Here is a 72,089-nt window from a genome sequence, read left to right as displayed (position 1 = left end):
AAGGAACTCCTGAAAAAGTTTTCGAATGAGTTTCTGAAGAAATTCCCAAAAGATTCCATAAATGAACTTCCAGAGCAATCCCTAAAGTAATTTCTAAGGATAATAATTTTTCAAGGGAATTCTTGGAGGAAGTTCTGAAAAAAATCATTAGGGAAATTCAAAATTAATTCTGATTTTTTTTTATTTGCAGCGGAATATTTTGAGGATTTTCCAAACTAATTTTTGGATTTGTATCCGAAATACTTTCCAATGAGTTTATGTGCTGTAATGCGGCAATGTCCTAGTGGAGGATGTTATGTAAACTTTTGCTGTACAGATACAAGCTATAGCTATTAGGATGTTTGACTGTAGCTAGCAATTATTCAAAAAACCTTAAAAATCATAAAAAGCATGATATGCCTCGCCCGTATTTTTTTTCTGGGCCCAAAATTCTTCACGCCGATTCACGCCGCCGCCGCCGCCGCCGAACATTGCTTACGGCGTGATGCCGCCGGTGTAAAAATGGTCTTACGCCGCCGCCGTTCTCAAATACTTCGACGCACAAGTCTAGGCGCTACCAACACCGTCTCACACTGCAGCGGCAACCTCTCTCAGCCCTTCACAAGCTACCGATTCGTTGGCACACGCGTAAATGAAGCAAAGTTGTCAGAAAATTTAATATAATGCTCTCCATACTCTCAGATACTAAACCATGCACAGATTATTTCACGATAGAGATTAGTATTAGTGCATATGGAACATAGAGCGTTCGAATCAAGTCTAATGTGAAACTTGCCACATTGTACGGTAAATTGGGTCACGCGGAATATGTGATTTCACGAAATTGGTATATTTGATTGCTTATGTTTTTTTTTATCTATTGCGTTTATTTGACAGGCTCAGGCGTGTATAACACTTAACGGAGCCGAGACTTTATGATATTTACAATCGATATCATCTTATTATCAACAGTTAGTAAGGGGAAAGGGTATAGAATATACCAAGATACTCGTGGCGACTCAATGTTAGATTGCGTAATTTCAGGACGGACTAGGTTGGGATTTAGGTTTGAGGGTATTTGACGATATTAACGGTATGGCGTAGCGTCGGGCTCGAGTTGTGGTTCGTCAGGGAGTATCTTCCGGATGGCCATACCTTCGTATTACAAAGAACAATAAGACAAAAACAAAACAAAAACGAGAAAAAAAAGGGGGAATTAGACTTTAATGCAGACGAGCAAAGAAAGGCATAGATGGCCTGCATATAAACCACATCGCGATCCCCCAAAACACCTCTTAGTTCCCTGTAGGGTTGTTTACCTCGGTCCACAAGCTCTCTGGAAGCGTCGTTTTTCGAGCAATTCCAAACTATGTGATCGATGTCATCGTAACCGGCTCCACACCTACATAGGTTGCTATCGACCAGGTTTATTCTATAGAGGTGTGCGTTTTTTATTTATTTATCATCAGACTAATGCCGGAGTGGCCTGTGCTGCACACAAAAGACTTCTCCATTCAGCTCGGTCCATGGCTGCACTACGCCAACCACGCAGTCTGCGGAGGGTCCGCAAGTCGTCCTCCACCTGATCGATCCACCTTGCCCGCTGTGCACCTCGCCTTCTTGTTCCCATCGGATCGTTGTCGAGAACCATTTTCACCGGATTACTGTCCGACATTCTGGCTACGTGCCCGGCCCACCGCAGTCTTCTGATTTTCGCGGTGTGAACGATGGATGGTTCTCCCAACAGCTAATGCAACTCGTGGTTCATTCGCCTCCTCCACGTACCGTCCGCCATCTGCACCTCACCATAGATGGTACGCAACACTTTCCTTTCGAAGACTCCCAGTGCGCGTTGGTCCTCCACGAGCATCGTCCAGGTCTCGTGACCGTAGAGAACTACCGGTCTTATAAGCGTTTTGTAGATAGTCAGTTTGGTACGGCGGCGAACTCTATTCGATCGGAGCGTCTTGCGGAGTCCAAAGTACGTACGATTTCCAGCCACTATGCGTCTCTGAATTTCTCTGCTGGTATCGTTCGTTATCGGCGGTCACCAGTGAGCCCAAGTACACGAATTCTTCAACCACCTCGATTTCGTCACCACCGATAGAAACTCGTGGTGGGTGGCTCACATTGATCTCTCTTGAGCCTCTTCCTATCATGTACTTCGTCTTCGACGTGTTGATCACTTGTCTAATCCGTTTAGCTTCGCTTTTCAGTCTGATGTAGGCTTCCTCCATCCTCTCAAAGTTACGTGCCATGATATCAATGTGGTCGGCGAAACCAAATAACTGGACGGACTTCGTGAAAATCGTACCACTCGTGTCAATCCCTGCCCTTCGTATTACTCCCTCCAAAGCGATGTTCAATAGCAGACACGAAAGACCATCACCTTGCCGTAACCCTCTACGGGTTTCGAAGGGACTCGAGAATGCCCCTGAAACTCGAACTACGCACATCACCCGATCCATCGTCGCCTTGATCAACCGTATCAGTTTATCCGGAAATCCGTTTTCGTGCATTAGCTGCCATAGCTGGTCCCGATCGATTGTATCATATGCGGCTTTGAAGTCGATAAATAGATGATCCAAACCTTGGTAATCACCCAGTGCAGCGCTCTAGCCAGTGCTTCACCACCGTGTTTAAACAGCTCTCCTGGTAGTTGGTCAACTCCAGGGGCTTTGTTGTTTTTCAGCCGGCCGATCTCCTCCTGGATTTCCTGGAGATTCGGAGTCGGGAGTCGCATGTCTTGCGCGCGTGCTCCTAGGTTCATTACCATACCGCCACCGTTGTCTGCCATATCGCCCTTCAGGTGCTCTTCGTAGTGCTGCCGCCACCTTTGGATCACCTCACGCTCGTTCGTAAGAAGGTTCCCGTTTATGTCCTTACACATATCGGGCTGTGCACGTGGCCCTTACGTGAACGGTTCAACTTCTCATAGAACTTTCGTGCGTTATTAGCGCGGTACAGTTCCTCCGTTTCTTCATGGTCTCTATCTTCCTGCTGGCGATTTTTCTTCCGGAAAATCGAGTTTTGTCTGTTCCGCGCCCGTTTGTATCGTGCCTCGTTCGCCCTCGTGCGGTGTTGCAGCAATCTCGCCCATGCTGCATTCTTCTCCTCAACTAACTGCTCACATTCGCCGTCATACCAGTCGTTTCTCTGATCCGGAGCCACCGTGCCTAGTGCAGCGGTTGCGGTGCTTCCAATGGCGGATCGAATATCTCTCCAGCCATCTTCAAGAGATGCTGCGCCTAGCTGCTCTTCCGTTGGGAGTGCCACTGCCAGCTGCTGCGCGTAGTCTTGGGCTTGTCTACCGTCTTGTAGCCGCCCAATGTTAAGCCGCGGCGGACGACTCCGACGCGTGTTGATCACCGTCGAGAGTTTTGAGCGCAGACATACTGCGACGAGGTAGTGGTCGGATTCAATATTCGCACTGCGGTAAGTGCGTACGTTCGTGATGTCGGAGAAGAATTTACCGTCGATTAGAACGTGGTCGATTTGGTTTTCCGTTACTTGATTAGGTGATTTCCATGTGGCCTTGTGGACATTCTTGCGGGGGAAGAAAGTGCTTCGGACTACCATTCCACGGGAGGCTGCAAAGTTTATGCATCGTTGGCCGTTGTCGTTCGATACGGTATGCAGACTATCCGGTCCGATGACCGGTCTATACATTTCCTCCCTTCCTACCTGAGCGTTCATGTCACCGATGACGATTTTGACGTCCCGCAGTGGGCATCCATCGTATGTCTGCTCCAGCTGCGCATAGAACGCTTCTTTCTCGTTGTCGGATCTCCCTTCGTGTGGGCAGTGCACGTTGATGATGCTATAGTTGAAGAAACGGCCTTTTATCCTCAGCTTGCACATCCTTGCGTTGATTGGCTGCCACCCAATCACGCGTTGGCGCATCTTTCCCAGCACTATGAAGCCGGTTCCCAGCTCGTTGGTGGTGCCACAGCTTTGGTAGAAGGTAGCCGCTCGATGCCCGCTTTTCCACACTTTCTGTCCTGTCCAGCAGATTTCCTGCAGCGCTACGACATCGAAGTTGCGGGGATGTAATTCATCGTAGATTATCCTGTCGCAACCTGCGAAGCCTAGCGACTTGCAGTTCCATGTTCCAAGCTTCCAATCGTGATCCTTTATTCGTCGCCTAGGTCGTTGCCGATTGTATCGAGTCGTATTATCTTCTATGTCGTTCGTAATAGTTGTTTTTAAAGGCGGCTTATTGGGCCTGCGCAAACCTCCTGTCTCGTCGGAGGGCCGTCGTGTCAGGGCTGTTTAGCGTCCCACCTAACACCAGGTCTTGGGCTTGTGCGCTTTGAGCGGCACACGGTCGCTTTGGCGGAGCCTACTTGCGGATACATGCAGCTTTTTATAGAGGTTTAACAGGGCCGACTGTCAAACCCCACCACATCCTAGGCAGGCGCCACAACTCGCAGATGGCCTGGGGAGGGATCGTCAAGCCCTTGGACATAGTCCCTGCTGCCCCCGAGGTGTGCGTTTAGTGAATAGTGATTGGACACAAGTCTCGACATCGTGAGAATGAAGCCTCGGCTTAAGTCCTCACCTCTGAACCACGCTCGCGCAGAAACTTTAGGAACTATGGAAAATAGCCACCGTCCAAGTTCATTGTGTGACCAAATCATTTGCCAATTTTGAAGAGTACTCTGACGGACTAATAGGGATTGCTTATGTTTGTGCTAACCGCAATAGCAGAATCAATTCATATTCTAGAATCACTTATACAAACTAAAATTATTAGCCGCTTACTCTGAATACTACAGTGCGGTCGAGAAGTAAACCAATTGATATGCGTTTGATCGTGTTCCTGCTCGGTGTGCACTCTGTGCAGGTAGTTATTTAGTTCTGCTTTGTGCGGTCGAACCATATATGACTCTATAGTTAGTTAAACTTGCTGTGTAAAAATCATCTACTAATATTCCTTCCCTCTTCCTAACTGTTTACAAAGACGTAGTAGGCGCCGTTATTGGTCATTTGAATATTTTAGTCACTGAAACTAGCATACTTATAATGCTTGAACAATCCCAATGAATCATTTAATTGATTATTTGTGCAATTTCATTTATTCTGGTCAATTACGGAGTAGCAACCATGTATATTGTATATGTGTTGGTAGTCAGTTAAAGCTAAGCTAAAACTGAACGTGTTACAAAAAATATGAATAGATTTCTGAATTCAGTGAAGAAAAATCTTTTAAGTACACTGAAAAGTGTACTAGTGAAGGGCCGCATGAAAAAAAATAGTTAAAGGAAGTAAAACACTGTTGACTATTATAATACGCAATCGTAATCTTTCTACGTGTTAGAAAGGAAATCCATAGTTGTCTTTGCGCAGCTTGCATCAGGAATTCTATTCCGGCTGGAGATTAGTGCAGATAGATTAGCACAACGTTGACGACAATGCATAGTTCCAATCCCACACAAAGTCCCAACCATGAAATCCTATAAGCATTATCTCGGTACACACCGGTCCCAAAAGAGGCAAACCGTACGGAAACAATTGCGACATATTTTACAGTATTTATACGACGAAGATGAGCGTCTTCTGCACCGTGTTGTTCCCATTCGAGTACAGCGCACCGCATTCCCGGGGCGGAAATGTCGACACGTCAGGCAGGAGACGAAATTTCAATATAAATATTCATGATTTTGTCGGGGCGTGCGCAAGCAGAAAACACCCTGTTTTACACGATATGTACCAGCCCAAGTACGGCGGACACGGCAGCCGGGAGTGTGGGCGGCCGGGACTTTCGTCTTGTTCACTTTGACTGAGTTGAACGAGTTGTGTGCGGCAGGAATTTTCAAGTGGATCTTCGACCGAAAACGGGATGTTCGTGCTTACCTAGAGCCGGGAATGGTTCGTTCCGGGAAATGGGTTTTTCCCTGGGCCAGGGATGGCACACGGTACGGAGTAGTCCTGTGTTTATCTTTCATTGAGGTGACGTGCATGCGTTACATCATGGGAGTCTTGAGCTGCCGGCACAGCCACAGTACACCTACGACAAAGAAAAAGATCGACAATCTGAATAATAAATTTCAATTAGACCCCGGCGCAGTATGTGGTTATAAATTTCAAATTAAGTTCCGTTTCTGCTGAGCTAGGAACAATATTCCCATCCACAGCCGATGAACGAGCATAACATAACGAGCGTCGGGCCATTGTTTTTTGGAACGTGAAATTGTCGATGAAATTTGTTCTGCGGAGTCGGGATGATTTTTATAGCTCTATTAAAATTCTGCTCACATCCTCCAGGGGTACCGGAAGCCAAAAAATCGAAAATTAATTTGAATCCAATTGGGAACTTCGGAAAAGCAGTCAGCGGCCACCACGTTTGTCTGAAGCCAGTAGCAACCCGGGGCCCGTCGGGAGTCGTAGTTTACAAAAGTTTCGCACTCTGGCTTGTACAGATACAGCTGCCATCACCACCACCACCGACCGGCTTCACCACAAAAAGTTGAGATGTTTTCGCCAGCCCCGTGGCAAGAGATGCTACTCAGCGTAGCGAACATCTTCATGAATATGTCCAGCATACATTTTGAAAAGTACTTCTCCCGAATCGTTCCTTTATAAGCAACTGGATTTTATCCAAAATATTGTTGGCTACACTTTTTCAATTTGTTCAAAAATAATACCAGCTATTATGGGCATGAAAATATAATCCTAAAACATCTTTCAGCACACCATTTATTTCTTTTCAATTTCACTAATGAATGTTGTTCGATTTGCATCCCCGGACCATTTCAACTGTGATGCTAAACACAGTATAAACAATAATAATATCTTTTGTTTGATTAGGAGCGGGAGAACAAGTTACGAAAAATGATTTCGTATAGCGCTTGATTTCACCTGTAGATTCCCTCCATTTCGTAAGTTTATTATATTTTATCATCAAATAACATAATTCCCATGGTCAAAGATGTAAATCTTGCCAATTATTTTGAAAACAATTTTTAGATTTAACCAAAACAAATAGTAAACAAAACACATGATGTTTATTTTCGTACAATAACAACGGACGGTAATGAGCTACCGTCCGTGGACATGGTGGCTATTGTCAAACCCCTTGTGATAGTATAGGACGCCAGGGGGGTGGTTTTCCCGCAATTCCTCTGTCGGGTCGAACATTTTTGTTCGTTGTTTCCCCTTCTGCGGTGGCGAGGTGATAAACTGGTGTTGATAATGATACACCACCGCTGGCTGCCCGATTCCCCCCAGACCGAGCCGCTGCGTCCACGTCTTTCCGGTTTATTGGGGAACTAACTGAGCGCGCAAAACCGAAACCAGAGGAAAGTTTCAAATTAAAACACGTCGAAAAAAGTTTCGGTTCCTGGTGGTCTGGGTTCATTCGGTTTATTTTTCTGCATCCTCCATACAAGGGGAGCAGGACGAGATCTCGTTTCGCACGGAAAACTAAAGAAGATAAAATATGGCGGTGCTGCGCGGTTGTTGGTGGCGAAAGTGTGATAACTGTTTGGAATGCAACTCGCACAGCTCGCATGTTTCTTTGTGTACGGTTTTTGCTTGTTGCAGTTTATGCTGCCGGTTTTTGTTGAGTTTAACTTTCTCAATTCACCTTAATCTCTCAACACCTGGGTAGCGGTATGGTTTTTCAAAATTCGTGGACAGAACTATTCTAAAATTTGGTGTAAAAACCTTCCGTAGTTTAATGCGTTGTACACTGGAGTCGGTTTTTACGGGAGATACGTAAAAAAACGACTTCGTTCAAAATTGATTTTTTTTGTGGTTTTCTCCTGACCTTCTTGAAAAAAGCCGCGTAAATCCCGAAAATTGCGTGAAAAAAAACCGAAAAAACGACTTTTAATAAAAAATCGGTTTTTCGTTATTTTCACGCTTGGCCATCCAATAAATTCCTGGAGTAAGGCCTTTTGATCTACACGCATAACCAAAGGTATGTCCACCTGTTTCAAATTTGATGCATGCTACGCATCGACGTCGGCGCACTTATCCTTATCAGTTTTCACCAACATAGCCTCTACTCTGTCCTTAACTTTCTTTGTGGGTCGAGATGCGCTCGGGATTTTTGATACTTTGTGCCGATGGCACCAGTCGGCTGGAATTTTTATGTGAAAACATTTCATCGTTGGCGACAACTTCTCAAATTTTGTACTCAACCGATAATGAACACAGAAAATTTATTCAAACAATAAACTTTACTAATATCAGCTAATGGTCAACAGTCCCGTTATATCTTATATTTGGCGTTATGGTTTCATGGTAGTAAGGAAAAAGAGTTCAAAATGTAACGGTAAATGTTTCAAATCAAAATATGATTTTCAAACGAATTTTTATCAATTGATTGTTTAAAAGTAAGATCGCGGGTGGGTTTAATTATCCTTGATTTTTTGTAAAATTTGATTTTCCCATCCCTGCCAAGAAAGGAAAATGCCTTGGTTGTGGCACCTTTGTCGGTTTTCTCTTCTTGTTATATAGTTCTTGTTATATGACTCGAGCAGCATGTCGGTGCACCAGCAGGTTCTGTTTCAGTTCCTCACTGATGTTCTGCCTTCCGCTTGCGAACTCGATAATTCTATCGAGTTGCTCGATGACCACCCGCATCCCAGGTTGTGGCCTAAATATGGTACCCAAATCGCAAAGTGTAATCGTCTAGATTACAGACCCTATAGGTTCCATAGACGAGCTGAGGCGAAGACGAGTGTAGCCAAACGAACTCTCAATTAATGTAGCCAAACAATTGCAATCCAAGCAAAGAAATGTGTGAGGTCAAATTCGCGTGGTACACTTCTCCCTTCTCACTTCTCACATCTCACATTTATTACTTATTACCAGATTAAGGCCGGACTGACCTGTGCAATACATAAAAGTCTTCTCCATTCTGCTCGGTCCATGGCTGCTCTTCACCAACCACGCAGTCTGCGGAGGGTCCGCAAATCGTCCTCCACCTGATCGACCCACCTTGCCCGCTGCGCATTTCGCCTTCTTGTTCCCGTTGGATCGTTGTCGAGAACCATTTTCACCGGACATTCTGGCTACGTGCCCGGCCCACCGCAGTCTTCCGATTTTCGCGGTGTGAACGATGGATGGTTCTCCCAACAGCTGATGCAACTCGTGGTTCATTCGCCTCCTTCACGTACCGTCCGCCATCTGCACCCAACCATAGATGGTACGCAACACTTTCCTTTCGAAAACTCCCAGTGCGCGTTGGTCCTCCACGAGCATCGTCCAGGTCTCGTGTCCGTAGAGAACTACCGGTCTGATAAGGTTTGTAGATAGTCAGTTTGGAACGGCGGCGAACTCTATTCGATCGAAGCGTTTTACGGAGTTCAAAGTACGTACGATTTCCTGTCATGATGCGTCTCCGAATTTCTCTGCTGGTATCGTTATCGCCGGTCACAAATTCGTCAACCACCTCGATTTCGTCACCACCGATAGAAACTCGTGGTGGGTGGCTCACATTGACCTCTCTTGATCCTCTTCCTATCATGTACTTCATCTTCGACGTGTTGATGACTAGTCCAATCCGTTTAGCTTAGCAGCCTGATGTAGGCTTCCTCCATCCTATCAAAGTTACGTGCCATAATATCTATGTCGTCGGCGAAACCAAATAACTGGACGGACTTCGTGAAAATCGTACCCCTCGTAGCAATGCCTGCCCTTCGTAATACTCCCTCCAAAGCGATGTTGAATAGCAGACACGAAAGACCATCACCTTGCCGAAACCCTCTGCGCGTTTCGAAGAGACTCGAGAATGCCCCTGAAACTCGAACTACGCACATCACCCGATCCATCGTCGCCTTGATCAGCCGTATCAGTTTATCTGGAAATACGTTTTCGTGCATTAGTCAGTGGTGGAAATCAGTGAACCTGCTTTTTTACTTTGCTCTGCCCGTACTCGCGAACAAAGCAAGCACCAGAAAAATGCGGCAGTAGGTTCGCGCGAATGTGGCATTTTTTGTAGGCCCAATTACACTCTTTTCTTACTCGTGAAGCGAGTATTTCCACCACTGGCATTAGCTGCAATAGCTGGTCCCGATCGATTGTATCATATGCGGCTTTGAAGTCGATGAATAGATGATGTGTGGGCACGTTGTATTCGCGGCATTTCTGCAATACCTGACGTACGGCGAACACCTGGTCTGTGGTAGAGCGTTCACCTATAAAACCCGCCTGGTACTCACATCTTACATCTTTATATCATTTTTCAATTCACTCCTCTCACTTCTCACTATTCACTTCTCGACTCTTCTCACTTCTCAACTCTTTGTTTCTCACTTCTCACATCTCACATTACACACCTCACTTCTCCCTTTTAACTTCCCTCTTTTTACTTCTCACTTCTCACATCTCAGATGTTGCTTTTTATTTCTCACTCCTCACTTTTCACATCTTGTATTGAATTTCTCACTTCTCGGCTCTCACTTATCACTTCTCGTTTCTCACTTCTCGCTTCTCACATCTTACATCTCACTTCTCGCTTCTCACGTCTTACATCTCACTTCTCGTATCAAATTTCTCACTCATCACTTCTAAATCTTACTTCTCACTTCTAGCTTCTCATTTCTCGGCTCTCACTTAAAACTTCTTGTTGTACACTCCTCACTGTTCACATCTCACATCTTCATCTCATTCCTCACTTCTCACTATTGACGTATCGCCTCTCACTTCTTTCTTTTCGTTTCTCACTTCTCACTTCTTACTTCTAACTTTTTACTTCTAACTGCTCGCTTCTCATTTCTCACTTCACACTCCCCACTTATTCCTTCTAACTTCACCCTTCTCTGCTCCACTTCTTACATCTTACTGCTTTTTATTTCTCGCTCCTCACTTCACATAACTAACTTCTCTCCATGCACTTCTTGCTTCTTATTTCTCGCTTCTCATTTCTCACATCTTACACCTCATTTCTCGTATTGAATTTCTCACTTCTCATTTGTCGCTTCCCTTTTATCGGCTCTCACTTAACACTTCTTGTTTCTCGCTTCTCACATCTTACATCTCACTTCTCATATCAAATTTTTCGCTTCTCACTTCTACATCGCACTTCTCACTTTTAGCTTAATTTATCGGCTCTCACTTATCACTTCTCGTTTCACACTTCTAACTTTTCACATCTCACATCTTTATCTCATTTCTCACTTCTCACTATTCACTTCTCGTCTCTCACTTCTTATTTCCCGCTTCTCACTTCTCGCTTCCCACTTCTCACTTCTTATTTCTCATTTCTATCTTCTCACTTTTTCCTTTTTATTTCTCATTTCTATCTTCTCACTTTTGCCTTTTTATTTCTCACTTCTCATTTCTCTATTCTGACACATATAACTTCCCACTTTTCACTTTTCAAAAATCACTTTCCACTGCTCATCTTTTATTATTTTTGTTATTCCTTTATTTATTTGATAGGCACTCTGTGTTACTTAACCGCTACTGTGCCGAGATCTACTGTGGTATTCTGCTGCCAGAATCCACACTGAATCTATTTTTAGATTTTACATTATTCATTGTTGTTGTCGTTGCTGGTCCGTCTCACCGTGAGTCCATTGTGTTCATTTGTCCGTGTCGTGAATCCAATGATCGTTGCGCATTGTTCGGTTGCCATTTAATCCGGGTACGTTGGAGGAATGCCTCCGAGAAGAACAATTTGTCAGTCGTCATCAGGCAGTCGTAACGGTAAGGGCGCTCCCCAATACGCCACCGTGTAGGCTACGAATCCGGCGACTGACGAGGGTTTGGTGGAGGGGCTGGGAATCGAACCCATGACCATTCGCTTGTAAGGCGAACGTGTAGCCAACTACGCTAGGGAACCCCCAATGCTCATCTTTTACTTCTCACTACTCGCATATAATTTCTCACTTCGCACTTCCCAACTCATCTCCATCGCCCATCTTACTTTTCATCCTTCATTGTTCACTTCTCTCTTATCGCATCTCGTTTCTCGATTCACACCTCTCGTTTCTTACTTGGCAGTTCATACTTCTCATTATTCACTTCTCACTTCTCACTTCTCACATACACTACTTACATCACTACTTATTTTAACTTCGTACCTCTTGCTTCTCTTATCGTATCTAATTTCTTATTTGTTATTTCTCACTTCATTTTAATTTATTGAACGGCTACTCAGTCTTGCACTTATTACAACGAGTTTTTTATTCACCCGACGTTTCGACACGGGGATTGTGTCTTTTTCAAGGGGAAAATATTTAAAAAAAGACACAATCCCCGTGTCGAAACGTCGGGTAAATGAAAAACTCGTTGTAATAAGTGCAAGACTGAGTAGCCGTTCAATAAATTAAATTAAAACGTACAGTCGATCCATTATCAGTAAATTTCTCACTTCTTAATTTCATTTCTCACTTATCGCTTCTCACTTCTCACTTCCCGCTTCTCACTTATTACTTTGCGCTTCTCACTTTACCCTTTTCACATCTCACATCTCTATTTCATTACTCACTTCTGGTTATTCACTTCTCACCCCTAACTTGTCTATTCTCATTTCTCCCTTTTTACTCCACTCCTCATTTCTTCCTTCTCATATCTCACATATTACTTCTAATTTCCCACTTATCACTTCTCACATCTCACATATTATTTCTCACTTCTCACATATTACTGCTTAATTCTCATTTGTCACCACTCACATTTCACTACTCACTTCTCGCTTCTCACTTCTCACTTCTCACTTTTTACTTCTCACTTCCTCACTTCTTGCTTCTCACTTCACACTTCTTACTACTCCCTTCTCACTTTTCCCTTCTTGCTTCTCACTTCTCACATCCCGGGTAGCACACTCGTCACATATCAGTCACTGTGACTCGTATGCGACCAAATTCAGTCACATTGGAGTTGCTGCAACTAGAGGTGTGCGCCGCCGCCGCCGACATTTTTGCGTCGGCGGGCCGCCGTTTAAAATTTGTCACGCCGCTGATCTATAGTTTTCTACGCCGATTCAAATTTGAAGAAATTCGCAAAATTTTCAATGGAAATTCCGAAGATTCAGTGGAATTTCCATATAATTTACTGATAGATTTCTACAACATTACGTTGAAACTCCAGAGGCTAACAATTTCCTGTTAAAATTTCGAAAGGCTCTCCGTAAAAACTAAGCAAAGCTTCGTGTGACAACTGCGAGGAATTTTTCCAAAAGAAATCTCATTGAAATTGAATTTTTGAACGGAAAAGAGTCGTTCGGCAAAAAGCCATTTGGCCGAAGACTGAGAGTTGTTTGGCCGAATATGTCGTTTAACCGAAAAGACTATTTGGTAGAAGCCTACTCGCGCAAATCTTGAGAGCAAATCGATAACTTGTTTTAAATCATCGATTATGTTCACTTAATTTGATATCTTGTAACGGTTAAAATAACAAAACGGATAGCAGAAAAATCTTACTGTGAAACCAAATTAAAAACTATTCCTGCTGTCGATGAAAACAAATCGAAAACTAATTTTGATATTGGTTTTCGACAACAAAATAAGTACACAGTTTGATCTAGGTCATATCATTCAATTTAGTAATAGATATACAGCAATATGAGATGAAAATATGTTCTCATTATGTTTTCCGACTTTGCTAGGGTATGTAGCCTAAAGTTATTTGGCCATGAATGTCATTTGGTCGAGCAGTTCCTTTGGCTGAAAAAATCGGTTGGCCAAATAGCTCAATAGCCGAATATGCCCTTTGGCCGAAATAGTCGTTTGGTCGAAAGGACATTCGGTCGAAAATGTCGTTCGGCTGAATGGGACATTTTGGATATTTTGAAGCCATTGACAGGAGAATTTTTTGAATTTCACCCCGAAATTTGATGAACTTCTCCAGAAAATTGTTCAAGTTTTTACTGAAAGTACGAGACGAGCCAGTCTTGGGCTGAAAGTCTCAATAATAAAGACAAAAAAAAATTACTGGATATTCATTTGGATTTTTTTTTCAAAATTTCCACTGGAACTATTTTAACGTTTCGAGAACGCTTTGGAATTACCAATAGTAGCTCTTTGGATTTATCGAGGAAAATTGTTTGGAATTTACATGAGAATCCCTTCAGAGTTTTTACGGAAGTTGTTCCAAATTTCTACAAGAAAATATTCAATATATCCTTGGAAAGTTCCTATCGAGTTTCTGTTGAGTATTCTTTGAAAAGGATGCTTTAACGTTGACTTCCTCAATCTAGATTATTCAAAACGGCTAGTTTGGCATAGTCAACTTTAAATCAACGGAAAAAGGCTCGGTGACTTCAGAAAATTCTTTCTATTTTCAAGAACTTCTTGGGAAATTCCATTGACCGAAAGCGACAGACGATCGAACTGATAATTTGGTAAAAGCCGTTTGCCCTAACAGGTTGAAACGATCGCTGGCTGAAAATGCCGTTTAGCCGAAATGGATGTTTGACAGAATGGGCCATTTAGCCAAATGTCAATGACTGAACGGGTAATATGGTCAAAAATGGCCACTCGTTTGGCTAAACGGCCTTTTTGTCAATTGACCATTAAACAAAATTTCGTAGCGCCTCTCTACTTTCAAGTCGATACTGGCCTTTAGACCAAAAGACATCTAACCAAGTACCACTTAGCAACACTAAACTTTTAACGGAAACTGTTATCAGGTCAAAACTGATTTGACCGAAAATGTAGTTTGGTCGAAAGCGACGTACAGCCAAAAGGAACATTTGGCCGGACTTGTAGAAAGTTGTTTGCCCTAACAGGTAATTTGGCTGAAAATGCCGTTCAGCCAAAAAAGTCGTTTGACCGAATAGATCATTTGACCAAAAATGTCTTTTAGTAAGAATATTCATTTGGCAGAAAGAGCCATTTGGACCAAAACTACCAAAGGGCATTTTCGGTCAAATGATTTTCTCGGCCAAATTAGCAGTTCGACTGAATGTTCATTTCATCTGTATGTCGCTTTCGGTCAAACTACATTCTTGGTCAAACCATTTTCGACATGATAACAGTTTCGCTCAGTTCGGCTTAATGGGATTTGGTTAGATGACTTTTGGCTTAAAAGCCAGTATCGACTTAAAAAGTAGAATGGTTACGAAAATGTCATTAGGCAAAACGGATGGATATTTTTGACTGAATTACCCGTTCAATGATTGACATTTGGCCGTATGACCTGTTGGCTCAAGCGATATTTTCGGACAAATGGCCCATTATGTCAAACGATCAATTCGAACAAACGGCATTTTCGGGCTGATGACCTAGTCGGCCAAACGTTAGGGCAATCGACTTTTTCGGCCTAATTACCTGTTCAGCCGTATGTCGCTTCCGGTCAATGAAATTTCCTAAGATTTTTTTTATGGACATTACACTAGTCGTTCGATAACTGCAACATGTTTTCGTTTCACTTATGTCGAATTCGTTTTTAAACCTGGGTCAGTGCCAACCCGAACCCTGAATAAAAAAACATTTTCAGTTCCATCTGTCATTGGATATGTTGGTGTGCGTAGCATCGTGTTTGTTTTGATTCGAAACATATGATCCAGGACATTCAGTGCACTGGCAGTGCGTTGGCCTTGACTAATCAGATCATGATAAATAAATATGTTTAAGTGCGTGAACTGATTTTTGCGGATAGTGGAATTTACTTTTGGGTGGATATAAATAGGGGAACTGCTCCTGGAATTTATCTCATGGCTCAGATATTCATCCCATCTAAAAACAAAGCAATGAATATTTATTATTATTATTAACTTTATTAAAGAGGTTTTCGGCAAAGAAAAAAAGAAATTTGGATTATTTATTTTTGTAATTTTTTTTTAGCAATGAGCACGCATGTTGAAAAAAAAGAGGCGGCGAAATTGGTGCTGTATTTCTTTGTTTCCCGATGAGATGAATATATGTTCAGTGAGATGGAGATCGGAACAGTTCACCTATTTAATTATATTCAATAATCCCGTGCACATTTTTATACCAAGAATTCCGTATAGAAATCATGTAAAAGAGATTTTCTATTCTACAAAAATTCATCTATTCCTGCAAATGTTTTTTTTTGGAGAACAATCAGAAGCATGTAATAAAAATTATCCAGGATTCGCTATTTTTTTTCCTCGCTACCTCTCCTGATAAGGTAGCCTCACACCTCGGGAAAATTTTCCGCCAGATTTTGGGCCCCGTGCATTTTCAATTTTCAAGAATCTCCCGGAGGAATTGCTCAGGGTACTTCCGGGGAAACTTATGTACGAAACTTGCGGAGCAATTCCTGAAGGAAACTTCGAGTGAGTTCCTGTGTTCCAGAAAGATTTCCTGAAGGAATTATTGTTAGGAATTTCTAAATTAATTCCTGGAGCAACTTTCAGAGAAAATTCTGGAACAGTATTCAAAGATATTCCTAGAAGAATTTCGAAAGTAATTCATCTCGAAAGGATCCCTTGGAAAAAAAATGGAGGAATGCCTGAAAGATAACGCCAAAAATTCAAGAAAGAATTTCTGAAGTAATTTTTGGCAGAACTCCCGAAGACAATTCTGAAACGCACGAAAGAGTTTTTGGAAGAATTTCAAAAGAAATTCTGCATAAGAAATAATTCTATTCGGTATTCCTCAAATATATTTTTCTGACAATTCTGAGCGGATTTTGTGAACGGGTTTCAAGGGGAATTCCCAAACTACATAATTGCATCCACCGACCTAATTTAGGACACAATCAGTAAGGAATCTGATTGAAGGAATCTGAATGAACTTATGAATACATAACTTCCCTAACAATTATTTATAAAACTGAATCTAGACAACAGTACCGGTTTAATTTCATTTGAAACTACAATAATAAATATCACAAAATTATCGGTAAAAAAAAGATTTTCAACGCGCATTTTATTTGAATACACGGACAGTTTCGTTTTTTTCCCTTCTGCTTGTTTATTTCGACCAGTCCCACGCACCCACATGGTTTTGACAGTTGAAGTACAGTTGTATTGGCGAACCTGGTGCGAAACTATGAAACAACACAGTGCGAACCCGACAGCTTTGGGGTTGGAACTAGTGCGAAACTAGTTCCAACCTGAGCGAATAAAAAAACACTTTGACAGCACTTAGGTTGGAACTTTTTAAAAACGAATTCGACATTAGCGAATGCCATTCGATAACTGTGACACATTCTAGACGTCAAACGATTGTCAGACGACGTCAAATGAAATGCACCGGATTGTGCAGCGCAATGCAGCTATCATCGACTTTTAAATCGTTTTGAAGCTCAGCTGTCCGAGACTATCGAATTGCAGTTAAAAGCATTGCATTTAAATGACTTTCAGTTATCGAACGTCTACTGTACAAAGAATTTCCCGTAGAAATCCAATAATTCCGAACAATTTTCCATTGAAATCCAAAGATCCTTCGCACAAAATTCTAAAGAAATTTCCGTTCAAATTCCGTGAATAATTCAGAGAATTTTCCTTGAAAACTTCTTGGAGTGCCTAGTGCAGCGGTTCTCAACCTGGGGTACATGTACCCCTGGGGGTACCTTCGCTGGTCCTAGGGGGTACCTCGGAAAAAGATGCGTAATGGCGGACGTATAACAATTTCAATACAAACTTGTTGATAAAGTTTCAATATTTTTTTATTTTAAAACTTTGCATTGAACATAACATGAATGGCGATCGATCAAAGACTTTTGAATCCTGCTTACCCCAACCAGTACACTAAATGAAGGGCTGTGAGACAAAATAAACAAAGGGACAAAACGTAGAATAGACAATCTTTAATGTAATCCACTTGTTCGAGACAAAATGTTGAATAATATGTTAAGAATATGTTTTAGATCTGTAATATAGAATCTAAAGGTTTGAAAGACTTCATTCGAGACACATGAAAGCATTTTTCTGAAAGGCTAAATAGCTTCGTAGCAAGAGACTTGGAACGATCCTTCCAAGCAGCTCGTAAGCCTCGTTTTGAAAGGCTCGAAAGCCTTTTTTAAAAGAGGCTCGGAAGCCTACTTTCAAGAGGCTCGAAAGCCTTTTATCAAGAGGCTCGGAAGCCTTTTTTCAAGAGGCTCGGAAGCCTCCTTTCAAGAGGCTCGGAAGCCTCTTTTCAAAAAGCTTAGAAGCCTCTTTTCAAGAGGGTCGGAAGCCTCCTTTCAAGAGGCTCAGAAGCCTCCTTTCAAGAGGCCCGGAAGCCTCCTTTCAAGAGGCTCAGAAGCCTCCTTTCAAGAGGCTCGGAAAGCCTCCTTTCAAGAGAGCTCAGAAGCCTCCTTTCAAGAAGCTCAGAAGCCTCCTTTCAAGAGGCTCAAAGCCTCCTTTCAAGAGGCTCGGAAGCCTCCTTTCAAGAGGCTCGGAAGCCTCCTTTCAAGAGGCTCGGAAGCCTCCTTTCAAGAGGCTCGGAAGCCTCCTTTCAAGAGGCGCGGAAGCCTCCTTTCAAGAGGCCCGGAGGCCCCCTTTCAAGAGGCTCGGAAGCCTCCTTTCAAGAGGCTCGGAGGCCTCCTTTCAAGAGGCCCGTCAGCCTCCTTTCAAGAGGCTCGGAAGCCTCCTTTCAAGAGGCTCGGAAGCCTCCTTTCAAGAGGCTCGGAAGCCTCCTTTCAAGAGGCTCGGAAGCCTCCTTTCAAGAGGCTCAGAGCCTCCTTTCAAGAGGCTCAGAAGCCTCCTTTCAAGAGGCTCGGAAGCCTCCTTTCAAGAGGCTCAGGCCTCCTTTCAAGAGGCTCAGAGCCTCCTTTCAAGAGGCCTGGAAGCCTCCTTTCAAGAGGCCCAGCCTCCTTTCAAGAGGCTCTGGAAGCCTCCTTCAAGAGGCTCGGAAGCCTCCTTTCAAGAGGCTCAGAAGCCTCCTTTCAAGAGGCTCGGAAGCCTCCTTTCAAGAGGCCTGGAAGCCTCCTTTCAAGAGGCTCAAGCCTCCTTTCAAGAGCTCAGCCTCCTTTCAAGAGGCTCAGGAAGCCTCCTTTCAAGAGGCTCAGAGCCTCCTTTCAAGAGGCTCAAGCCTCCTTTCAAGAGGCTCGGAAGCCTCCTTTCAAGAGGCCTGGAAGCCTCCTTTCAAGAGGCTCAGAAGCCTCCTTTCAAGAGGCTCAAGCCTCCTGTCAAGAGGCTCGGAAGCCTCCTGTCAAGCGGCCTGGAAGCCTCCTGTCAAGAGGCTCGGAAGCCTCCTGTCAAGAGGCTCGGAAGCCTCCTGTCAAGAGGCTCGGAAGCCTCCTGTCAAGAGGCTCAGAAGCCTCCTGTCAAGAGATTCGGAAGCCTCCTGTCAAGAGGCTCAGGAAGCCTCCTGTCAAGAGGCTCAGAGCCTCCTGTCAAGAGGCCCGGAAGCCTCCTGTCAAGAGGCTGGAAGCCTCCTGTCAAGAGGCTCAAGCCTCCTGTCAAGAGGCTCAGAAGCCTCCTGTCAAGAGGCTCAGAGCCTCCTGTCAAGAGGCTCAGGAAGCCTCCTGTCAAGAGGCTCGGAAGCCTCCTGTCAAGAGGCTCAGAAGCCTCCTGTCAAGAGGCTCGGAAGCCTCCTGTCAAGAGGCCTGGAAGCCTCCTGTCAAGAGGCCTGGAAGCCTCCTGTCAAGAGGCTGGAAGCCTCCTGTCAAGAGGCTCAGAAGCCTCCTGTCAAGAGGCTCAAGCCTCCTGTCAAGAGGCTGGAAGCCTCCTGTCAAGAGGCCTCAGAAGCCTCCTGTCAAGAGGCTCGGAAGCCTCCTGTCAAGAGGCTCGGAAGCCTCCTGTCAAAGGCTCGGAAGCCTCCTGTCAAGAGGCTCGGAAGCCTCCTGTCAAGAGGCTCGGAAGCCTCCTGTCAAGAGGCCCGGAGGCCACCCGTCAAGAGGCCCGGAACCCGCCTGGCAAGAGGCTGGGGACCCCCGCGTCAAGAGGCTCGGAACCCTCCTGTCAAGAGGCTCCGAAGCCTCCTGTCAAGAGGCTCGGAAGCCTCCTGTCAAGAGGCTCGGAAGCCTCCTGTCAAGCGGCCCGGAAGCCTCCTGTCAAGAGGCTCGGAAGCCTCCTGTCAAGAGGCTCGGAAGCCTCCTTTCAAGAGGCTCAGAGCCTCCTGTCAAGAGGCCTGGAAGCCTCCTGTCAAGAGGCTCGGAAGCCTCCTGTCAAGAGGCTCAGAAGCCTCCTGTCAAGAGGCTCAGAAGCCTCCTGTCAAGAGCTGGAAGCCTCCTGTCAAGAGGCTGGAAGCCTCCTGTCAAGAGGCTCAGGAAGCCTCCTGTCAAGAGGCTCAGAAGCCTCCTGTCAAGAGGCTGGAAGCCTCCTGTCAAGAGGCTCAGCCTCCTGTCAAGAGGCTCAAGCCTCCTGTCAAGAGGCCTGGAAGCCTCCTGTCAAGAGGCCTGGAAGCCTCCTGTCAAGAGGCCTGGAAGCCTCCTGTCAAGAGGCTCGGAAGCCTCCTGTCAAGAGGCTCAGGAAGCCTCCTGTCAAGAGGCTCGGAAGCCTCCTGTCAAGAGGCTCAGGAAGCCTCCTGTCAAGAGGCTCAGAGCCTCCTGTCAAGAGGCTCAGGAAGCCTCCTGTCAAGAGGCTCGGAAGCCTCCTGTCAAGAGGCTGGAAGCCTCCTGTCAAGAGGCTGGAAGCCTCCTGTCAAGAGGCTCGGAAGCCTCCTGTCAAGAGGCCCGGAAGCCTCCTGTCAAGAGGCTCGGAAGCCTCCTGTCAAGAGGCTCAAAGCCTCCTGTCAAGAGGCCCGGAAGCCTCCTGTCAAGAGGCTCAGAAGCCTCCTGTCAAGAGGCCTGGAAGCCTCCTGTCAAGAGGCTCAGGAAGCCTCCTGTCAAGAGGCCTGAAGCCTCCTGTCAAGAGGCTCAGAAGCCTCCTGTCAAGAGGCTCAGAAGCCTCCTGTCAAGAGGCTCAAGCCTCCTGTCAAGAGGCCTGGAAGCCTCCTGTCAAGAGGCTCAGAAGCCTCCTGTCAAGAGGCTGGAAGCCTCCTGTCAAGAGGCTGGAAGCCTCCTGTCAAGAGGCCTGGAAGCCTCCTGTCAAGAGGCTCGGAAGCCTCCTGTCAAGAGGCTCAGAAGCCTCCTGTCAAGAGGCCTCAGGAAGCCTCCTTTCAAGAGGCTCGGAAGCCTCCTTTCAAGGGGCCCGGAAGCCTCCTTTCAAGAGGCTCAGAAGCCTCCTTTCACGAGGCTCGGAAGCATCCTTTCAAGAGGACAGGAAGCCACCTTTCAAGAGGCTCAGGAAGCCTCCTTTCAAGAGGCCTGGAAGCCTCCTTTCAAGAGGCTCGGAAGCCTCCTTTCAAGAGGCTCAAGCCTCCTTTCAAAGAGGCTCAGAAGCCTCCTTTCAAGAGGCTCGGAAGCCTCCTTTCAAGAGGCTCAGAAGCCTCCTTTCAAGAGGCCTGGAAGCCTCCTTTCAAGAGGCCTGGAAGCCTCCTTTCAAGAGGCCTCAGCCTCCTTTCAAGAGGCCTGGAAGCCTCCTTTCAAGAGGCTCAGAGCCTCCTTTCAAGAGGCTCAGGAAGCCTCCTTTCAAGAGGCTCAGAAGCCTCCTTTCAAGAGGCCTGGAAGCCTCCTTTCAAGAGGCTCAAGCCTCCTTTCAAGAGGCTCAGAGCCTCCTTTCAAGAGGCTCAGGAAGCCTCCTTTCAAGAGGCCTGGAAGCCTCCTTTCAAGAGGCTCAGAAGCCTCCTTTCAAGAGGCTCAGGCCTCCTTTCAAGAGGCCTGGAAGCCTCCTTTCAAGAGGCTCAGGCCTCCTTTCAAGAGGCCTGGAAGCCTCCTTCAAGAGGCCTGGAAGCCTCCTTTCAAGAGGCTCAAGCCTCCTTTCAAGAGGCCTGGAAGCCTCCTTTCAAGAGGCTCGGAAACCTCCTTTCAAGAGGCTCAGAGCCTCCTTTCAAGAGGCTCAGGCCTCCTTTCAAGAGGCTCGGAAGCCTCCTTTCAAGAGGCTCAGGCCTCCTTTCAAGAGGCCTGGAAGCCTCCTTTCAAGAGGCTCAGGCCTCCTTCAAGAGGCTCAGAAGCCTCCTTTCAAGAGGCTCAAGCCTCCTTTCAAGAGGCTCAGGAAGCCTCCTTTCAAGAGGCTCAGGCCTCCTTTCAAGAGGCTCGGAAGCCTCCTTTCAAGAGGCCCAGCCTCCTTTCAAGAGGCTCAGAGCCTCCTTCAAGAGGCCTGGAAGCCTCCTTTCAAGAGGCTCAGGAAGCCTCCTTTCAAGAGGCTCAGAAGCCTCCTTTCAAGAGGCTCAGAAGCCTCCTTCAAGAGGCCTGGAAGCCTCCTTCAAGAGGCTCAGAAGCCTCCTTTCAAGAGGCTCCAAGCCTCCTTTCAAGAGGCTCAGAAGCCTCCTTTCAAGAGGCTCAAGCCTCCTTTCAAGAGGCCTGGAAGCCTCCTTTCAAGAGGCTCAGCCTCCTTTCAAGAGGCCTGGAAGCCTCCTTTCAAGAGGCCTGGAAGCCTCCTTTCAAGAGGCCTGGAAGCCTCCTTTCAAGAGGCCTGGAAGCCTCCTTTCAAGAGGCGTGGAAGCCTCCTTTCAAGAGGCCTGGAAGCCTCCTTTCAAGAGGCTCGGAAGCCTCCTTTCAAGAGGCCTGGAAGCCTCCTTTCAAGAGGCTCGGAAGCCTCCTTTCAAGAGGCTCGGAAGCCTCCTTTCAAGAGGCTCGGAAGCCTCCTTTCAAGAGGCTCGGAAGCCTCCTTTCAAGATGCTCGGAAGCCCTCCTTTCAAGAGGTTTGGAAGCGTCCTTTCAAAAGGTTTGGAAACATTCTTCCAAGAGGTTAGAAATTATTCTTTCAAGAGGCCTTCAACTCTTTTCAAGATGATATTGAGCCTCCTTTTTAGAGGCTCGGAAGCCTTTATTTAAGAGGCTCGGAAGACTCCAAATGCCATCAAAGTTGTAATGATGTCTAAACGTAAATTAAATTGGAAACTTTCACGGAATTACGAACATTTCAGACATTTTTTTTTTTAGAGTTCTGCCTGTTGAAGAGCGAACAAAATAGGGGGTACCTCAATATATACAAAAGTTCGAAGGGGTACCTCGCAAGAAAAAGGTTGAGAACCGCTGATCTAGTGGAACAAAATTATTCGCCTTATTTATTCTAGACTGAGAAAGCAAATGTTAAAACACTCATTCTACCAGCCGTACTCTTCTACAAATATGAAGAATTGTCTAAGTGAATTTCGAAGAATACCAAACAATAATTTCAGAAGATTTTCCTGTAAAAGTTAAGAGAAATTTCTCGTGGAAACTCTGAAGTTTCTCATGTAAATTGCTACGAATTTGATGCTGAAATTCCAAACAATTTTATTTTTTAATTCTAAAGAGTTTCTTTTGGTAATTCCGAAGATTTCTCGAAACTTCAAAGTAGTTCCCGTGGAAAATCAGGAAAATATTTCCAATTTTAGGAAAAACTTATAGAGTTTTAAGAAGAAGTTCATCAGATTTTTCATGCCAAAGTTAAAAGATTTTTCCTTTGTAAATAAAAGTCTTTCCCTGAAAAATGTAATTTTTTTGAAGATGCGTTATTAAAAAATCGCCACGCCAATTCACGCCGCCGCCTGCTAAAATGGCTTTCGGCGTGACACCGAAAACGCCGCCGCCGCCGACGAATATCGGACCGGCGCACACCTCTAGCTGCAACCAAATCAATGTGAACTGTGCTACTAGGGATCTCACATATTGTTCCTCATTTCTAACTTCTCATCGCGTAAAAAAACTCACGTAAAAAGCGACCCGCGTGAAAAGTGACTGCAGTGTATTTACATGAAGTAATAACCTAATTTTACGATGAAATTGATATTTCAGAGTGGAGTGTTGGAACAAAGTAGCTTTTTAGGATCGTCTGTCAGATTACTATTACATATATTCCATATAATTTCAAATATTGCTTATTTGACTGTACATATATGATTTGGGGTTGAGAAGGTGCTAACTAAATACATACATACATACAGAAGCTAGAACTCATTTACTGACCAAAGCTGACTGCAAATGTCACTCGCTTATCATCCCTGTATACATATAAGATATGTGCCATACCGTGATCAATGAAGTTACATCTGGACAATGAAGTGGTAGCCAATCGGAGTCAAGGATGGAAAGTATTAGTCGTTCTCGTCAATTACCTTTATCTCCAACAGTTGTTAGCCAGTTGACGCACCTTTCTTCAAACAAACCATCCCGTGGAAAGCTTGACAAGTATTGCAAATTTAATTATTCCTTTTGTTGGATCATTCTGCTGGAAGAAGATTCTCATTTTTCCGTGGGTTTCATGTAAGGTTCTCTGCTTACTCGTCCACCACCCCCATTTTTGACGCTTTTCATACAGCAATATGTTGAATGCAAACTCATATTGAAATTTGACCTAACTGTCAAGTGAAACCGCATGCAGAGCAAGACTCTAGCCAGGATGGCGGCTAACTAAATGCATACATACATACAGAAGCTAGAACTCATTTACTGACCAAAGCTGACTGCAAATGTCACTCGCTTATCATCCCTGTATACATATAAGATATGTGCCATACCGTGATGCTACGTTTAGACAAGGTAAGTGAATTGAACAAGTCGCTTGAATTGAACACGAATTGAACGAATGCTGGTTCCCTGGGGGAAGTGGCTATTATTTGATCATTACTGAAACCTGGCTACTTACGTATCAAACTTCATGATTTTGCAACACGAGTTCATAGAAATGAGTTCTGAGATTATTTGGTCTATCTGGTTACATTCCGGGATGCCCTGGAATGCTGGTTCCTTGGGGGAAGTAGCCACTTTAAGATCATTACTGAAACCTGGCTTGCGACATGTCAAACTTCATGATTTTGCATAAAAAGCTCGGCGGAAAGTGTTCTAAGGGTATTTTGTCTCTTGTGTTTTTATTATTTTTGTAATGCGGGAGAAAGGCACCGCCAACGCTAGGGGGATAATCTGGGTTTTTGATTTACTGGCTTCATTTATGCCCGGGATTTTTTTTTTCGAATCCCGTGAACTGTAAGAATCAGTTTCTCATTTCCCTCAATAGCCCCAATACGGCACAGCGATCGCTATTTTCGATCTGTTTCTTATTCTTATTCTTCTTTCTTATTGGGTCCTATAATGAAGAATCGATATTCGATTTTCTTTCGGGCAACGATGAAACTAATCAACGCGTCAGATTTTTTTCGACTCAGAAGTCAAAAAGAACATCGTTTAATTTAAAATTTAAAAATAGATGAAATATGCTGCCTCGACATTTTCGGCCTTGTTTGACGTACGGAATAATATGATTCAAACGCACTAATAAGACACCGCAGGGCACTTGACTCAACCTTCGACAGTTAATATATGGGCCTGACGTTTTGGGCTCATGGTTGATTCGTTCTAAAATGTTGCACAGGCCAAAATTTGCCTTAAAATGTCTTAAACACAAAAATATTATTTTTACTGATTTAGACATTTACTAGAATTTTTATAACATTGGTTCAAGTATTCTTGATCGATGCACTATCGTTTGCAACCATAAGCGAGGTAGGGCTTTAGGACCCAATTGGACGGATGCTGGCTAACATGTGGAACTACATGTCGGTACAGTCTCCAGAAGGATTTTTGGACCAAAAGTCAAGAATTAAATCATAGATTTTGCTACGAGTGCTTACCAGCCACACGTATTTGTTTTATTGTCTTCCTATATATGTACCAAAAAAAGAAGACTTCATCACACTGCATTTCGATGCTATAACTCAATGTTCTTGCCGGATTTCTATAAGACTCTTTGTTACATTCTAGAAATTTGAGTCGCCGTGCGAAAGCACACTCAGTATGATAAAGCTTCTTGATTCTTGAATTATTGTAAGCCGTTTTTTGTAAAATACACGAAAAATTTCTTCACATCTATCAGTGAACAATGCATGTAAACGAGTATTGATCTTCTATCATCCTTATTTAAAGCAGTTCCATCAAAGCGTCACCGCTCAAGCGTGGCTACATAATCCTTTGGGTCATGTTCCATGCAGCAGTACCACATCCGTTATGTTATTACATGCCACATTAAATTGTAAACATCTCGAAATGTGCCATCTCCCGGCCCATCGGCACCCCAGCTTGACCTTCGCCTCTGCCACATGGACATGGGCCAGGGCCACTGATGGTTTGCCACTTTGCTGGCACAAATCGATTCAACGGAGCACAAATTTCATGCGCTAAACATTTCCATCGGCAGTCAGGCTGCAACACTCAGTTTGCCGGCTGTCAACCGAATCCATCCGAGCAGTGGTACATTGTAGGAAATGCCGCACAGACCGAATCGATCATCCCTGATTACAATCATGGCAGCCATCCGGGTGAAGTAATGGCGGCATAAGCATTCGATACTGTGCTTGGCTGCTGCTGTCGAGTGATGCAAAGCAAAAGCTCCCTGGGCTCTCATCCAGTGTGGCGTGATGCTGGAAAGCTTATCCATCCGAGCGCTTCTCCGAACTACCACCGCAGCACATGGCGGAAGAAGGTGGCGAAGGGTGGGATGACACATTTTACCGAAGGGGTAGATGAATATGCAAATTAGACGAAACGGGATGCGAAAGTGCTGCTGCTTCTGCTGTTGCTATTGCTGACGTCTTACCGCGCTTACCACCCGCTTTTAGCGTGTCGAAGAGGCTTAGGCTTCAACCTTGCTTGGTGCGCTGCAAAACTACCGGAAGGGGCTGGAAGCATCAACTTGTGATTGTTTGTGAAAGTTGCGGGGTGTATGGGGAACTCCACCAAACGGAAAGGGCAAGTGTCATAACATTAGCCTCAACCCTGATGGGCGAATTTGTCCCACGGAAGCTGGGCCACTACTGCCTGGTGACAGATCCCATAAAAGCGAATTGGGGGTAAGATTGTGAAGGTTGCATGCTGAATATGGATTTCTGGTTTGTTTGGTGACCCGTTAAGAACATTCTTCATAACTTCACACTCTCATATACGCAAATACAAATATGTTGTGATTTTAAATATATTTTTTTGCACATATTTGAAGAATGCAAATTAACGCAAAATTCAATCGATCTTACTGTTTTGTTTAAATCGTAATAAATTTAAACTGTGCTTGCTTTTATGATAAACTGCAATTTTACACGTCGTTGAATTTTCAAAACTATTTGCTGTTTTTATATCATATTTTTAAAATGTGACTCGAATGAACCATTTTGATCTTTAATCGTATTCGCAACAATTGATGTAAGCAGAGATGCAGAACCGGTTCTCTATGATTATATTTACTCGGGTTCTGAATTTAAAAATCTAAAACATGACAAAAAAACTCCTCAAGATACAGCTAAGACCTCGACGCCGTCGATGGTCCGTGATGGATATATCCCGACCGAGCGAAGAAAGCCAGTCTCTCGAAAATCGACTCGAACGTTGTAACTACAAGTGCCGTCGAAAGAGCAAAATAGGAATATTATGCTAATCTAATACATCTCTGCTCATCAGAGATGCTAAAACATGTATTAGAGCGAACGGAGTTAGCTAGTAGTCGTTTTGCCGGTTACAGCGTTGCTGAGCTGCACTGCAGTTGGCGAAGAATTGGATGGTGAACGGCAGGATGGTAGCAAGTCAGTAATTGAAGGGTTTCAGAAGATACGATGATTGTGGAAATAAATTTCAGATGGACATAATGTAATGTGTCTATAATAGGACCATTCGTTAAATGCAAATATTATGAATGGCTATGTAGATAATTTATCAACAACAGTACAACAGTGAAAGAAACTTTATTTTTGTTCCATTTTTGGAGCGTACACTTGTAGCATTTTTGCAGTACGATGAGCGAAACTAAACACGTTCGTTTGTCCATGCGATGTGTTTCTCCTAAGCAGATGCAGCCCGTTGCATTATTTTTTTATTCTTTCACATAGGGTAATTGATCCGATAGTCGTGGGTGTTCCTATAGTTACGGTAGTGTAGTTTTTGCCAAAAATATGAAAGAAACGCTGCAACCTACATTGTATATGTAGTGGTTGACATGTCAAAACAGTTTGGAATTTCTTAGATAATCGGTAAAGTATTACTGAAATACTATAATTTATTCTCTGCTTTGTACCTATAGTTGCGGTAGTGTTCCTAAAGTTGCGAGTCCGTAAGAAAACTATGGGATTCGCAACTATTGGAACATTGCATCAATAATTGGAGGATTCTTTTCAGGTGATAATGACGGATGCTGCTGGTATTGGAATACTTTGTACTCAATATATAAATGCGGGGCTTTCCAAAGCATCATTCAGGTAAGTGAAATAATGTATAGTTTTTGTGCAAGCGAATAAACAGTGGTGGAACGTGCTTAGTTCCTCCGCTAATGGATCTTTTACCCTAGTAGAGTTCAGGATGTTTTAATTGGTGAAATATTTAAATAATAAATAATGATGTTAACTTCCCAAGAACCGTCGTCGGAGATGACAATAGGTCAAATGGGGGTGAGAAAGGGTCACTGTCTCAACTAGTTAGAATGCTTGTAGAATGGATGGAGTGTATGTGAGGCAAAAAGACTAAAATAAATATAAGATAACTTTTTGAACGATTTTGCTCGATCTTCCAGGCTATGATGCAGCTTTCTGATCGATATCACCCAACGCGTTGTGCACCTCGCCTTCTTGTTCCCGTTTGATCGTTGTCGAGAATCATTTTCACCGGTTAGTGTTCGACATTCTGGCTACGTGCCAGGCTCACCACAGTCTTCCGCTTTTTGCGTTGTGAACGATGGATGGTTCTCCCAACAGCTGATGCAACTCGTGGTTCATTCGTCTCCTCCACATACGGTCCGCCATCTGCACTCCACCATAGATGGTACGCAGCACTTTCCTTTCGAAAACTTCAGAGCGCGTTGGTCGGAGTGTTTTGCGGAGTCCAAAATGCGTACGATTTCCTGTCATGGTGCGTCTCCGAATTTCTCTGCTGGTATCGTTATCGGAGGTCACCAGTGAGCCCAAGTACACGAATTCTTCAATAACTGGACGGACTTCGTGAAAATCGTACCACTCGTGTCGATCCCTGCCCTTCGTATTACCCCTTCCAAAGCGATGTTGAATAGCAGACACGAAAGACCATCACTTTGCCGTAGCCGTAGGGACTCGAGAATACCCCTGAAACTCGAACTACGCACGTTACCCGATCCATCGTCGCCTTGATCAACCGTATCAGTTTATCCGGAAATCCGTTTTCGTGCATTAGCTGCCATTGCAGGTCCAATCGATTGTATCATTCATTCATTTATTTAGTTAACATCTAAACAGATAACACTGAATCAACAATTTGACGTCACAATGGACGGTTCGAGGCCGCATCTCTCCATCCTCGGATACGCCCCACGCTCGCCAAGTCGTTTTGCTCCTGGTCTGCCCATCTCGCTCGCTGCGCTCCACGCCGTCTCGTACCTGCCGGATCAGAAGCGAACACCATCTTTGCAGGGTTGCTGTCCGGCATTCTTGCAACATGTCCTGCCCATCGTACCCTTCCGGCTTTAGCTACCTTCTGGATACTGGGTTCGCCGTAGAGTTGAGCGAGCTCATGGTTCATTCTTCGCCGCCACACACCGTCTTTTTGCACACCGCCAAAGATGATCCTAAGCACCCGTGTCTCAAATACTCCGAGTGCTTGCAAGTCCTCCTCGAACATTGTCCATGTTTCATGTCCGTAGAGGACTAACGGTCTTATAAGCGTCTTGTACATGAGAAATTTGGTGGGGTGGCGAATCTTTTTCGACGGAAGTTTCTTCTGGAGCGAGTAGTAGGAAAGACTTCCACTGATGATGCGCCTTCGTATTTCACGACTAACGTTGTTGTCAGCCGTTAGCAAGGAACCGAGGTAGACGAATTCCTCGACCACCTTGAAGGTATTACCGTCTGTCATAACACTGCTTCTCAGGCGGGCCCTGTCCCTCTCCGTTCCGCCCTCAAGCATGTTCTTTGTCTTTCACCCATCCACCACCAGACCATCTTTTCCCGCTTCACGTCTCTGGCGGGTGTACAGTCCTGCCCCCTTTGCAAATGTTCGCCCGCCAATGTCCATGTCATCCGCGAAGCAAATAAATTGACTGGATCTGTTGAAAATCGTACCCCGGTTGTTACATCCGGCTCTCCGCATGACACCTTCTAGCGCAATGTTGAACAGCAGGCACGAAAGTCCATGTCTTAGTCCCCGGCGCGATTCGAACGAACTGGAGTGTTCGCCCGAAATCTTCACACAGTTTTGCACACCATCCACCGTTGCTTTGATCAGTCTGGTAAGCTTCCCAGGGAAGCTGTTCTCGTCCATAATTTTCCATAGCTCTACGCGGTCTATACTGTCGTATGCTGCCTTGAAATCAACGAACAGATGGTGCGTTGGGACCTGGTATTCACGGCATTTTTGAAGGATTTTCCGTATAGTAAAGATCTGGTCCGTTGTCGAGCGGCCGTCAACGAAGCCGGCTTGATAACTTCCCACGAACTTATTCACTATCGGTGATGGACGACGGAAGATGATCTGGTATATCACTTTGTAGGCGGCATTAAGGATGGTGATCGCTTGAAAGTTCTCACACTCCAGCTTGTCCCCTTTCTTGTAGATGGGGCTTATAACCCCTTCCTTCCACTCCTCCGGTGGCTATTCAGTTTCACAGATTCAGACAATCAGTTTGCGCAGGCAAGTTGCCAGCTTATGCGACCTCATTTTGATGAGCTCAGCTCCGATACCATCCTGACCAGCGTCTTTATTGGATCGCATCCTTAACTTCCTTAAAGGTGAGGGCTGGTTGGCTTCCATTGTCCGATGAACTGACGTAGTCATCTACTCCGCTGCCTTGACTTTCACTGCATGTACTCTCAGCGCCATTCAAATGTTCCTCGTAGTGCTGCTTCCACCTTTCGATCACCACACGTTCGTCCATCAAGATGCTCCCATCCTTATCCCGGCACATTTCGGCTCGCGGCACGAAGCTTTTGCGGGATGCGTTGAGCTTCTGATAGAACTTGCGTGTATCTTGAGAACGGCACAGCTGTTCCATCTCCTCGCACTCCGCTTCTTCCAGGCGGCGTTTCTTCTCCTGAAAAAGGCGGGTCTGCTGTCTCCGCTTCCATCTATAACGTTCCACGTTCTGCCGGGTACCTTGCTGCAGCGCGACCGCCCGCGCTGCGTCCTTCTCCTCCAGAATCTGTCTGCACTCTTCGTCGAACCAATCGTTCCGTCGACTTCGACCCATATACCCGACGTTGTTCTCCGCTGCGTCGTGAATGGCTGCTTTGACTGTTTTCCAGCAGTCCTCAAGAGGGCCCCATCGAGCTCACCCTCTTCCGGCAACGCTGCCTCGAGATGCTGTGCGTATGCAGTGGCGACATCAGGTTGCTTCAGTCGCTCTAGGTCGTACCGCGGCGGTCGTCGGTAACGAACATTGTTGATGACGGATAGTTTTGGGCGCAGTTTAACCATCACCAGATAGTGGTCAGAGTCGATGTTAGCGCCACGATATGTCCTGACGTCGATAATGTAGGAGAAGTGCCGTCCATCAATCAGAACGTGGTCGATTTGTGATTCTGTCTGCAGTAGTGATCTCCAGGTGTACCGATACGGGAGGCTGTGTTGGAAGTAGGTGCTGCGAATGGCCATATTCTTGGAGGCGGCGAAATCAATTAGTCGTAGGCCGTTTTCGTTCGTCAGCCGGTGAGCGCTGAACTTTCCAATAGTCGGTCTAAACTCCTCCTCTTGGCCAACCTGAGCGTTCAAATCTCCTATGATGATTTTGACGTCGTGGCTTGGGCAGCTGTCGTACTCACGTTCCAGCTGCGCGTAGAATGCGTCCTTATCATCATCAGTGCTTCCGGAGTGTGGGCTATGGACGTTGATTATGCTGAAGTTGAATAACCGGCCTTTGATCCTCAACCTGCACATTCTGTCATTGATCGGCCGACACCCGATCACGCGCCTTTACATATCGCCCATCACTATGAAAGCTGTTCCCAGCTCGTGTGTGTTGCCGCAGCTCTGGTAGATGGTATGATTGCCTCTAAACGTTCGCACAATTCATCCCTTCCAACAAACCTCCTGCAGCGCTACGATGCCGAATCCACGGTCCTTGAGCACATCGGCGAGTATGCGTGTGCTCCAGATGAAGTTGAGAGATTTGCAGTTCCACGAACCGAGTTTCCAATCGCTAGTCCCTTTTCGTCGCAGTGGTCTTCGCCGATGGTTCCGGTCCGTACTCGTACTCTTAAGAAAATTATTTTGAGCTTTTTAGTGGAATGTCCTCACTTGTCATAAGACGAGTTTGTACAATCCCATTGAATTCCACCACTTAATTGTATCTTGACAGATACGTATTTCGACCTCAATAGTAAGGTCGTCTTCAATGTCTCGTAAGTCGAGTCAAGTACGTGACACTGAAGACGTCGACACTCGTCTTATGACAAGAATAATTTTTTAATAATTTCGAAATGCGATGTCCAATCTGGATCGAAGTGTGCCGCGCTCGCGAGTTGACGCGATTATTTTTTCCTCCACTTTGCTCCCGTCACTTTTTTCGGATGTTGAATGGTTTCCGTATTACAAATGGTTGAAATCTGAGACGAGACCTGCAAAGACGCTGCTTCTTTTCTCTTGTTTTGACACTTGTTCTTCTTTTCATCACAGTTGACCATCGAGTTTCAACTGTTTCCTTGACTGTTTCACCTAAGCCCCGGGTGCACTCTTCTGAGCACAATAAAAGTGTATCCAATTCACTAATTATTTAATTCATTTTCATAAGGGTTTTTATACCGGGAACAAAACACACGTTTATAACTGATTATTAATAAGCTAAACGGATGATTTGGAATACTCGTTAAAGTGAAAAAGTCTTCGTAAAAGAAAAATCATGCGGAAAATTTTATTCGAGATACCAATACTTTCACACAAAAAGCTGCTGGCTGCACCTGACAGTTCGTGACAGCAGTTGACTGGCAGCAGCTGAAGTTACATTTTTTCCTCTTTGCAAGTCCCGTCCCAGGTTCAAATGTGAATGATAAAGTTGAAGTGGATCTAGGCTAGGTGTACCAGTTGTGGCTATAGCACCAGTTGTCGAACTAGTCCTTTATATGCCAAATGGCCAATCAAATCACCGCAAACCAAGTTCATATCGATAAAGCATATTCATATGATACGATAACACCTTTGATATCCTCCAAAACAAGCAAAGCATAATTGTAAAAATTGATTTTGCTTAATTTTTGACGTCCTTTGCACCAGTTGTCGCACTAGTGGTCCCTATTTGGCCAATCCCATAAGAAAATAATGGGATTTGCCAAATAAGGAAGCAAAATTTAGACTAGTGTATGCGTTCCTATTATGATTTAATTAATTTTGAGGATAATAACAAATTTTATTGTGGTTTTCACAGCTGCTCTAAGGAGCTGGAAGTAAACCCTTTCCCTTGATATACACTACCCGCCAAAAGTATGGAAGCGCAAAATAAGTATTGCAACACCTGCTTTGAATATTGCAACACTCCGAAAAGTTTAGCATCACTCCGGAACTTTCCGGAATATTCGTGAAGATTTATCGTCGGATCCTTTACATTTAGAATGGTGGAACCTTCTACAAAATTTATCACGGCGATAAGTGCATTGCGAAAGAGGACAATTTAGCTCTTTGGAGTGCCCTGGCCACCAGGTAGACCGCGGATTATCCGGATTCTGAACCACGTGTGAAGTCACCGCTTAATACATCTATTCATTCTAGCGACATGCCAAATGTTCATCATCTTTCGTAATCGCAATATGACAGAAAAATCAATGCTGATTGACGCTTGCTTGACCCTTGGCGTCCTCCCAGTGGTCCTCCGGGAGTTTCGGAACATCCGGTAAAGTGGTTAAATTGGAAAGTTCATCACAGAAAGCTGCGACTTTTTCAAAGCCGATTGTGGCAGAATTATCAGAGCAAAATCAATGCAAGCATCACTCATTGACCACAGATGGCCTCCCAGTGGTCCTCCGCAAATTCCGGAACATCCGATGAAGTGGTCAATTTTTAAAATTCGCTCCAGGAAGCTGCGACTTTTTCTAAACGGTTTGAGGGAGCATTGCCAGAGAAAAATCAATGCAAGCATCACTAATTGATCCCAAGTGGCCTCGTATTGTTCCTCCGGAAGATCCGGGACATCCGGTGAAGTGGCCAATTCTTTAATCTCGTCCTAAAAAGCTGCGACTTTTTCTAAGCCGATTGTGGTAAAATTGTAGGAATTCCTCCGGAAGTCCTTCTAGGAATTTTTGCGGAAGACTTTCTAGGAATTCCTTCGGAAGACCTTCCAGGAATTCCTTCGGACCTCCCAGGAATTCCAGGAATTCATTCGGAAGTTCCTCCAGGAATTCCTTCGGAAGTTCCTCCAGGAATTCCTTCGGAAGTTCCTCCAGGAATTCCTTCGGAAGTTCCTCCAGGAATTCCTTCGGAAGTTCCTCCAGGAATTCCTTCGGAAGTTCCTCCAGGAATTCCTTCGGAAGTTCCTCCAGGAATTCCTTCGGAAGTTCCTCCAGGAATTCCTTCGGAAGTTCCTCCAGGAATTCCTTCGGAAGTTCCTCCAGGAATTCCTTCGGAAGTTTCTCCAGGAATTCCTTCGGAAGTTCCTCCAGGAATTCCTTCGGAAGTTCCTCCAGGAAATCCTTCGGAAGTTCCTCCAGGAATTCCTTCGGAAATTCCTACAAGAAATCCTTCGGAAGTTCCTCCAGGAATTCCTACAGAAGTTCCTCCAGGAGTTCCTTCGAAAGTTCCTCCAGGAGTTCCTTCGGAAGTTCCACTAGGAATTCCTTCAGAAGTTCCTCTAGGAATTCCTTCGGAAGTTCCTCTAGGAATTCCTTCGGAAGTTCCTCCAGGAATTCCTTCGGAAGTTCTTCCAGAAATTCCTCAGGAAGCTCCTCCAGGAATTCCTACGGAAGTTCCTCCAGGAATTCTTTCCAGGAATTCCTTCGGAAGTTCCTCCAGGAATTCTTTCGGAAGTTCCTTCAGGAATTCCTTCGGAAGTTCCTCCAGGAATTCCTTCGGAAGTTCTTCCAGAAATTCCTCAGGAAGCTCCTCCAGAAATTCATTCGGAAGTTCCTCCAGAAATTCTTTCCAGGAATTTTTCCGGAAGATCCTTCACCTTCCAGGACTGCTTCCGAAAGTTTCTCCAGGAATTCCTCAAGAAGTTCTTCTAGGAATTCCTCAAGAAGTTCCTCTAGGAATTCCTCAAGAAGTTCCTCTAGGAATTCCTCCAGAAGTCCCTTCGAATTCCTCCGGAAAATTCCTTAAGAAGTTCCTTCATGAACTACTCAAGAATTTCCTCCAGGAATACCTCCGGGAGTTTTTCAGGAAGTGTACCGGAAGTTTCTCCAGGAATTCCTCCAAATGTTTTTCCGTCCGTTCTTCCAAGAAATCCCCTTGAATTTTTTTGCAGGAATTCCTCCGGAAATTCCACTGGAGTCCGAAAATTCCACTAGGACCTACTCCAGAAATTCCCCAAAATCTCTACATAAATTACTTTGAGAACTATACAGAAATTTCCTCTGAATTCGTTTCTAAATACACATGGAATTCTTTTAAGCCCACCTATCTCCGATCTCCGATATTTTTTCCTGAAATTTCTCATTCCGCATTCCGTCAGAAAACCGTTTGGAAATTTTTTAGAAGTTCTTTCAGGAATTCCCCAGAAATCACCCAGAAAACCGTTCACGATTTATTTTCAGGAAATACTCTTGCAATATTATAAAGAAGTTAACCTGAAAATACTCCCAGAAATGCTCCCACTTTTTCTTCCACAAGGAGGGGCTTGTATTCCACAAAGAATTCTGCCAAAAAATGACCAGGAATTTCTGCGGAAATTACGTGGAGAATTGATCCAGATATCCCTTTATAGATTCGTTTCGGAATTCCCCCAAAAATTTCTCAAGGTATTCTCAAGAAAAATCCAGGAATAGCTCCGGGAAATTCCCCTTCCAGAAAGATTTTACGATAGAATTTTTATGCGAATATCTGAAGGAGTTCCTAAAAGAATTCATAACAAAATTCTTGAAGGATTTTTTTAACAACGTTCTTAAGAAATTCTCGAAGATATTCCTGATTTGAATCTGAAGAAATTTTTACAAAATTGTTTGAAATAATTTTGGGTGATTCCGATTTATAAACTATATCGGAAATGAGATTATATTCTGCATTATTAGAAGTGGAAAAATGCCATATGAACATGGTGGAAAATATGTATTTCTGACAGGAGTTAGACGAAACTGGAAAACTGAACTTGACTTTACTGTTAATGCTCTTTTGGAAAAAGTTCGAAATCCATAATCCTACTGCCTACAATAGCCATCGGCGTTGTAAAAAATATTTGGACGTGGTATATTTTCATACAATTCATTTTGATGGTGGCGGCGCACAGATCTATTCCTGAGGACCACTCAGTGAAATTTTGCTTTCATATTGCTACATCTAACTTACGACGGAGGATTACTAAGACGAATTTAAAAATGGACCACTTCACCGAATGTTCCAGAACTTCTAGAGGACCATCCGAGGAGAACGACTGGTTGTTATATTGAATTAGCTCTGACATTTTTACATCAAGCGATTTTCAGAATGTTGCAGCTTTCTGAGTTAAATTACAGAAATTTACCACTTCTCCGGATATTCTAAAGCTCCCGGAGGATTACTAGGTGGCCACCAGGCGTCAATGGGAGATGCTCGCATTGATTTAACTCTGGCATTACTATTACAGTCAAACCTCTATGAGTTGATGTTCTATGACTCGATATCGGCTCATGGGGGCAAAATATGACATATTGAAAAAAATATTCTGGGTTACTGTGATGGTCCCTTCAAACAAATTTTCAATGATTCTCTATTCCACGTCTCGATATTTAAACGAGTCTTCATTATCGACTCATTGAGGTTTGCCTGTACAAACGGTATACGAAAAATCGCAGTTTTCTGGGATGCATTATAAAACCATTAAATATGACCACTTCACTGGATTATCCACTGGTCAATAAGTGGTGCTTGCATTGATTTTACTCTCACAATGCTACCACAGACGTTTTAGAAAACTCGCAGCTTGCTGGGACGTAATTTAAAAATTGACCACTTTACCGGATGTTCCGGATCTTCCGGAAGAACACTGGGAGACCCCTTAAGGTCAATTAGTGATGCTTGCTCTGATTTTTCTCTGACAATGCTTCCACAAACCGTTTAGAAAAAATCGCAGCTTTCTGGGACGAATTTAAATAATTGGCCACTTTACCGGATGTTCCGGATCTTCCGAAGGAATACTGGGAGACCACCTGGGGTCAATTAGTGATGCTTGGATTGATTTTTCTCTGACAATGCTTCCACCAACCGTTTAGAAAAAATCGCAGCTTTCTGGGACGAATATTAATAATTGACCACTTTACCGGATGTTCCGGAACTCCCGGAGAATCAGTGGGAGGCTACCACTTACTGGTCAAGCAAACGTCAGTCAGCATTGATTTTCCTGTCATATTGCGATAACGAAAGATGATAAAAACCGCATCTCGCTGGAATGAATGCATTTATTAAATTGTGACTTCACACGTGTTCCAGAATCCGGAGCATCCGGATGTCCACCTGGTGGCCAAGGCACCCAGGGAGCTAAATTGACGTCCGGTCTAATGCACTTATCGTCGTGAACAATTTTGTTGAAGGTCCCATTATTCTAAATGGAAAAGATCCGATGGGAATATGGGAGTTCTGAAGTGATGCTAAACTTTTTGGGGGTGTTGCAATATTCAAAGTAGGTGTTGCAATACTTATTTTTGCGCTTCCATACTTTTGGCGGGTAGTGTATAAAGTTCACCCACATGCCTTTTACTTATTTAAAAAATAGTTGTTCTTATGTATGGCGACAGTTGGTACACCCACCCTAGTATTTTTTATGCAAAAGTGTGATTCGTGTAAGAGTAGAAAATTCGAAGTAATCCTGATACATGCAGTTCGAGTTGTAGGAATCTATGAAGATAAGTTTTTTCTTTTTTTCCTCTCTTCTCTTCCGACAGCGAACATTAAACAAATCGTATTGTTTTGCTTAATTTTCAATACATACACCCAACCGACGGTTGTTAGATTTTCCAACAATTATGTATGAGAACCTACCAAAATCTGTATAATAATTGGGCATATGCGAAATTGCTAGATTCTTATAAAAATATTGTATAAGAATCTAACAATATTGTAAGCTTTTCTAACATTTTTTGTATAAGAATCTAACAATTTCGCATATGCCCATTTCCTATACATGTTTTGGTAGATTCTTATACAGAATTGTTAGAAAATCTAACAATCGCTGGTAGGTGGCTCAGCACCTACATATACAACTGATTACATTCCAATATATTGTTTTCCAGATATTTTCAAAACAGAAACTGCTATTATTTTGAACAGTTTGACCAGGTGCGTTATTTTTCGGCAGGTGAATCGATGTTTTCTGGTTTTCTATCGACAATTCGTTTATCTATTTCCAGGCAGGTTGATGGTCTCATTATAACTTTCTAGTTTTAAATCCATAGTAGGGCCACCTTGAGTCTGAAAATGCCAAGCACAGGGGAATAAGACGTTTTGGAGCAACTTTCTACATCTTTTTACAGTTTTCCACAACATCTGTAAACTTTCTATACAGTCAAACCTCCATGAGTCGATGTTCTATGACTCGATATCGACTCATGGAAGCAAATTATTCCATACTGAAAAATATTTTCTGGGTAACAAGGAGCTTTCCAAGTATTTTTTGTTCCACATCTCGATATTTCCATGAGTCGATGGTCCCTTCAATAACGCCTCATGGAGGTTTGACTGTATTCGTATAATAAACATTGCATTTTGTTCTACACGCAAAAGGAGGCGTTCTCGAGTTCGTGAACCAGCCAAATTACACCGTGATTGAATTCATGAATTCGGAAACACCAGTCAAGTTCCAGAACGTTCCAGAAAATGTGGCTGTGTTTCCCAAATCCGTGACTGTTGTTCACGAAAATATACACCGTGAACTTGTTGGTTCATGGATTCATGAGCGCTTTTTTGCGTGTAATAATTAGAGTAAAACTAACGGCCGGTTCCAAGCATGCTTATGTATTTTGTATTTATAAATTCTTTGAATAGTTCGTTATTAAAAATGACGACGTACGTTAGCATTCATATCTTGATCAAAATATTAAAAGCATGTTTTTTATCCTTTTAAGGTTGCATGGATCGCATCACTTACCAAGGTGAATCCTGATATGTGCAACTACTTTTTTGCCACCGATCTTGGCTGTGCAAATCTCGGTTAACACTAGGATTCATTCGTTCAGAAAATCGTTGTAACTAAATTTTCAAATGGCTATACCTCAATGGTTTTTCAACCGATTTTCTCAGTTTTTTCACCAACCACTTAGGCATCTCTTCTAGTTTTTGGACATTGCAATATTTGCATTTATTAATCTAGGGATTTATTATCTAGGGTGTTCAATTTTTCACTAGAGCGGTGACAGTAAACCAATGGATTTACAAAAATGCGATTTTGGAGATATACTTATATTTCATTACCAAAAATGATATCTATTCATATAGTGATGATGGAAATGATAAAATAACACATAAAAGACATCACCTGAAACATGAGAACACATTTTGAGCATCCCTACTATGCATACGATGATAATTCGGTGCCTTTAGGAACCACTTTATACTACAGGATGTATGAAGCTTCAGAAAATGTTTTCAAGCTTGTTGTCTACTGTGAACTTGTTAAAATAAATGTAAACTATATACGCAACATGTGTGATAATAAGTTATGATGTTCTAGGATCTCCGAACTGTACTGGAATTTGAATCAAATGGTCTACCGAATCAACCAAGGCCCTCAGCCAAAGTATCAACCCAATTATGTCCGCCAAGTATTTGTCTTTCTCTTGCATCTCAAATCCAAGCATAAGAGATATTGTAAGATCTCCAAATTGCCCTAGAGTTTGAGCAAAATAGTCTATTGAATCAACCAAGGCTTCCATGATGTCCTCTGCCGCGGTATCACCCCAATTATGTACTCTGGGTATTTGTCTTTCACTCGGGACGCAGTTTCAGGCAATTCAGATGTTGTAAGATCTCCAAATTGTCCTTGCGTTTGAATCAAATGGTCCATCGAATCAACCAAATCTTTCATGCATGATGTACTAAGCCGCGCTACCAACCCAATTCTTCTTCTTCTTCTTCTTATTGGCATTACATCCCTATACTGGGACAGAGCCGCCTCGCAGCTTAGTGTTGATTAAGCACTTCCACAGTTATTAACTGCGAGGTTTCTAAGCCAAGTTACCATTTTTGCATTCGTATATCATGAGTATAACACGATGATACTTTTATGCCCAGGGTAGTCGAGACAATTTCCAATCTGAAAATTGCCTAGACCGGCACCGGGAATCGAACCCAGCCACCCTCAGCATGGTCTTGCTCTGTAGCCGTGCGTCTTACCGCACGGCTAAGGAGGGCCCTAAACAACCCAATTATGACCTCCGAGTATTTGTCTTTTACTTGAATTACAATCCAGGCATATGAGAAGTTATACTTTACTAGTTGACCCGGCAGACGTTGTCCTGCATAGTAGGCGAAAATGTGCGTTGTTAACTGCCTATGCGAAAACCCTATACGAATCTTTACTTTAGTTTTTTACAATCTTCTCAACTTTACTCGTAATTCTCGCATTAGGAAATATAATATAAACCCGTCGGAAACTATAACGAATATTTCTGCTGAAGAAATGAAAAAAATCCATCCAGCCGTTTTCGAGTTATGCGGATACGAACACAGACCATTTCATTTTTATATATAAGATTAATAATCATCCGACAGTGTATGTTTGTCTTTATGAAACTTTACTCTAAAAACCTCAATTTTAAGAACATAACTTTCAGTCAGTCGAAGTCAAAATTCGGGCACGTATCGTTGAATACGATCATCATTGATCAAATTGGTACAATCAGGTCCTAGTAAAGGTGCACTCGAGGTAAACGGATGAAGACACTAGAATGGAACGTATAGGCAAGCACATTTATGTCCATTATCGCCAAAAAATAGGGGGAGGGGGGTTATTACTCGTTACACCAATAAGAACTTTGGTAGATCTGCAAGTTGTACTCCCGGAATTCATCAATGATCATCCACAGGCTAAACATCTGATCCGTCGTTGATCAAACCTCACGAAAACCTGCCTGGTATTCGCTGACGAAGGACTCTTCTCAGTCTGTTAAACAGGATACGCCGAGTTCAGAAGGGTGATCCTTCTGTAATCGGCAAACTCTAGTCGACGGTCATTGCTTCCAAAATTTATGAAGAGAATGGTGAAACAATCCAAAAAGGTTGGTGTCTTGGTTAAACGCAAGAAAGAAAGGATCACTTACTACCTGGTTTATTTCGGTTTTTTCTCTTTGAATGAGGGAATCGAAAACATTTCAGAGAGGCATCGTAAAGCGTGTTATTTTTGGAGGAGTACGTTAAATACTACGTAGGACCAGTCACGGCAGCAGAAATCTCACACTCCGGTACACTAGTCATAGTACAGCTGTCATCCCTAGTTGCATGATTTGGGTTGCAGCAACTCAAATGTGACTTAATTCGTCTACATATTTGAAGCATGCAAATAAAGGCAATATTCAATCGAGCTAACTGTTCTTTTTAATCGAAATAAATTTAAAATGTACTTGTTTGTAAAATTCAGTCAAATTTTATTGAATATCAAATAATAATTCGTTTTTTGGGATGAGCTGCAACTTTCCACTTCGTTGATTTTCCAAAATTATTGCTGTGTAGGTAAATGACGACTTCCCAAACTTCTTGTAACTTTATTTTTGAATGTTGTTAATCAATGTAATAATAAATTTATATTATATATGAGAATATAAAATATGATAATATAAAACATTTGAGAAACTAAAATATAATAATCATGAAAGTATAAAGATTAAATATCTGATAAAAATAAGCATACGAAGATGTAAAACACGAAAAAATGAAAATATTAAAATACAACAAGACAAGACAACAAATATGTAATTATAAAAATATAAAAAATAAAATATATGCAATTATGATCGCTTCAACACGAGTTTATGAAAACAAGATAAAATTAAAATATAAAAATATGAAAAAAAAAAGAAAATATGAAAATGATACAAAATGAAAATATGATAAAATTTTAAAAAAATATACTAAGGAAATATGAATATGTTAAAGATGAAAATATAAAGATAAGAAAATATACTGAATAATTATTTAAGAGCGTCTTAGGGGAAATGTTACATGGTTATGAGACTAGAAATTTTCGGTTTACTTTACTGTGAGGAAACAAATAAACGAAAATATGAAAATATTCGAGTAAAAGTATATGTAAAAAAATGAAAGAATTGCATTGTAAGTTATACATCGTAGATTGGACAATAATAATACTCATGTTTTTTTCATCTCTGTTCATGCTATCAGAAATCATAGATAGATGTAGTCCTTGATTTCAAGACTAAGACAAAAAATTCAAAAGCATGAGAATAACTACTCCTGACTACGCTTATCTGTACCGCAACTAGGGGAGGGAAAGGAAATGTTGATGTGATCGAGAGGCTCTCGACTCAGCGACATCGTCATGAATACCACGGACTCGGCTATTGGGAAGATATTCGTTGGGTCAAGATTTTCCTGTAGGCAATATAACCGTGAAGCCTCTCTTGTAATCTTACCTTGATAACGCACCTTGTAGATCTTACCTTGTAACGCACCACGTTAAGGTGTCTACCCAGCGTTACGATATTATAATGTGGGAGATACAATGCCAAAAAGATGAAAAGAAGAATGACCTAGATGATGTGGAAAGGAAAATCCTCGGATTACTTTCGAAGTACGAGTACATATTATATGCAGACATTTCTTGATACCGTGGCTAGGTAGACAATTTGATTTAAACTCCAGAATAATTTGGAGATCTTCCAACATCTGATAGGTCTGGATTTGTGACGCAAGAGAAAGACAAAGGACATAATTGGGTTGATACTGCGGCTGTGGCCATCATGGAAGCCTTGGTTGATTCGGTAGACCATTTGATTCAAATTCCAGTACAGTTCGGAGATCCTAGAACATCATAATTTATTATCACACATGTTTCGTATATAGTTTACATTTATTTTAAAAAGTTCACAGTAGACAACATGCTTGAAAACATTTTCTGAAGCTTCATACATCCTGTAGTATAAAGTGGTTCCTAAAGGCACCGAATTATCATCGTATGCATAGTAGGGATGCTCAAAATGTGTTCTCATGTTTCAGGTGATGTCTTTTATTTGTTATTTTATCATTTCCATCGTCACTATATGAATAGATATCATTTTTGGTAATGAAATATAAGTATATCTCCAAAATCGCATTTTTCTAAATCCGTTGCTTTACTCCCACAGCTCTAGTGAAAAATTGAACACCCCTAGATACAATATTTTGCAATGTCCAGAAACTAGAAAAGATGGCTAAGAGGTTGGTGAAAAAACTGAGAAAATCGGTTGAAAAACCACTGAGATATAGCCATTTGAAAATTTAGTTACAACGATTTTCTGCACGAATGTATCCGCGTAAGTTTTTTTTAGCGAATCAATCCTAGTGTTAAAGTTTATTTTTAGTCGAATCACGTAGGATGACGGTTACTCTTTTGACTGCTACGATGACCGTACAAAACTTTTGATAGAAAAAACATACACCTGAGATTTTTGGACACAATGTACAATATAAGCTTTCCATCGATGTATTAATATTCAAAATCCATGTTTTCCAACCTGTCGAAAAACTTGTTTTCAAAAAGGAAACCAAGATGGCGCCCAAATTCAATATGGCTGCTCCTATTTTTATTATTGCAAATTGAGGATACACTCTTCCTCTTTCCAAAGATATGCTGATCTCTAAGATCGGTTGAGAAATGTTGGAGTTATGACAGTTTTGGTGAGTCAAGAATTGAGAAAAATGGAGGGGTCCATTAAAATGATGTCGTGTGTAACTAACGAGGGGTTCATCTGACGAGCTCGGTGGTCTAGTGGCTACCGCTTCTGCCTCATAAGCAGGAGGTCGTGGGTTCAATTCCAGGCTCGTCCCTTTCCTACTTTGTATTTCTATCTTAGTTCTTTCTGTGTTTCACGTTCTACCAAAACGATTCCTACTGTTATAACCTTCCACACAATCCCAAAACCTTCCGTGGCACCTATGAGAGGTCGTAGAGTTCTCTGCATCTTTCTTAAGTAGGTGTCCAACTAACCATCCTTCCCCTTCCTCAGCATTCGCAAGGACGTGGCCAGGACAGATCTCGACTATTGGAGAGTGCATTGCTTCCATCTAAGAGATAACGATTAATCCCAAATCAATATCTGTGGTAACGGATGAAAGTGTTGCCACTCTCATACAATAGTCTTGGCTTGTACCACCTACGAATTTGTGCAAAATGCTCAATGATAATGCTAATGCTAATGCTAACTAACGAGGGGTTCATCTTTCTGAAGAATTAAGCTCGGATCCTTGATATACTTGCCGAAAGTTTTAGAATGAATATAATTTATTTATTATCAGACTAAGGCCGGAGTGGCCTGTGCTGCACATAAAAGTCTTCTCCATTCAGCTCGATTCATGGCTGCACTTCGCCAACCACGCAGTCTGCGGAGGTTCCGCATATCGTCCTCAACCTGACCGATCCACCTTGCCCGCTGTGCACCTCGCCTTCTTGTTCCCGTCGGATCGCTGTAGAGAACCATTTTCACCGGATTACTGTCCGACATTCTGGCTACGTGCCCGGCCCACCGCAGTCTTCCGATTTTCGCGGTGTGAACGATGGATGGTTCTCCCAACAGCTGATGCAACTCGTGGTTCATTCGCCTCCTCCACCTACCGTCCGCCATCTGCACTCCACCATAGATGGTACGCAACACTTTCCTTTCAAAAACTTCCAGTGCGCGTTGGTCCTCCACGAACATTGTGCAGGTCTCGTGTCCGTAGAGAACTACCGGTCTTATAAGCGTTTTATAGATAGTCAGTTTGGTACGGCGGCGAACTTTCTTCGATCGGAGCGTCTTGCGGAGCCGGAAGTCGCATGTCCTGCGCGCGTGCTCCTAGGTTCATTACCATATTGCCACCGTTGTCTGCCATATCGCCATTCAGGTGCACTTCGTAGTGCTGCCGCCACCTTTGGATTACCTCACGCTCGTTTGTAAGAAGTCTCCCCCTACACATATCGGGCTGTGGCACGTGGCCCTTACGTGAACGGTTCAACTTCTCATAGAACTTTCGTGCGTTATTAGCGCGGTACAGTTCCTCCGTCTCTTCACGGTCTCGATCTTCCTGCTGGCGTTTTTCCTCCGGAAAATCGAGTTTTGTCTGTTCCGCGCTTGTATCGTGCCTCGTTCGCCCTCGTGCGGTGTTGCAGCAATCTCGCCCATGCTGCATTCTTCTCCTCAACTAACTGCTCACATTTGCCGTCATACCAGTCGTTTCTCTGATACGGAGCGACCGTGCCAAGTGCAGCGGTTGCGATGCTTCCAACGGCGGATCGAATATCTCTTCAACCATCTTCAAGAGATGCTGCGCCTAGCTGCTCTTCCGTTGGGATTGCCACTTCCAGCTGCTGCGCGTAATCTTGAGCTTGTCTACCGTCTTGTAGCCGCCCAATGTTTAGCCACGACAGATGACTCTGAAGCGTGTTGAACACCGTCGAGAATTTTGAGCGCAGACATACTGCAACGAGGTAGTGGTCGGATTCAATATTGGCAATGCGGTAAGTGCGTACGTTCGTGATGTCGGAGAAGAATTTACCGTCGATTAGAACGTGGTCGATTTGGTTTTCCGTTACTTGATTAGGTGATTTCCATGTGGCCTTGTGGATATTCTTGCGGGGGAAGAAAGTGCTTCGGACTATCATTCCGCGGGAGGCTGCAAAGTTTATGCATCGTTGGCCGTTGTCGTTCGATACGGTATGCAGACTATCCGGTCCGATGACCGGTCTATACATTTCCTCCCTTCCTGCCTGAACGTTCATGTCACCGACGACGATTTTGACGTCCCGCAGTGGGCATCCATCGTATGTCTGCTTCAGCTGCGCATAGAACGCTTCTTTCTCGTCGTCGGGTTTCCCTTCGTGTAGGCAGTGCCGTTGATGATGCTATAGTTGAAGAAACGGCCTTTTATCTTCAGCTTGCACATCCTTGCGTTGATTGGTTGCCACCCAATCACGCGTTGGCGCATCTTTCCTAGCACTATGAAGCCGGTTCCCAGCTCGTTGGTGGTGTCACAGCTTTGGTAGAAGGTAGCCGCTCGATGCCCGCTTTTCCACACTTTCTGTCCTGTGCAGTAGATTTCCTGCAGCGCTACGACATCGAAGTTGCGGGGATGTAATTCATCGTAGATTATCCTGTCGCAACCTGCGAAGCCTAGCGACTTGCAGTTCCATGTTCCAAGCTTCCAATCGTGATCCTTTATTCGTCGCCTAGGTCGTTGCCGATTGTATCGAGTTGTATTATCTTCTATGTCGTTCGTAATGGTTGTTTTTAAAGGCGGCTTATTGGGCCTGCGCAAACCTCCTGTCTCGTCGGAGGGCCGTCGTGTCAGGTCTGATTAGCGTCCCACCTAACACCAGGACTTGGGCTTGTGCGCTTTGAGCGGCACACGGTCGCTTTGGCGGAGCCTACTTGCGGATACATGCAGCTTTTTATAGAGGTTCAACAGAGCCCACTGTCAAACCCCACCACATCCTAGGCAGGCACCACAACTCGCAGATGGCCTGGGGAAGAGTCGTCAAGCCCGTGGACATAGTCCCTGCTGCCCCCAAAATATGAATATAAATTTGAAGAATGAATATAAAGTTAGGCATTTTTAAGAACCTCGTGCAAATAGTGGCCCGGTCTCAGCGAGAATTACTCATTTAGTTATCAGGTTCCTCATGAAAATCTCGTTCTTTTGATACAAAAACATGAAATTTTGCTCAGAGAAATCATGAGATGGTGAGCATAAATACCACACATATAATCCCATTGTACCGCCATCGGGGGTGACAATGGGTCTGGGGGGTGAGAATGGGTTGTAGTTTCTGGTAAGTATACCCCGAGCAACACAGAGACTCCCTGAATCAAACGGCCTCAGGGTCGGCACGCTCACCTCAAGAAACTCGCGGACAGGTAATTCTCGCACTCCAAATAGGAAAACCACAGTATTTTAACAGGACACACTTTATTCGGCTTCTCTTTTCTAACCTCTTTCCCTTCTAATCTCTCCTTCCCACTTCCTTATTCGCTAATCTAACCTGACTTCGGGGCCCCTACTTCCTTCCACAGTTCCACCACACCTTCCCTTCCTTTCCTGCTTCCTGTTCTTCAATGGCTGCTAATCCAGGATCGCCGGCGACTAGCGATGACGTTCCACTGTCTTTCGGGGTGGCTTGGGCGTCCGTTGTAGTTTCCGGGACGGAGACGCGCACTCTCGACCTGCCAATATGGTGACGGATTGGCCTTCGGCGGATACGATGCCGGTATTGGTCGAAGCGGTACACCACGGCTTTCTTCGGGACTCTAAATCCAAAACGGCGGCCTTCTGGTTTTTGTCCAAAAAAACGGCGGGGTTCTGATGTCCACTGCACCGACTTCTATTCCACTGTCCACTTTCTCTTTCACTATGTAACACTTTCGAAATGCTAGCTCCTAGTTTTCCAACTCAAACTATCTTGGTCGACGACTTTTTTGTTAGTGAAGAGTTCTGTGGACAGGGAGACGGTAATACCATGCATTGAGGTCTATGACCTCGTCCCTCGGGCAGTGACCTCATTTCCAACCAAATGGCCACATTACGCCACCCCTTCATGGCCGTCCAAAGGACTTTTACTTGGTCCTCTGGTGGTGGGACACTGTACTTCAGTGGGTGGTTGGCTGCGTAGGGTGGTGGTAGAGCTCAATTTAAGGTCTAGCCTACTACAGGGAGCTGACTGGGAAAACCTACACTGAGACACGAGTATTACCTGCATTTACAACATTTATTCCACGAAATACACTACACTACTTCTCGGTAACACTCTCGACATAACATAACCAACACTTACAGGGTCATCGCTCACACCAGCAGTCTGGAGGTCGTACATAACAGTAAGGTCGTCTTCAGTGTCTCGTACTTGACTTGACTCTTTTTGTGTTAAAACTTGGAATATAGTCCAGTGGATTCCTGAGATATTGAATTTTATGAACTTTGTGATTGCTGGGTGGATGAAATCTCCTCAGAACTATAAACAAATTCAACAATCTTTGATTGAGTGAGTACTAGGGGTATGCGATAACACACTTTTTCCTAACGAAACGAAACGAAACGAAATTTCAAATGTCTATATCAATTCGGATCGAAACGAAACGAAATATAGATTTACTTTCGAGACTTCGAAACGATACGAAATCATGGTTCATTTATTTCGAAATTTTTCGAAACGAAACGAAATTTGAATTTTTTTTCCGCGGAATTTTTATTAAAATAGTTTTACGCAATTCTGATTTCACTTTTCCGAAGTCAAATATCTGTTTTTAGAGTTATAATAACAGAATAGAGAATAGGCAGTCTGTGATAAATCGCCGCATTCTCGCCGCATATAACATTGGCGATAAGGCAATACCCCAGCATTTGTGCCGCTTTCAAAGGAATTCATCGTGGAGCGTGTGCTCCTGAATCTGTTCAATTTTATATCAGTTTCATATCAGTAAGTACATAAAAATATAGAAATTGTGGGATTTTTCATATACGGATTCAAATTTCGTTCAAAACCTTAGTTCACTTAAGAATTATGTAATTATGCTGAAGCATACTTCATATTGTCTTGTAAGACTGGTTACATATTATCGTGCTAAGTCAAAATTAGGAAATTATTGCTTAGATTTGTTTTTCATTTAGTGGGATACTCAGTAATGTATCTACATCTGCCAAGCGTATACGCAGATGAAGAATTGATATTACTAGCCCAACATTTGAAAAGGGCGTAACAGCCAAAACTTATTCCTTCTTGTTCTTCGTCTACATATATATAGCACACTTTTTTTACCAATCTGTTTATTTATGAGGCTCAGAGCCGAAAACATTAGAAATAATAGAATCAATTATTCCGAAGAAGTTTCAGAAACATTTCTGCGTGAGGTCTTCTTTAGTGGGGATCGGTCACTTGATCCTTCAGTAACCAAACGATCCCGTCGCTGACTCATAGATTGCGCTAGTTGATTTTTATCCTCTTCCTCTCTCATTTTTCTATAGGAGTCCGTGTAGCCCATGATTTCTTCTTCACGAACCAGATCCGATCTGTATTATTCTTGAATGTCATAGTTTCTGCTAGTTTTTCACGTTCCACCATGGAATCGGGAATTCCAAATTGTTCCATCCGTTCAGTTGAATCGGTATCCAATCCAACCACTTCTTCCTTAGCCACTTCAATTACGCCGTTCTACGCTGCATCCGATGACGGGTTGCTGCATCAAATCCGATAACGACACCTGAATACGATTTCCGTTGCCCACCTTGCGTTGCCATATTCGCCTCTTTCTTTCCTTTTAGTCGTTCATTTTTTTTACATTTTTTGATAATATTCACATTTCGAAAAATTGGATATATTTCGTTTCGATATTTCGCAAACATGGTAAATATAAGTAAATACCCGAAAGTCTTTTTGCCGCAAGGGGGGGGCGTTTTGGTGCCTCTTCCCCTACATTTGCTCACCAGAAGAATCCTGTGCACCTTTCTACAATGCATAAAGATATGTATTTCAGATTGAATTTCACAGATCCATAGTCTTATATACAATCAGCTCGACGAACTGAGCTATTGTCTGTGTGTCCTTTGCATATGAGAACAGCTGTTATTGTCAGTATGAGCTTAAAGCAATCATAAGTAAAGAGCTTTCAGCAATTTTAATGATCTTTCAACTCGTTCTGGATCTTTTTGCAAATTCCATGCGACGATCTTGAAATTACAACAAATCTGTAATGTTCCTTACATATTAGATAACGATGGTGGTCATGTCCTTACAGTCAATTTAGGATTAGGAGCGGAAAATTAGTTAACCACTCATTGTTATAAGAGACCGAGGAATGCTCTGGGAGAAGGTTGAGAAGGTAACTCATGTGAAGCCCTTTGGTAAGCGACTAATTATTTATTGTAAACGAAGTTATTTTCAAAAAAAGGAGACGAAAATTGTGTTTCAAATCAATCTAACGCAAGATCAATGTGCTTCGTTTAATAAGCTTCTACAACACGATCGATTCCGCACTAAATAACACAGCTCAACAAGATTTTGTCCCTAACACCAAATAATGTGTCCCTAGTAGATTTTTGCTCGCTGAATCCGAATCTGACTTCTGATTTGCTCTAACACGTCGAGATTTTGAGATATTTTGGAACAGCCATCGTTAACCCTATAAAAAGAATTACTAGTCAATCAAGGTCCAAAATCGATCACAAACATATAATCTTTCGAAATGTGGTGCATTTTGAACAAGTTAAACATAATAAGTGTGATTTATTCACAATTTTAGTAAGTGAAAGTTATTTAAAAATATGTTTTATGCAAGCCACCTTCGAAGGCTTGTATAAAAGCCTGGTTATTTTCTGTGAACGGTTTTGAGAGGAAAGTAACAAGATAATAATCAATATAATAGTTTGTCCAAGCAAAAAAATAATATGTTTTCATTGAAGTAACTTCTATTGAATGTAAATATGATATTGTATTTCCTCTGGCGCGATAAATTTTCAATTTATTGTCAATTTATGCTCCTTTATTATGTTCATTCGAAGTACGAGAACTGTACGCAGTATATTTTGATTATTCCTGCTATTTATGATCATTCCAATATTGCTATGATAGAAATTTGGGCGGAAAACTATCAATTAGCAAAATCAATCAACGAATCGATAAGTTGGTTTTCGATCGTTCTTGTGTATGATTGCATACAAGCTGAAGCGACGTTGACGGCTACGCAACAGAAACCGGAAAACGTCAACAACCTACTCGTGCGTGGGGGACTTTTTATTCGATTCGCGTTGAAAATGCTGCGTGGATGTTGCAATAATCCCAATGCAATTTCTTTAAACTATGATCAGCTTATAACATTGAAAAGGGAAAAAGTTCACTTGTTTTATCAAGCTTTGTTATGTGCTAAGACGCAAAGTTATGCGCCAGAAAAAAAACTTGGGCTCCGCTCCACTTGTGTGCTGTTCAACATGTTACAGTTACCCGAGCATACGGTTGGATGATCCGCCAATTCTGCACTCTGATATCTCTCTAATTTAACAAAACAACGGCATGAATGAGAAAATTTACGATGAAGTTATAAAATGGTTAAGTTTCAACTTATTTTCCGAGTGCTGAAATGTATATTATTAGTCAATGTGACTTGAATGCTCTGGTAGGGGATTTAGTAGAGGATTTGAATTTGTTCAAATTGCAATCCGATCTGTTTCCTTGTTGATTAAAAGAAAGGAACTTTATGGATCATCATGTTCTCACTATATTCTAGCACAACACAATTGCAACATGTTAACAGATCACGTGTGGTTATTGGAAGTTAATCAATCGAAAAAAAAAACAACCAGAAATCGAGCAGAATAAAATTTTAGGAGGAGGAGAAATGTTGAGCATAACATGAAAAAACGTGGATATTTTATTAAAAGTCGAATGAAACTTATATTTACAAACTGACTAGTATCTCTATACTTCATTCAACATTTTCTTATCCCAGTTCCTCTGGCCTCATGTTGTGGAATTTTTGGTGGCTTCGAACTGGTGGTGATGGCGTTTGCATGCAAGTTTTTGAAACAAACTTGCATGAAATATTTTTAAATTTATTTCACTGAACTTAAATTCAAGTAAAACCGAATAGAAAACAATTGTAACGTGCAAATCTGATGGAAATTCATTAGATAAGATGTGCTTTTACCGTTTCGGGTATTGATTGACCTAAAATTATGTTATTATACTTCATGAAAGTCCTTCGAAAAATGCCAATTTCTTCAAATTAGCGGTATTAATTTAGCTATATCTCAAAATTTGGACGTGTTAGAGCATATCTGAGGACAGATTCGGATTCTACTGAAGACACATCAATTGGTTCTGAGGACCCGCAAAAGGTTAAATTTTGTTCCCCTGTGTATTTTGTGTTCTTCGGTGCAGACATTAGTTTTATCATTTCATGTTCTCCCATATTAACTGGCTGGGTTAAACAAATTTCTGCTACGCGAGGTAGATTTTTTTCAAACACTGCCGTCCCACAATCGATTCCGCATTAATGTTGCGCAAATAGTGAAAAAAATATCACAAAATTTAAATTTGAATTATGGAAACACTGAAGTCGTTTTATAGAAGAAAACTACATACGTATTTGTCGACTAAGAATGGGGCTATGTAGTAAGCGTTAATAGACAAAAATGTATAACCTAAAGTTTTGAAAACAACTTTACGATATAGTTCAGCGGCGCAGCCAAATTTTTTGATCATATAAAGTATGGTTTAAGTTTAAATTTGTTTCGAAATTCCGCGGAATTCCGTTAAATTTCGTTGGAAGCTAGTTTTCCTAGTGAAATTTTTGTAATTTTACGAAACGAAACGAAATCAAGAAATCAGATTTCGCCATGCTTAAATTCCGCGAAATTCCGCGGAATTTCGTTTCGAACCACCTGAAACGAAATTTTTCGAAATACCGCATATGCTTAGTGAGTACGCTTCAAATTAAGTCGTATGTCAATTTTAGCTAAAAACCGTGGCGAAACAATAGCCAAAGTTAAACAATTTGAAGAATGAACTCTTACTCTTACTACCGCAGTGATCTGAACATACAAGAAAATACGAACAAAAAAGGTAAATGCAGGACTCTGAAAGTGCCATAGAGCTTAAACTAATTGACCGTATGCAATTCAAGTAGCTTTCATTCACATCCTCTGATGACTTGACCTTTAATTGAGCGAAGCCGTAAAGCCCACTTCTCATTTAACGTCACTAATCACTCGTTCCACATACGATACTTCACTTCCGGGAAAACAAATGCGGCCAAGATGAAACTGCCAAATGGATGTAGGTAATTGAATACTGGAGTGTGGGAAACGTAATCACGTTTCATTAGTGGATATAATTTATGTGCGCTCGTTTCTTCTGCGATTAGAACCCAACGGCGACGCACTTCCCTGCTATCCTACAGTCAGTTGAAGCCGCCTAGCAGAGAAATTAATTTATTGCTTTACATAGGCGCCAACCGCCCCGTCCCCACAGCAAACGTTGCGTTCGTCGTGAACGCACCGGCAAGGTGACGGCGCAACCAGGAACGGAATCGGAAACGGGACGCACACGACGGCAAGATTAATGTCGATTCACACCGGCTCGCAAACCGTCTTCCCCCGGGTTCCGGGTGCGGACCGCAATGAACTTTCGCTTCCGCTCGTGTCACCACCGTGATCCATCGATGGCGACGCCATCAGTTCCTTTCTTGGTGTGCAAGATCAAGACCGAATCACGAAGACGGAAGACGATGATGATGACGCTTTTGCATGCTCCGGCTTCATCGGCAGCGGACGGGCGTCCTGCTGAGCTTTGGGAGTCTCGCATGGGTGCAAAGACACACAGCTTTTACTTCAGTTGACTGCAAATTGTATCACGTTCTCCGCCGGATCTATGATGGTTGCGGCCGGGGCTGGATGCAGACGGAGGACTGCGGCACGCCACCCACCGTGTCTTTCTTTCTTTTGATGATGACTGAAGCCTGCTGCAGGCATGGATCGGAGATAGAAAATATGTAAATTTGTGTTGTTTTGTTTTTGTTTTCCCTTCGTCGTTGCTGGTGCAATACTGCGCGAGTGGAAAAGGAAAAAGTTTCCGTTTCTTTTTCCGATGGTAAATTTTTTCTTACGCTTGTGTCATCGGGAACTCCCGGAGCCGTGTTATGGCAGCGTGTTGACTTTAGTTGCTTTCGCTGAAGAGCTGTGCAATATCTGATTTTTGGCCAAAGGACATTTCGACAGAACCGTGGACCTCCGGTACGAGATACGGACGGGCTGTTCGTCTGAAATCTTCCGCGACCGCAGCACCGCGTGAGGATTTCTGAATGACATTTTTGTTGGGTCGTTTTGCCGCTGTTTGCCTGCTGATATGAAAATAATGGCATCCATGTGCCGAAAGGCGAGAGGAAAGATTATTTACGGAGTTTCGGCTTTAGATATTGTAAGAAGCCTTTTCCAGTGATTTTAGAAGTAACAAATAATGCCGCGTTCATTCAAAATGGTGATGCTGCGTCGTGCGAATAGAAAAAAAAGTTGATGGATCCATTCCATACACTCAAAGGGGTGGCGTAACATCCAAGTAGAACAAAACAAAAAACAAATTTGAAGCTAGGTACTTTTTATTTGTTTGTTCCGAATAGAATACTCCGAGCAAGGAGCTTTATCAAAAAAAAGTTACAGCGAACGTATGGGTTTGAATTTATACTGCGGTACAAAGTTGTTAATTGCGTCTCCATGATCAATGACGACAGATGCTCCCAGAAAAAAAACCTTCCGAGACAAACGACGCCGTTAAAACGCTATCAAAACATCAATTTTCCACATTTTTCTCTAATTGATGTCACAGAGCGTGCGTCTGTTTGTGTCCTTTATCCATTCACAACGCACAACAATTACCATGAATCTCCGAGACAACTTGCTTCGTGGTAGCGACCTCCAAACACACGTCCCACACTCAGCCAGCCGCCACCGTACAAGGCCTAATGGCATCCATCACGCACGCATATTCTTCGGTTTAGATCGCATGCATAGGAATGACATCCAGGCTAATTTTGTTATCTCAATCACGAAGACATAATTTCACCCGGCTGCTGCTGCTGCTGGAATTATAAATTAGCTATTCCGACCGAGACAATTAATGTTCGTCTTCGTCTTCGTCGCCGGCACCGCTCCCTAACCAAAGTGGTTTCTGAATTTCGCCACAAGACAGTCAATGTAACCCCAGTCAAGGTTTGGCTGGAGTCGTTGTGACGACGGAAAACGATGGATTGACGCACAGTTGCGTGTTTTTGAATTAAATTAAGCCTGGTTTGGGATGTTTTTCTAACTCTATTTTTGCCTTTCTCGTATATTATTTTTAACGTAGAACTGCTTTTGGTTCTTGTTGCAAAACAGGAACACGAAGTGGCAAAACGGAGAAGATCACACAGGCTGCAAAATGGTGGGTTGACATCAAGGAAGGAGCGCCCAACAGAGCTCTGGTCCCCATAAGTTCCTATCTCACGCTTCCACGGGTCGTCCGATGACAAAAGAACGCCAGCTGAGGGTTGTGTACTTAGCTGGTAGTGCAGCCTGGGCACTGTTGTGGTTCTGACATAAGCTAGAGTAGATACGCCTCGAGTGTCTGTTCACCTGGAGGTGCGGCTCAAACAGCGTCTGCCTGGTACCCAGCGGCTGATTAACGAAATGCTGTATCGCGTCAGCTATACCTAAGGTGGCAGCCCCATCATCGCGATGTAGGTAACGCGACCCCGGTAAGATAGCTTACTGAAGCCTCTCAAATACCACGAAAAATGGAGATAGAAGAAAAAGAGAACGTTATTTTTGGCAACCGACCCGGCAACGAAATAAGGACTATGATTGGAAACTCGGTACCTGGAATGTCAGGACCCTAAATGAACCTGGACGAGTGAGCCTTCTGGCTCGTGAACTGCAGAAGGTTGGAGTGAACGTGGCCGCTATTCAAGAAGTCCGATAGCCTAGATCCGGAGAACGTGAATTCCGAGCCGTGGACCCCACGACCAACACTGCATTCAAGTATAACATCTATCACAGCGGCGGCGGAAAAGCAAAGCATGGAGTTGGTTTCGTAGTGATGGGCAAGCAGATGAAGCGAGTGATGCGGTGGAAACCCATTAGCGAACGAATCTGTGTGTTGAGGATACGGGGCAAATTCTTCAATTACAGCCTAATCAACGTTTACGCACCGACAAATGATAAATCCGACGACGTGAAGGACACGTTTTATGAATGCCTTGATAAAGCCTATGGAGAATGCCCAAAGCATGACGTAAAGATTGTTGTCGGAAACGCTAACGCTCAGATCGGTAGAGAGGACTTTCTCCGTCCCATAATCGGTAGGGAGAGCCTTCACTCCGCTACCAATAACAACGGCCTACGGCTAATAAATTTCGCTGCTGCCAGAGGGATGACCATCAGTAGCACCTACTTTGCACGAAAGAACATCCAAAGGCACACCTGGAGACACTCAAATGGTGAAACTTGCAACCAGATAGACCATGTTCTGGTAGATGGGCGCCATTTCTCGTGCGGACATTCAGAGGTCCGAACATTGACTCTGATCACTACCTCGTTGTCAGTAAAATTCGATCACGGTTGTCAACTGTATCGAACGAAAGATCTCAGCGAACGATGCGTTACAATATCCAGCGATTGTCGGCGGAAGGAGTATCGGCTGAGTATCGCCAGAAGCTCGACGAACGGATAAGTACTATCAACGTTAGCGACAACATCAACGATCTATGGGAGTCGATCCATGGAGTGGTGAGCACAACAGCACGAGAAGTGGTAGGCACTGCACAGAGGCGACCCAGGACGGGTTGGTTCGATGTGGAGAGTCAGAGTGTGGCAAACGAGAAGAACGTTGCCAGAAGCCGGATGTTGGTGTCGGGTACCCGATCGAATAGAGATCGGTACAAGGAAGCAAGAGCAGCCGAAAAACGAACCCACCGCAGGAAGAAGAAAGAATATGAAGAACAAGTGATTAGCGAGGCGCAGGAAAAAATGGAGCAGAACGATATGCGAAGGTTCTATGAGTCTGTCAATGGCGTGCGGAGAAAGACAGCGCCATCTCCCGTCATGTGCAACGACCTACAAGGGAATTTGCTGACAGATAAAACCGAAGTGGCTGCCAGGTGGAAGCAACACTTCGAGACTTTGTTGAATAGTGGAAGTGACGGTGCATCGGTGAGCAGAATAAATATTAGCGACGATGGACAAGCTGTGGAGTCGCCTACACTAGATGAGGTTAAAAAAGCTGTTAAAGAGCTGAAAACAATAAGGCTGCGAGGAAGGACCAACTCCCGGCTGAACTTCTTAAACATGACAGTGAGCAGCTTTATGAAGTTCTACACCATATTATGTCGAAAATATGGGAAGACGAGGAATTGCCTGCTAGCTGGTTGAACGGCCTCATTTGCCCTCTCTTTAAAAAAGGCCACCCACTGGAGTGCGCCAATTACCGAGGAATAACCATCCTTAATTCGGCGTACAAAATTATGTCCTGTATTCTGTTCAACAGACTGATACCGCTTGAAGAGTCCTTCGTCGGTGAGTATCATGCAGGTTCACATTTTGACCCTGAGACAAATCCTTGATAAATTCCGGGAATACAACTTGCAGACACATCATCTGTTTGTTGATTTAAAGGCGGCGTTAGATTCAGTGAAACGGAATAAATTATGGCAAATAATGCAAGAACATGGTTTTCCGGCGAAACTGATACGGCTGATTCGTATAACGTTGGACGGATCGAAATCAAGTGTAAGGGTTGCGGATGAAATATCGACGTCATTTGTTACCTTAGATGGATTAAAGCAGGGTGATGCACTCTCGAATCTACTGTTCAATATAGCGCTCGAGGGAGCGATTAGGAGAGCTGGTGTGCAAATAAGCGTGTGCCGCTCAAAGCGCACAAGCCCAAGTCCTGGTGTTAGGTGGGACGCTAAACAGCCCTGACACGACGGCCCTCCGACGAGACAGGAGGTTTGCGCAGGCCCAATAAGCCGCCTAGAAAACCAATCATTACGAACAATATAAGAGATAATGCGACTCGATACAATCGGCAACGACCTAGGCGACGAATAAAGGATCACGATTGGAAGCTTGGAACATGGAACTGCAAGTCGATAGGCTTCGCAGGTTGCGACAGGATGATCTACGATGAATTACATCCCCACAACTTCGACGTTATGGCGCTGCAGGAGATTTGCTAGACAGGACAGAAAGTGTGGAAAAGCGGGCATCGAGCGGCTACCTTATACCAAAGCTGTGGCACCACCAACAAGATGGAAACCGGCTTCATAGTGCTGGGAAAGATTCGCCAACGCGTGATTGAGTGGCAGCCAATGAACGCAAGGATGTTCAAGCTGAGGACAAAATGCCGATTCTTCAACTATAGCATCATCAAACGAGAAAGAAGCGTTCTATGCGCAGATTGAGCATACGATGGATGCCCACTGCGGGACGTCAAAATAGTCATCGGTGACATGAACGCCCAGGTAGGCAAGGAGGAAATGTATAGACCGGTCATCGGACCGGATAGTCTGCATACCGTATCGAACGACAACGGCCAACGATGCATAAACTTTGCAGCCTCCCGCGGAATGGTAATCAGAAGCACTTTCTTCCCCGTAAGAATATCCACAAGGCCACATGGAAATCACCTGATCAAGTAACGGAAAACCAAATCGACCACGTTCTAATCGACGATAAATTCTTCTCCGACATCACGAACGTACGCACTTACCGCAGTGCGAATATTGAATCAGACCACTACCTGTAGCAATGAAAGACGTGCACTCGTTTCAAAGCTTTATTGAAGAATGTCTATGTTTTGTCGTTTGTCGAAGTCATGGCTTGCTAGTTTTATTCACCATAGCTCACTACAACTCGGCCATCCTGACATTTTCGATGTCCTCATCGAAACAATCATGAGTCGGACAATAATCATCTATCCATTTACGCATATTCTGTGGTGAACAAACCAAATTAAAAGGAAGATTTGAAAACCTTCAATATCATTAACGACATATCGATCATTTGGCAATATTTTTGAAATTTTATACGGACCTTTGAATTTACTAGAAAGTTTATGAGAACTGATATTCTTCAACACAACAAAATCTCCCTCTTTATAATTGCTAATAGCATTTCGTTTTTTTTTTTTCAAAATTTTGTTTATTGTAGTGTTGCATTTTTAAATTATTTTGTTGAGCTTTTGCTCTCAGTTCAGGCAAATTAGGAGGTTCACTCGATGGTTGTCTATTTCTAACAAATGATTCCAAATTTGAATGTTCGTTGTGTAAACTATTTTGTAATTGACCAAACAATAATACACTAGGATAATTACAAATTGCTTTATTAAATGTATTGTTAAAAATATATTCTATTTTAAATAACAGTTGGTCCCACGCATAATTAGTTTCATTACATAGCTTTGCTAACATAGGTGTTAATGTTTTATTCATCCTTTCTACTTGTCCATTAGCTTGTGGAGTACGTATTGCTGTTTTAACATGCTCAATGTGATGCGTTTTTCAAAATTCTTCAAACTTCTTTGAAGAGAATCCACTACCACAGTCAGTGACTATTCTCAAAGGTTTGCTATAATAATTCTTATAATTTTTGAAAATCTGTATCACTTCATCAGAATTTGTTGTTTTTATTGCAAATAATTTAGTAAATTTAGTAAACGCATCAGTAACTATATGAATATATTTGAATCTACCACTTGACTCTAAAGCAATTGGCCCATAATGATCTAAATGTAAAGTATTGAATGGATTATTTCCTTTGTCAATAATTTTCATAAATCCTTCTTTTTTTTTCAATGGGGTTATAAAAAATGCATGATAAGCAATTTTTTATATAATTCCTAACATATTTTCTCATACTAGAAAACCAGTATAGTTTTTTAACTTCCGATATTGTTTTATCTATGCCTATATGTCCACAGTTGTCATGACACAATCTTAAAACATTGTTGATCATATTTTTCGGTACAACAAGTAAGTTTTTCTCATTATCTTTTCTGAATAGAATTCCATTCAATAATATAAATCCTGGAAAAGCAGAATTTTCTAAAATTTGTTTTATATTTTTTATTTTTAGATCTTGCTCCTGAGCTACAATAATATTTTGTTCTATATCAAATTCATTAAGCAGTGCTATTGTATCTTCGGATTCATTCTTTAAGTCATTGGTGACAATTTTCTTATTTGTATACAATCTACTGAGAGCATCTACATGCTTCATTTTATCTTCGCTCCTGTATTCCAAATCAAAATTATAATTTTCCAAAAACAATGCCCAACGATTTATTTTAGGATTCATATCTTTCTTTCTTAATGTTTGCACTAATGCGTTGCAGTCAGTGAATATTTTAAATTTTTTACCAGCAAGATAAACATGAAATCTTTTGATTGCATGAACTACAGCTAACGTTTCTAATTCAAAACTATGTAGTTTCGATTCGTACTCATCCGTTTTTTTACTGAAAAAACTTATGGGATGAAGTTTATTATCAGGTTGTTTTTGTAGAAGAATCGCACCGAATCCAAAAGAACTGGCATCACAATGTAGTTCAGTATCAGCATTGGGATCGAAAATAGCAAGGATAGGAGCCGAAATTAACTTACGTTGTAGAAGCTTGAATGCATTAATTTGTTCTTCCCCAAAATTGAACACGGCATTCTTCTGAAGCAAAATGTATAAAGGTCTAGCAATAACAGCAAAATTTTGAATGAACTTTCTGAAGTAACTCATCAAACCAAGAAACCTATGAACGTCTTTACAATTTTGAGGTAACGGAAAATTTGAAACTGTTTCTATGTGACAACTATTTGGTTTTCGACCTTTGTTATTAACTGTATATCCAAGATAATCTATTTCACTGAACAAAAATTTACATTTGTCTAAATTAACCTCCAATAGATTTTGACTTAATATTTCAAATACTTCCTTCAAAATCTCAAAATGTTCCTCTATTGTTTCTGTAGCTAAAAGTATATCATCTAAATAAACGCATAATTTACCTTTCTTAATTAGCTTATCAAAAATTTTATTTATAAAACGTTGAAATACAGCAGGTGCATTGCATAATCCAAAAGGCACACGAAGATATTCGTATTGACCACTAGGTGTTACAAAAGAAGTGTATTGAGTACTCTCTGGATTTATTTTAATCTGATGAAGAATTGAGAAATAAGATTTATTTTTCAGATTATCAAATAAATCTTCAACAACTGGCAGTGGAAAATTGTCACGCACAGTATCTTTATTTAATTTCCTGTAATCAACACAAATTCTAAAATCATCATTCTTTTTAGGAATTAGCACTATTGGACTAGGTGAATTACTTTATTTAGGTATGCCTTCTACCAAAAGCTCTTTGATTTTTGCATCAACTTGGCGTTTTTGATCGAAAGTCAACCTTCGAGGTTTGTAATGAAACGGATGCCCCTTGATTTCCATTTCATAATCAGTTTTTGCTTTAGTGGGTTTTGAATAATCAAGATAGATAGATTTAAAAATTTCAGAAAAAAAAGCCAATTGATTAATTAATATATCACATATTTTTACATTATCAAGTAAATTTGAATTGACATTGAACAAATTAGTATTAAATAAATTTGATTTTGGATCTTCAGATTTCAAATTGTGTGAATCGACCGAAAACATTTTAATATTATTTTGTATTATCGTCCGTATACCAGGTTGCATGATGATGTCTCGACCAATAATAGCATCAACGAGGTGTAGTACATGATCAGGAACAACATAAAAATCAATACTGAAAGTGATATTTTGTATCAAAATTTTGTTAGAGAATAATCCTAAAAGTTTAAGCCGTTTCCCACCGATACCACGAAAGTTTTTTGTTCATCAATCCTTTTAATATCTTTTCCATTGATCAAACCACAGCGTATCAGTGAGACTGGACTGTCCGTCATTTAGGTTTCCATGATGGTCGTCCAAGTTGTTTATAGTCCTGTCGGTTCGTAATTGTCTTGGTGTTTCAAATTTATTTCTTGGATTTTAGAATTTCTTCTGCTTGACATTAGCTCCTAAGGTAACTTCGCAATGTGCAGCAAAATGTCCTGGTTGATTGCACGAAAAACAAAGCTTCACCCTTCTGCTAGAAAGTGCTGAATCGAAACGTATCATCCGGAACGCTTGAAGCACATCGTTGACGGAAGCAAAATTGTGAATTCTGGCTTGATTCCGCAGTACTTGATCCTCTATTCCTTCCACAAGATATTCGACGAGTTCTTTTTCTGGTAGGTTCAATTTCTGCGCCAAAAGTCGTTTTGTTTGATAATAATCTTCAAACGATTCTCGTCCAGACCAAGTTCGCTTTGCCAGTTGTGTTCTTAATTGGTAAACGTTAATCTGTACTGCAAACATGGCTTGTAATCCTGCAGCGAGTTCATTGTAGCTTTTCATTATAAAATCGGCATTGGAGTGTAACCAGCTCTGGGCTTTCCCTTCAACTGCTTAATTAAAACCATCTTCATGACTTGTTCGTCGACATTGAGCGCCTGTTTCGTATTTGATAGAGTTTTCAAAAAGTGGTTAACGTCTTCTTGATAATGACCGGTAAACGTTGGCAATATGGAGCAAAGTTCATCTTGACGCACACTGTTATTCGGAAAAGTATTCAATTGCAACGGCTGCCAAGAAGAATTGATTGCATTTCCGGCTTGATTGATATGAGGTCGTTGATTTGATAAAACAGGAGCCTGTGTTGATGGATGCATTGATCTACTTGAACCTTCTGAAGATGGAAAATATGTTACAGTTTGTGGTTCTTTTCTCCTTTCCTGCCTTCCAGTTTGGACGAAATTTTCATCCTCTATAATGGATTCCACATATCTGGATCCTGAAGCATCTTCCAGTTGGACGAGATTTGGACGAAGTTTTTTGACTACGTAGTAGCATTTTGATTGTAATCCCACTTCTGATGTTGTAGCAATGAAAGACGTGTACTCGTTTCAAAGCTTTATTGAAGAATGTCTATGTTCTGTCGTTTGTCGAAGTCATGGCTTGCTAGTTTTATTCACCATAGCTTACTACACTACCTCGTTGCAGTATGTCTGATCTCAAAACTCTCTACGGTTATTAACACGCGTCGAAGTCGAACGCCGCAGCTTAACATTGGGCGACTACAAGACAGTAGACTAGCCCAAGACTACGCGCACCAGCTGGAAGTGGCACTCTCAACGGAAGAGCAGCTAGGCACAGCATCTCTTGAAGATGGCTGGAGAGATATGCGATCCGCCATTGGAAGCACCGCAACCGCTGCACTAGGCACGGTGGCTCCGGATCAGAGAAACAACTGGTATGACGGCGAATGTGAGCAGTTAGTTGAGGAGAAGAATGCAGCATGCGCGAGATTGCTGCAACACCGCACGAGGGCGAACGAGGCACAATACAAACGGGTGCGGAACAGACAAAACTCGATTTTCCGGAGGAAAAAGTGTCAGTAGGAAGATCGAGACCGTGAGGAGACGGAGGAACTGTACCACGCTAATAACGCACGAAAGTTTTATGAGAAGATGAATCGTTCACGTAAGGGCCACGTGCCAAAGCCCGATATGTGTAAGGACATAAGCGGGAACCTTCTTACGAACGAGCGTGAGGTGATCCAAAGGTGGCGGCAGCACTACGAAGAGCACCTGAATGGCGATATGGCAGACAACGGTGGCGGTATGGTAATGAACCTAGGAGCACGTGCCCAGGACATGCGACTTCCGGTTCCGAATCTCCAGGAAATCCAGGAGGAGATCGGCCGGCTGAAAAACAACAAAGCCCCTGGAGTTGACCAACTACCAGGAGAGCTGTTTAAACACGGTGGTGAAGCACTGGCTAGAGCGCTGCACTGGGTGATTACCAAGGTTTGGGAGGATGAGGTTCTGCCGCAGGAGTGGATGGGAGGTGTCGTGTGTCCCATCTACAAAAAGGGCGATAAGCTGGATTGTAGCAACTACCGCGCAATCACATTGCTGAACGCCGCCTACAAGGTACTCTCCCAAATTTTATGCCGTCGACTAACACCAATTGCAAGAGAGTTCGTGGGCCAGTACCAGGCGGGATTTATGGGTGAACGCTCTACCACAGACCAGGTGTTCGCCATACGTCAGGTATTGCAGAAATGCCGCGAATACAACGTGCCCACACATCATCTATTTATCGACTTCAAAGCCGCATATGATACAATCGATCGGGACCAGCTATGGCAGCTAATGCACGAAAACGGAGTTCCGGATAAACTGATACGGTTGATCAAGGCGACGATGGATCGGGTGATGTGCGTAGTTCGAGTTTCAGGGGCATTCTCGAGTCCCTTCGAAACGCGCAGAGGGTTACGGCAAGGTGATGGCCTTTCGTGTCTGCTATTCAACATCGCTTTGGAAGTAGACCTGTGCGCCGAAGTATTTGTGAACGGCGGCGGCGTATGGCCATTTTTACACCGGCGTCGGCGGCGTCGGCGGCGTCACGCCGTAAGCAATGTTCGGCGGCGGAGGCGGCGGCGTGGATCGGCGTGAATAATTTTATGCTGAGAAAAAAAATCACGCATCAAGGCATCATGGTACAATTGCTAGCTACAGACAGATTGATAGGGTGAACATGCTAATAGCTATAGGTTGTATCTCCACAGCAAAAGTTTACATTTCATCTTCCACTATGATATTGCCGCATCACAGTACATAAGTTCACTGGAAAGTACTTCAGATATAAATCCAGAAATTCGTTTGGAAATTCCTCAAGATATTCCTCAGAAAATTCGAAAAAGGAATTCGGAAAACTAATTTAGAATTTCCCTTGAAAATTAATTTGGGTATTACTTCGGAAATTCTTTCCAAAAATTCCTTCAGGAATTTCCTTGGAAATTACTTTAGGGATTGCTTCGGAAATTCCTTTACGGAGTCTTTTAAGAATTTCTTCGGAAATTCATTCGAAAACTTTTTTAGCAATTCCTTTGGAAATTCCTTTAAGAATTCGTTAGAAAAAAACTATGGAAAATCCTTAACGAATTTTCATCGGAATACCTACGGACACTGTTTTAGGAATACATCCGGAAATCTCTTTAGGAGAAATCCTTCGGAATTTGTTTAGTTTTTTTAATTCCTTCAAGAATTTCTTTTAGGAATTTCTAATAGAAATTCTTCCAGTAATTCCCTAAAGAATTTCTTCGGAAACTCTTAGAAGATATTTTTGGTATTCTTTCGAAACTTCGAAAAAATTACCTCCTGGAAGAATTTCCGACTCAATTCTTGAAGAAATAACTGAAAGAGAACCTGAACAGATTTCGTAACAGAATTTTTAAATGAATTTCAAAGAGATGAACCAGTCGAGGGCTGAAAACTTCTGTAATAAATTTTGGTTGACTATTATCGGCTCTTTCAGTCTTATAAAGCAGCTAAAACGTTGTTGCGTCTATCTTCTGACGTTTTGGTGTATATTTCACTTTCTTTAGCGATTTAGATGCTACGTTTTGTTGTGTATGTGTGTCCTGTATGACAATAGAGCTAATAAACGAAGTAGACTATCGCTGTCGTCACTGGTGAAACATCTTTTGCTGGCGGGGATAGGGTGCTAAATGTCAACAATGGAAAAATCAGCACGTTTTGACAGATATGTACCCAACATGTTTGGGAACGAGAAAAGGAACCTCAGCGACAACCGTCCTCTATAGTTTACTACCCCTATTTGTATGACATAACGTTGTAAATTATCAATGGCGTTCCACTAGGGTTCACACGTCTCATTTTATTTGCACTTCAATGTGGCTTCTGAAATGTTTATTGATGTTGGTCAAGCTATTGCGGATCTTTTAAAAAATTTCCATTTTGCGGATTCCGCAAAATTCTACCGCAGCTGTCAAAGTTCTACCGCCAGCCTGCAAATCTTCAATACACTAAAACTAAAACCTGGTAATTGGCGTTGTCATCGTAGAATGTCATGCCAAATAGCAGAGAAAAAGTATGAAGTGACAGCTGCGGTAGTTTGAAAATTGAACCGGAAAAAGGAAAGTTTTCTCTCTCTCCCACTCACACTTTCGATAAAAGCTTCTACGAATTTATCGCCCGCGCACTAGTGATGTCGTATCTATCTGTTTAATTGACAACGTTATGTCATACAGGACACACACATATACAACAAAAAGTAGCCTCTAAATCCCTGAAGAAGGTGAAATATACACCGAAACGTCGGAATATAGACGCAACAACGTTTTAGCTGCTTTATAAGACTGAAAGAGCTGATAATAGTCAAACAAAATTGTGCACAACAGTCGAAAGAATCACATCAACTCAATAATAAAGAATACAAAAAATTAAATGAATTTCTGAAGGAATATCCGAGAGAATTTTGAAAGCAATTTACGAAGAAATGTTTAATGGATTTTCCGAACAAATAGCTGTTGGTATTTACACAGAAATTCCTATATTTCTCCAGCAATTTCTTCGAAAGTCCGGACAGTAGTAAAACAAACTCAGTTTTGGTTCTAGAATCAAGAAAATTTACTGCACGAGTGCCTTCAAAAATTTCTACAGATTTATTTTCCATAAATACCTTAAATAATTCCCTAGGAAAAATATTCAGGAATAAATTCATAAGTCATCAAGAAACTCATTCTAAGATTCCTTAAAAAGTCCGTCGATCGAGAATTTCTTCAGGATTACTTTAAAAAATCTCCACAAATTTAACTAGGTTATTCTTTGAAATTCCCTTCAGAAATTGCTTCGAGCTTCTGAGGACCTTAAGAGTTTTTTAAGGAATTCTTCTGGAAATTCCTTCAAAATTCTTAAGGTACCCAGGGCAAGTGGGACCTAAAAAACGCTACTTCAGCAAAATTGTTAACGCATATTTAGAAAACTGGGTACTTCAGAACATTAACCACTGAAACATTATTATATGCTTCCATTGTTGAAGTGTAGAGGTGTTGGAGGCCATTTATTCAATTACAAAAATATTGGTAAAGCAAGAAATAAATTTACCTTCAGGACCCACTTGCCCCTTCAAATGGGGCAAGTGGGACCTATTATGTTTTCTTCTGTCGAACGAAACTAATTTGAGGAATGTAGATATACTGTTCATATTATTTCTGAGTATTAGTATATTCAGATCATGGATGGAGATTGGTTGCATGTCGGACTTTGTTTTTGCAACAAGAAAGGGATTGTAATGTTAGCAGATATGAAAACAAGATAATAGCCGATTTACTGTTTATTTGGCTGTTGTCTTGTTTTCCATTAGATTACCTTTGTACCAAATGTTTTAGGTGGCAAAGATAAGCAAATCTTTATTCACTTTTCGTATGAATAAATATTTCTCTTTTTAGAACTCAAATTATTACATGAATCAAAACTACAGAAATTTTTTTTTTATTCAGGCGATGCGCAGTGTTTTTAATTTATAACAGAACAAAATAGCCAATTTATGTGTTAAGCACTTTATTTATCAGAAAATCTTATGCGAAGTTTAAAAATAACAACACACAAGACAAATCCTGTTGACCTATTGTAGAATAAATATATTATTTGCACTGTAAACGGAAGAATATCGCATAGTTATAGCCATTGCTCTTCTGCATGCGGGAGTTAATTTTCAGAATGTAAAATACACAGTTGGTAAATAACTGTACAATCCTTTTTAACAACGAAATCAAACTGCATCTCGTTCAGATCCATATGATTTATGATATATGAATGACGAAGTTATTTTTGACTAGACAATCATCTTAAAACAAAAAATAGCTTTATCGAAAATGTTACTTGCCCCATGTATGTTAAAATTCAAGGGCAAATGCAAATGGCAGATTTTGGCTTATATTAAAAATTTTAAATCGTTTTCGATGTCACACATTTATTAAGTTGTTCAAAATATTCACTTTCCTCATCAATGATAAATTTAGAAACGGCTGTTTAGTTGGAAATCTATGGAATTTAAATAAATGTAATAGATTTACCCGGTAGTTTAAAGTCATGATTTGAAAATTATTTTGAGCTTTTTAGTGGAATGTTTTCACCTGTCATAAGACGAGTTTAAACAATCCCATTGAATTCCACCACTTAATTGTATCCTGACAGATACGTATTTCGACCTCAACAGTAAGGCCGTCTTCAGTGTCTTGTACTTGACTCGACTTGATCTAGCAATAACATTAGTAAGGTGCCTCAAATGGTTTTGATTCCAAATATTTTTGTGCCGGGTGAAGTCGTTCATGGTTCTGCTTCATCTTCCTAGAACATTGTTACAAAAACGATCATCATTGCATCTGCAGTCATAGTACCCACTTACCCCGTATTTTCACTTGCCCCGGGGTATCCTATAAGATTCATTCTGACCATTCCATCAGGAATTGCCAGAAATTCTTTTTTGTAATACTTTTGATAGTTTTTACTCATGTAGATGAGTACACTTCCCCACATTTGTAATGGATTCAACGTGCCCCTCAAAAAAGCCATTCCTCGGAAAGCTCAAAAAGAATTGCGAATCTATTTATTACACTGATGAAAGGAGATTTTCTCTATACCGCGGACTTCGTGTAAGTGTCTCTGCTTACGGGTCGCCACCTCCGTTTTTTGCCCTTCACACAGCAGTGCATTGAAAGCAGAATAGTAATTGAATTTGACTATATTATTGGGTAGAGCAATAACATACAAAAATGTATACAGAATTCCTTCAGAAATTATTTTAACAATTCCACTGAAATTTGCCAGGTATTCCATAAGACATTCCATTCCCTCGGAAATTAATCTAGTAATTCCTTCGGAATTTCCAACGCCATTTCCTTCCAAAACTCTAGGACGAATTTTCAGATATATCCGTATGAATTCCTAGATCAATTTCCAAAGGACCTCTAAAAGGAATTACCGACATTCCTTAATTTCTTGAAGAATTTTTTGGACATTCCTCCAGGAATTCCTTCGAAATTTTCTCCAGGGATTCCTTCAGAAAATCCTTCTGAAATTACAACGGAGATAAATCCAGAAATTCAAGGCGCTAAGAATTTTTTTCGGGTATTCCTTCAGAACCTTCTCCAGGACTTCCTGGAAATTATTTAAAAAAAAAAACCAAGAAATTTCTTTGGGAATTGTTTATCGAAATAAATCGAAACAATTTTTTTTTCAGAACAATTCTAGCAATTACAAGAAAGAGTGAAGGAAATGTTTAATTTGGTGGGTACGTGTCTCATCGTGCTCCAGCTCCAGAAGCCAAAAGATCAGTTTTGCATTCGCATATCATGAGGCTAACACAATGATACTCCATGCCCAGGGAAGCTAAATAAATCCTACGAGACTGGGAATCCAAATCCAACATTCATTGTGGTGTTGATTTGTAGCCGCGTTGTCTTGGCTCGGCAGATGCGAACACACTGCATAATGTGATTTTTGTGTTGGCCAAACATCGGCGTGAAATACGAAATTCGGCGGCGTGTAGCCAACCGGCGTATGGCGCGCCGCCGACACCTTGACCGGCGTCGGCGTACGTCAATAAGTGTCGGCGGCGGCGGCGTGGCGCGGCGGCGCACAGGTCTATTTGGAAGGGGTAATACGAAGAGCAGGGATTAACACGAGTGGTACAATTTTCACGAAGTCCGTCCAGTTATTTGGTTTCGCCGACGACATTGATATCATGGCACGTAACTTTGAGAAGATGGAGGAAGCCTACATCAGACTGAAAAGCGAAGCTAAACGGATTGGACTAGTCATCAACACGTCGAAGACGAAGTACATGATAGGAAGAGGCTCAAGAGAGGTCAATGTAAGCCACCCACCACGAGTTTCTATCGGTGGTAACGAAATCGAGGTGGTTGAAGAATTCGTGTACTTGGGCTCACTGGTGACTGCCGAAAATGATACCAGCAGAGAAATTCGGAGACGCATAGTGGCTGGAAATCGTACGTACTTTGGACTCCGCAAGACGCTCCGATCGAATAGAGTTCGCCGCCGTACCAAACTGACTATCTACAAAACGCTTATAAGACCGGTAGTTCTCTACGGACATGAGACCTGGACGATGCTCGTGGAGGACCAACGCGCACTGGGAGTTTTCGAAAGGAAAGTGTTGCGTACCATCTATGGTGGGGTGCAGATGGCGGACGGTACGTGGAGGAGGCGAATGAACGACGAGTTGCATCAGCTGTTGGGAGAACCATCCATCGTTCACACCGCGAAAATCAGAAGACTGCGGTGGGCCGGGCACGTAACCAGAATGTCGGACAGTAATCCGATGAAAATGGTTTTCGACAACGATCCGACGGGAACAAGAAGGCGAGGTGCACTGCGGGCAAGGTGGATCGATCAGGTGGAGGACGACTTGCGGACCCTCCGCAGACTGCGTGGTTGGCGAAGTGCAGCCATGAACCGAGCTGAATGGAGAAGTCTTTTATGTGCAGCACAGGCCACTTCGACCTTAGTCTGATGATAAATAAATAAATTCTTTTTTGATATTTAATGTTTTAATATTTTTAAACTTTTATATTTTGTATTTTTGTATTTTCATATTTATATAATTTTATGTTATTACACTTTCATATTATAATATTTTTATGTTTTCCATATTCTTATATTTTTCCTATTTTTATACTTTTATATGCTCAGATTATGATGCTTTTATATTTTTATATTTTCATGCTTCAAATTTGTTATTCCTGTATATGTACATATTTTTATATTTTTGTATTTTTTAAATTTCAAATTCCATATTATAATCTTGTATTTTCATATATTTGTATTTTCTTTTTTCATGCTATCATATTTTAATATTGTTATAATTTCTAATAGAGGGAAAGACGGCTTTGGCAGGTTTTGTTCTATTATTGGCAGGGGGGTTTTTGTCGATGAAATTTTATGAAATTTGGCCACAATATTCTTTGATATGCAAAGAATGTTTAGGCCAAATTTGAGCCTAGTCAGTCATAAAAAATCCCCTGCCAATAATAGAACAAAACCTGCCAAAGCCGTCATTCCCCCTATTTAGTTTTCATATATATTTTTTTGTTTTTCTTATATCTTTATACTTTCATGTTGGTTTAATTTATTTGCATATTTACATATTTCTATATTTTCATGTTTCCGTTTCATATGTTTTTATACTTTCATATTTCCATGTTATATATTTTTGTGTTTTTATATTTTTATATTATCTTATTTTCAGATCTTCATATTGTCATATTTTCAAAATTGTATTCTTTAATACATATCACTATTTATATTTCAAATTTTCAATATTTTCATATTCTCATGCTTTTATGTTTTTTTGTACTCATATTTTTGTATCTCCATTTTTTAATTTCATGTTTTCATATTTTTATATTTTCATATAGCAATTTTATTATCTTATTACATTATAATTTTATGTTTCTTATTTTCATATTATAAAATTTTCATATTTTCATGCCTTTATATATTTATATTAATGTATTATGTACCTTCATATTTTCATGATTTAACATTTTCATAGTACACTACAAAACATCCCAGGAATGAAAGCTTCACAACCTGCCATGTAACCTTTATGCAGACGACGTCCTGCTATCGGATACTCATAACATTCTAAATAATAATTAAATTCTTTACAATTTCCAACTTCTTCTACAAGAGATGTACATCCCGATTTAACTTTGGCTCCTACTTGATGTTATATATAAATTTTGATATAATTTCTTATCATAATGTTATTCATTTCACTACATATTTATATACAACTACCTAAATAAGAACTTAAAAAGAACGCGGTGCGTATGGCACGGTATGTCCACGCATCCTTCAACCCCTGTAGATTCGTGATATGTATCATGTTGAAGTGACTACTTGAACACGATACATCTCGAAGAATCATCTCTGCGGCAAACACAACGCAGTGGGCCTGGCCGATTTGAAGTTTATGTCATACCACTGGTATGCTGTGAGCAGGGCCGGATTTATGGGGGGGGGGGCGTGGCCCCGGGCCCCACAAATCTTATGTACCAAAACCAACCTTTTTTGTACATTTTGGGGCCCCCACAAGCTGTCGGCCCCGGGGCCCCCTTCCTGCTAAATCCGGCCCTGGCTGTGAGCCTCAATATTGACAAGAAACATTATTGGGCGTCATCTAACTCAATGATTTTCCAGGATACTTTCTTTGTACTGACTGCGTTCGTGTTCGATTAGATTAGATTAGAATTCAATAAACGGATTGACATTTTTAAAGTGTGTATCATAAAATTAGACTTTTTGCTTTTTATCTCCATTTTATTTATACGAAACCAATGTGAAAGTAAGTAAAGGTCATATTGCATCGTGGTTTGTGGAATATTAAAATCTTTTGCTTTATATTTACATATTGCATCGTCTGCGTAACATTGTAGTTTTCCCCTTATGGGCACATCAAATATGTCATTTATAGACATATTGAAAAGTATGGGGCCTAAAATCGACCCTTGAGGCACGCCGGACTTTATTAGAGGAGGCCATTTACTTGGCAATGTTGCTCTCTGTTTGAAAGGTGGAATTTAATCAAATCTACCGCTGATGAAGTGAATCCGTACATATCTAATTGTGTTAACAATGAGGTCATGAGGAATACAATCA

Source organism: Armigeres subalbatus, chromosome 1 (assembly GCF_024139115.2).
Source record: "Armigeres subalbatus isolate Guangzhou_Male chromosome 1, GZ_Asu_2, whole genome shotgun sequence".
Classification (NCBI taxonomy): Eukaryota; Metazoa; Arthropoda; class Insecta; order Diptera; family Culicidae; genus Armigeres; species Armigeres subalbatus.
This window is presented reverse-complemented; position numbering follows the sequence as displayed.